Source organism: Lytechinus variegatus, chromosome 8 (genome assembly GCF_018143015.1).
Source record: "Lytechinus variegatus isolate NC3 chromosome 8, Lvar_3.0, whole genome shotgun sequence".
In the NCBI taxonomy this organism is placed as follows: Eukaryota; Metazoa; Echinodermata; class Echinoidea; order Temnopleuroida; family Toxopneustidae; genus Lytechinus; species Lytechinus variegatus.
In genome coordinates, this window is record NC_054747.1 from 31,995,587 (window position 1) to 32,067,675 (window position 72,089).

Consider the following 72,089-nt stretch of genomic DNA (forward strand, 5'->3'; position numbering starts at 1 on the left):
ACTCGATTTATTTTATTCATCATTTATTTATTTTCTGTATGTTTATTTTTACAAACATAATAAAGAGGGAAGTCGACTCGTTTAAAAACATTTCTGATTTCTACCATGAGTTTATGATTATGATAGATAAGATTAATGTTAAGTTTGGTTTCGAGTATTCCTCTTACGTTTTCAATTTATTTATGTTCATTTCATTTTAAGTCTACTCATTAGGTTTACATGGTGGCAAAGATTTTTTTTTCAAAAAAAGAGAAAGAAATGTAAATAACTAATGCATCGTGTTAAAAATTATTCACTTCACAACATTTCTTCGAAGGCGCTCCTCGGTCTTCTTAGTGTTCGTCCACTTTCGCAACGTTTATTTATATTGTGGTATTTTATCAAATTTAAAGATGCACAAAGTTTACCATGACATAGATGTGGACGTGGTTTGCATGATAACTGGTTGGCAATGTGCGTTTTCCTTAGGAAAAACCAAATCATGGATAACGAAACCGAATAATTACGAACCAATCAATGACCGGTGCTACTTATATTTGCGAAGTGATGGTAGGCATGGTAGGTATAAGGGGATATCTTATTCATCAGGGGGTTTTCATTTCTTGGTTATTTTCTTATAATTTGAGAAGTTTAGCAATAGTTGATACCTGATCATTATTTTACTATTATGTTTTCGGTGGAAGGAGTATGGTTTGTTTTACAATTTCATAATTTTGTATCCAAACTCGGTACTTCTCATTAAATTAAGTAATCTATTATGATTTCTATCTCTTTTTGACATTTGTATGATTTTTCCCCGTCACTTTCAGAGGAATTTCATCCCAATCGCAGCACTACAGAATCAGAAAGAGGTAGATTTACTTTAAATATTGTTTCTCGAAGAAAGTAACCGACTGCAAACAGATCTATGAGGACAATCATTAACAAAAAAAAAATACACATTACGTTAACAAACAGACACGTATCTGGCATTGAAGAGAAAACTTGGGTAGTTTCATACCCTTTTCAAATTATCTTTAACATATGTTGATCTGTTTATACTCAGATTTTCATATGAAAGAATTCAATATTATTACAACTGATATTAAGTATATGAACACAACGTATGAACGGTGTATGAAATGATTTCTCATATGAAATACTAATTTTGGTAATATTTCATCAAAAACACATTTTCTATGTAGTAAATGTGCACCGTATAGACATGTAGAAACGTACTCTTTACGGAATATTTCATTTGTGCATTATCATAATAGGGAAGTACTGCATAGTTATTTTTAGTACGCATCTGATATACAAACATGAGCAAGTCAATAAAAATGATATGCATTAATCCCTGTTACGTTTATTGTTCTGTAAGTTTCAAGTCGAGGGAGAGAAACCGAAGTCCATTTTTTCAGGAACACTCAAACTAGGTACAAACACGCTGCATTATTTCTGTTTTGATGGTGTATAATTCTCGAGGGAAATTCCCATATACAAATACAATATTTGGACTCACTACATACACGGTGTTTAAAGCACATTGAGACGATGTATTTGTGTGTGTGTGTATGTATTGCGTGGGTGTGTGTGTTTATGCATGTATATGCGTGTAATGAAATATTATTATTAATGCTATTATCAAAAAGTATAAATTTGGTTTGTTGTTTTTATACATTATGGAACTTTTGTTTTTACGGACCTGCTGAAGAAACAGCCATGTTTTACTTCAATGCGGCTTAAAGAATTGCTATCAGAAACAGCCATGTTTGCTGATAGCAATTCTTTAAGCCGCATTGAAGTAAAACAAACAAACACGGTAAAAAAATAATAACATGTATATAAACTTTTCAGAAACTGGAGTACTCTTTAGCAACGATGTTCAACTACTTTATAAAATTTTGCAGATTAAACCTGCTATTTCTTAATCTGTCCAACATTTAAACAGTCCCTTAGCGTTTCATATGATATACCAGAATCCGGGGGGGGGGGGCACTTACATTGACGAGTGGATACTATGCGCGACCAAAAAAGCACGTAAAAAGGATGTCCTTTTCACGATAGGGCACGTTACGTACGTAACGTGATAAGTTTGTCAAAAACACAAAAATAATGAAAAAAGGGTATCTATTTCGCTAAGAAATTACGTGCTTAGGGTCGAATTTGCGGGGATGATAAAACAAAATTAAAATGCTTTATAAAGGATATTCTTTTTGCCCCAACACTTCGTGTTTAGAGTCCGATTTGCGCGAGGTGTAAAAGGTGGGTTCGTACTAAACCAAATAAGGTAAAGCCGACGACCGAAGGACCCGTAACAACAAAACATTCCTGTACTTGTTTAGGGGTTCATTTCAGGGAATATTTGCCAAGAGTATCGTTTTGTTTCCAATACCTGTCAAGGGAAGGGTTTCATACGCCAATACTTGTTAAGGGGTGCATTTTCAGAATATGGAAATTACGTGTTTAGGGTGCTTTTCGAGACACCATGGTCGCGTATGGTATCCACTCGTGAATGGAAGTGGCCCCCCCCCCGGGACCAGAATCTAAACAGAACTTAACTGTGTTTAACTTAATCCATTATTTTAGAATCAATTGTACACTTACGTTAAAGCATCTACGTTTAGTTAGTGTTAATGGATTTTTTAAACGTTAAATGTAAAATGATCTACTTTCGAGTGTAATCAATCATTACAATTTTGGTACATAACACATGTGATATAAGCTAGCAAAGTCCATCATATTTAATGTAGCTGCCTTTCTTAAACTACACGTGAAAATTCTTAATTGCTTAGTTCGAACACGCTAATTGAAGACTCAAACAACAGCTTTACAGTTACTTGTCTGTTTATTCCTTCTTCAGCTTCTTCCGTAAATGATGACACATAAATCAACAACTTGACATCAAATACGGCCTTGTAATGAAATTTCTAGGCCCGGTGGGGTCACTCACCCGCAGAGAGGGACGCGTATGACCGTTACCACAAATGCAAGTAACCCCCTATTGCAGTAAATTTCAAGGACATTTTGTGAAATTTACCCCCCTATTTTCACGCAAAACAAGGACAAAATTGCGGTAAAATGGTACCTTGAAACACCCCTAATTATAAGATTGTAAGGACACTTTTGCCCATTTCGCAAGCTTTAAAGGACAGGGTATTTATACCCTTTCCTCGTAAGAATAAATTGCAACAAAGGCGTCAGAGTGCTCAGTCCTTAAAGATGACCAAGAGCCATGTCATACTGATACAATAATCCAAAAGAACTTTACTTTTCTTGAAAAATGAGAAAAGTAAAACTGTAAAACTGATAAATGTAGAGTTGTCCACATTGAGATACAGAGCATGATGACCGCGCCCTCTGCGGCCGGTGACTCGGCGACGGATTTTACTTCCCGTGATGATCGTTTTCCCCTTTTTCCTGACCCCTCCATCAGATCGAGGACGGTGAGCACCCCTATTTTCACTACTTCGAGGAGTGTTCTGTCCGCGGACGTTCCGTGAAATTGACCCCTTTTCCCGCGATTTTGGTAACGGTCATGCGGTCCCCAAGTCATACTGAGTTTTGAATTTTGGTCTCATTTGCATATTGCAGACCCACGGCGTATTTGCATATACCCCCGGCTTATTTGCATAACTCCTGACCAATCACACAACGAATCAGTGCCCACCTATTGTTCTCGCGTTTGTGCGTACGGTCTTGGAGATTAGTATAAATAGAGTACGATATCGGACAATTTTCGTCACTTGATAAAGAGTTGCAGCGGCACTCGAAAGCTCGTGAACTTGTAAGCTAGTGAACACTTTTTGCGAGAGTGATCACGAATTTCCTTGTTGACCATAGTAGATTGCGAGACAAATGAATACCCTCTAGCGATTATTTCAATCCGCAATAATGAACCTGTTTAGTATAATTGATCATATTATTTGAGTTGAATAATTGTTGTTTGGTAAACAATGATAAATCGGTAATGAATAGCTTTAATCAATATCAGATTAAATTTGAATTTGTGCAATATAAACTCATTATCTTGTTGACCTAATAATTGTAATTAATAGTTAATATACATCGTCATCCCTCTAATATCCTTAGTTATCTAAATGCAAATAATACTGACATTAATATAAGCAAACAGAAAATATATAACAGACAATCAATAATAACTGGTTAAATAATAATAAACCATGATGAATCATAATATATGTGATTCCTAAACTAACCCAAACAATACTTAGATATGTTTATAATAACATAATAGAGTAATAGAGTAATAACCCGATAATAAAGCTATGAGACCCTACCACCCTGCATAATATATAACACCAATTGACTACTACAACTAAATGAAGCGAGCATTATATATCACTTTCAGAAAAAAATTGCAAAAAAATAATAATAATCTTCTTGTATAATCAAAGAATAAGTACATGTGAACATAATAAAATACAATAATACGAATCATAATGATCTTTATAACATACTAATAGTAATTAAAATCTGACTGAACACCAATTACTTTCTATTGGTCTGTGTGTACAAGTATACATTATGAAGTAATGCTCGATAGAGAGCAAAATGCTAAAATCCATCACTCAAATTTGAGCCAAAATTACATATAATTATGTGACTTATTAAACCCAGTATTATGGTATAATTAACAGCACATATATAAACTTTGATAATAATGTAATTTAAACTTACCAACTGTTTGCAATCCTGGAGAATTTCACAATTTACAGGAATAAATATAATTTCTTGACTATCTTCTTCTGAATCTTTGCAACTTCTGAATCTTACTTTCTTTGTTCTATTCTTTGGTTGATGCATCACCCATATGACTCATCTTCTCCTGGACTTCTTGGAATCAAGGAGCACAATGAGCACTGCGCTGTGTACAATCTTTCATTGACACTATTTACTTTCTCTTTCCACTGACTCTGTATACAATATACATGCATGTAAACAGTACATAATATTGGCAAATATACAAATTATATTCATGCCACTACATTTAATCTAAATTGTTTAATGTGTAATGAAAACAAAATTTATAAATCGATCTTGTTTGATACACAGAAACCACACCCGAGCCTACACCATGCCCATGTGCACCGTCTGGTCTGAGTTCTGGAGCTTCTGCAGGAATAGCTATCTTAGCCATCCTTCTAGTAGCTTCTATTACCATCAACATTGTACAGTTCAATATTCTGAGGAGAAAACCCAAACAAGGTAATTGTTATTCATCAGTTCTTTTCATATGTCTATTAAATGAGAATACTAAAGAAGATAAAATAATGACATGTGTTTACACTTGCTTTACTTAACTTCGTAGGAGAGGTAAATGAGGGGGAAAAGATCTAGAGGTAAAAAAGTGACAAAAAGTCACTAGTTCAACGAGTTTAATTACTACAACAAGAGGAGCACGTTCAGAGGTGTTCCACATGTAATATGTGTAAACATAGTAAAGGTGCGAAGTTGGGGATTTTCATCTTCCCTTTGGGTTCATGGTAAGCATTGTAAATGTTTTATGACAACATATACATGCCATAGATATATGTAACAATTGCGAATATGGCGATGATCATAAAAATAAAAGAAAAGATAAAACCAAGATGTAATTACTTTCCTCTGATGCCCAATATCTAAGGTAGACTGGCTACTAAATCTCACCATTATTTCCCCTTGACACCAGACACCAAAATCGTGAAAGAAGCACTTTTCCGTAATTAAGCCAAAGTAGGTGGGATCTTCAACTGTCCTCGAGTTGTTCATGTTTATATCATGGAAAGATGAAACTGAAAGTTAAGAACGAAGAACATCTTGATCTCGAATGCTATCTTGAATTTATTTTGCCACTTAAGTTTACAGTTCATTTCATATCCTCATCACTCTTAAGACCGACAAACGTGTCTATCTTTATTTATATTCTCTAGAGCTTGCTGATTCAAAGAAGAATAATAAAAGGTAAGTACAACAAATAATGTTGATCACACCCTTAAAGGCAATACCCACTCTCACATTTTATATGACTTAAATGATTCCATACTGTATCAAGTCTTTATTATCCCAAACCAATCAATTTAGCGAATGCACATCCCCCAGCTCTCCCCCTTGTCATGTGCACAATACACAGGCACATCCACCCACTCACTTCACAAAAACCCTTGCACCCTCTCACTCAAAGTAACCTTCACGCTCACACACTTTTACAAACATCAAATGCACTTCCATACACATGATACACCTCTCATGTTATATCCACAACCATATTCCCGCACCCTTTTCACACATGCACGCACACACCTCTCTCACACTCGCACGCACACACCCTCCTGACTAACCTTACGTATAAGCGCGCGCAACATCACACCCCTCACCACACGTAAACAACTTTCACCCCTGTAAGAAAGTGTTACAACACATACCGAATACCCACCCTAGCCCATATTTATACAATATTTCAAAACACCATTAATTGTTTTAAAACACTATAATCAGATGTACCCCTCAAAACACTGAACACATTTTGAACCCGAGACATGTAATAATATATCTGCGCATAGAGACACCGATTGGCTGAGATGCACTGTTCCTATGGTAACTGTCGGATAAACTGGTACTTGTCGGATAAAATGTCCGACAATTCCTTTCATGAAACGCCCCCCTGATGTGTTAAATATTATTGTGTACACCGATCAGTATGAATGTAATCGCATCATAATTCAACGTTTAGGAACCAATATTGCTGAGGTACATGTATAATAGCGGAGAGAGAGAGATGATTAAAACAAAAAAATTAATATCCAATCATTTAATGACATCTAATGTATGATAGATTTTTAGCTTTTAAGATTTTAAGCCCAATCTCTTGTTACGTTCACCGATCAGTAGATACAATAGATTTTCATTGTTATATACAATAATCATTTGCCAATAGCATATTGCACTGAACACGAAAGGTTATTATGAAAATGTCCATTTCGTGACTTTGAATAGGTGTAAAATAGAAAAAAAACATTACGAAATAAATTGTATTTTTTTTCTTGTAAAGAGATGAATTAGATATACCATCGGAGGTGAATGACAACGTGGCCTATGAGATGATTCAAAGCGGACATGGCGGAGATAGAGGTACGTAATAACATGTTATTTTTTCATTCTGCATGGTAGGGACACAATGATGCGTTTGAGGTCAAATATATTTTCGTGGTCATATTCTATATCTGTTTTGAAGAGTATTCTACTGATTGTATTTTACTTTAGTTTTACACATATATGTGATGGCTCATCCATACACTCTGGTCAAAAATTTATGGTATTCGGAATATCACATGAACAGATGAATGTTTTGATTTTCCTTAATTAGACCTTAACTAAATGCAATCTAATATTATGCGCATATACATAAATGATTTTTTGTACATTGAATCTAACAGCACTGTTAGCGTGTAGAAGTTCCAATTTATTATATTAACCTAAGATTTTCTAGAAATATGGAACACCCCTTGAAGTCCACGGTTGTCGAATAAAAATGCTGGAACTTTTGCTTCAGTTTATATGGATTGGTGGTTTTGGAGTTATATGTAAAATAGTGTACTTATTATAAAATGTTTTATATTTCCGAAAATGTAGCATACACAGCGTTAAAACTTGATTCATCCCACTCCTTCGCCATTGCTAATGAAAACGTGACATTCTTCACCATACTTGGCTCGATTGGACGGGGTGACTTCGGCGTGGTATGGAAAGGAGACCTCCGCTCAAAACAAAATCATCTCGATGTTGTTATTAGGCAAATACCAGGTGATGGTTTGTAACCCAATACGTTAAGAATAATTTATAAAAAACAGTTTACAACGACAGAAATTCGAACTATTTATTGTCATGCTTCATTTGTAATCTCAATGAAAATTGAATTTCATTATCTAATCATGGTAAGATGTCATTCTGGATATGCAAATTCATTTTGGAAAGTAAACCAGTACAATTAATTTAATAGTTTTAATGCCACGTGATTCCTCTACACTTAAAGTCAACCAACCACACTTATATTGGAAGTGGGGAAGGGGGGGGGGTACTCAAAGGAGGCACGTGCCCCTTTTGAATATAACGAATATATACTTTTTCACTTCTCTTCACTTTTCGAGAATATATTCATGCGGAAAGACTCTTGATAAGGATTAAAAACATCCCCCTTTGTGTTATTTTTAAGATGTTCCCCTCTTTTGGTAGATTCATTGATCGGCCCGTGCCAAGGAAAATCTATTGAAAAAAATGAAAATAAATTGTAACTTTATATTTTATGTATAATTGAAGACCGCGTGACGAAATCATTACAAGTACTTCAAGCCATCAAGATACTTCACAAGCTATCGGATCAACCAAATATTGTCAAATGTCTCGGATATTGTAAAGAACAGGGTAAGTGAAGCATCTTGACTAATATCGACATTTGCAGTACAATTTCTGAAAGACAGTGAAAGGTATCCTTACTTTGTTTAGATAACTGGTATAGGGCTTATTGGCCCCTTTCCCCATCAGAGGCACCCCATCGAGCGAGAGTTGGTTAAGGGGAGATGGGCAAGGGCAGATTCTAATGGGCAAAATTGCCACATGAGATCGGAAGGGATGGGGATGGGTTCTTTTTTAACCCTCATGTGACAACCAGGAACTCAATGAAATTGTTTAATAGTAATAATACAAAGCAGAAGTCGATGGTTTACTAACCCCGTGACGTCACGGAGTTAACCTTTCTCTAACGATATATTACTTATATAGGTAGTATTCTCTATGAGTTCATCTCAGGGGGTACACTCCTTACCCATCTACAGACTTCAGGGGTGCAATCTCAACCCATGTACAGCAATCTCAAACCAAACGGTGTTCGTATTGATGAGGGTACACTACTTAACCTGGCTTGGCAGGTTGCTAAAGGAATGCAGTTCCTCTCATCTAACAGGGTAATTAAATTTTAAAATGTTATTCCAACTTAGATAGTAGTTCCCTATGTGGGGTTCGATAAGTGATTGCTGAATAGGAAGCTGCATCCTGCATCCTACAAGCATAGGAGGCTGCATCCTACTAGCTTCGCTTTTTAGCAGCCTCCTCCGTTCCAACCTGTTATCTTGAGTATTATACATAATAAGTTTCTTTGTTTTATTGATTATAATTATATCAAGATGTATGTAACAAAACTATTGTAAATGTAAATGATTGTTGGAAATTGAAAAAATAAATGAAATGAAATGAATCTATGACCTTCACGCATATTAATAAAGACAATCAGACTGGGGCTGATAAGGAAAATAAGGAGGAAAATAGAATGTGTAGAGTTATAATTTTTGATTTTTTTTTACATTTGCAAATCGACTGAAAATATTTACCTCAAGAAAACATCCTGGGTTTTTGAAAAGTATTTATCATTATGTTTCTTCACGATTTTAGATTATTCACGGAACTCTCTGTGCTCACAATGTGTTACTAGGAAAACGAAAACAATGTAAGATATCAGATTATGGATTATCCAACTCACTGTTTTCTGACCAAGGCGTAAGTATTATAATAAACCATCTACTACTATGAAATTTTCGCCAGAACAATGAACAAATATTTACAGATGCTTTAATAATATGTATGCTAGGCGTATACCAACCAACAAGAAATGAAAATCAATGACAAGAAATCACGTATTGTGATTCATGTAAGTCGGCAATATTTTGAACCTCGAACTAACGGGATGACTAAGATGTTGTGTTCTTTTGTGCATCTGGTCTGTATAAAAAGTGGTTAATAAAGATATGGATAAATCAAACAATTCTAATAATATTCAAGTTCATTGAAATAAATCATCAAAATGAACCTGAGCATTCGATTTTTAATCTTTAAAGTTTATTCCTTTGCATCAGGAGCCTATAACAGCTAAATTTGTTTTGGGGGTAAAACAGGGGTTACATGTCACAAAAGTTTGAAAAAAAATTGTGGGAGTGATGACTTTTCTTTTTTGGGAGGGGGGGGGGGGGGGGGCAAAATGCAAAACCTTAAAAAATTCTGGATCCACGGATGATATCTACTGCAAAAATAATGTTTCTAAATGAAATACGATAATTTTTAGTCCTTTTAATTTCTTAGAAAGCCACGAGATGGAGTTCACCAGAAACCATGGTAACGAGTGACCCAACAACAGATGGAGACATCTGGTCTTTTGGTATCGTCTTGTGGGAAATCGTAACGTTAGGTAAGGAACATAAAGTTATTGAAATATGAATATGTATTACAAAATGTTATAGAGAGCAAAATTTATGTTTTTATACCGGTGTATTTGCTCAGTTGGTAGAGCGTCCGCCACACAACCGGCAGGTCGGGAGTTCAAACAACGGCCGCGTAAGACCGAAAGAGGTTAAAAGGTGGGAGTTGCTGCTATCATGTTTGGCGCTCAACGATTCAAGGGATAAAACTACGTTGATCTGGCGCTGCACTTTTTAATTAGGCAAAACGAAATTCCAGAGCATTTTAGTTTTAGGATTTAATTTCGATCAATAAAATATGGATTAGTTTAATGCTGCTGATACAATAGTTGTAACATTATCAGTTACAATGATAATTAGAACACGGAATATTATTGTCATTTATATCAGCTATCAAACAGCGTGTCAGATTATAAGCATCTAAAAATATCGTAATGTCAAAGAATTGTTGTGCTTAATATCATGCTGTAGGATACATCTTTAGTCCCGGCCTGTTAGACCGTCTACCAATTACAATGTATTGCATCGAGTCTTGTTATTATCTTCTTCTGATGCTGATAGGTGCAAGGCCATATCCTAATATGACGTTTACCACTGTCCAGTCGAAGGTTGCTAATGGTTACCAGATGCCACGCCCTCGTCACTGTGCACAAGAAGTGTAATTTCAGTTTTACTTATCTTAACCTTCACCAATTAATGTTTTAGAAGAAAATGTTAAGAAAAATATACAAGTTGATCATGATGATGATAATAAATCAATCACTTAATTGCTCCTCATGTTTTTTTTTTCTCAAAGAACAAGTCCACCCCAAACAAAAAGTTGATTTGAATAAAAAGAGAAAAAATCAACAAGCAATACACTGAAAATTTCATTAAAATCGGATGTAAAATAAGAAAGTTATGACATTTTAATATCTTGCTTTAAAATCACAAAACAGTTACATGCACACCCTGGTGGGTATGCAAATGAGGAGACTGATGACGTCATCCGCTCACTATTTCTTTCTTATTTTAAATCCGATTTTGATGAAATATTATGCGTTTTTCTTGTTTGATTTTTCTTTATTTATTGAAATAAACATTTTCCTGGGGTGGACTTGACCTTAAAATTGAAATAGAAAGGAAAGTACACAGACTCCTAATCACATAATTTAACATTATCCTTTACAATATCAGGCGACATATGTTAAATGTGCTGTGATTTTGATGAGATATAGCATTGATCTGATAAATAATATTGGCAATAATTTAAGGTATCCTATTCCGTTCAGAACAGCAATGCTTTTTTATATCGTATCTTTTCAATTTTCTGACTGTTTGAATTCTAGTAATATGGTTTCATTGTGTATTTGACGAGATACTAATTCGTTGAAGTGCTAATAAAGACAATTTGTGTAAAATAACTTATGCACTGTAAAAGTTACGGTGTTAAAAGCGATGCAAGTTTATGTTCTGGGAGAAACAATCGGGCGATTTTACAATCACAAGAACAGAGTATATGATGTATTGAAAATGCACTTTAAATGATGATGAAGAGCTGTGAGGTCTTTGTCGATAATTGGTGAAACGAAAAACTGCAGTTTTGTCCTACTTCCTCAGTCTCTACGGAGGCCGTACGATAAGTAAAAAACAGCCATTTTCACATATTTATTGGGGAAAAATCTACACAGATTCATTATTGAATACATTAACATAAAATTAAACAATTCCAGGCACCATGAATAATAATATGTGATGTGACTTTGATAAGATAAAATAATGATAAGATGAATTTTATTGGTAATAATTCGAGGTAACCTGTCCTGTTCAAAACAGCAAATCCTGTCTTATATCAGATCTTTTTTAATTACATGTTTCCATGAACTCCACATTGTATATTTGAGTAGATACATATTGGTTGAAGTTCCAGGTGGGGATTAGTGTAAAATAACTTATGGGCGTTTCCATGGTAGACAAATAAACAGTTCTCACAAATGTTTCTCAACCTGCTGTACAAACAAACAAGGAACTTTCATTTGTTTGTGTTTTTTGTAATAATAAAGTACCAATTAAACGGCATGGGTAGTCATGTAAGAAACTTCGACCAATAAAATGTTGTCCATTGGTGAATAAGAGATGAAATAATATTGCGTGTCGTACAGAACATTTCTGAGTCCCGTATGGCACACATCATTTCACCCATATTAAAACATTTGTTATTGGTTATCACTTTTATTTACAAATTGTTGTTGATATGTCTCATACGACACTTATGGAAACACCCGTGTGTACTGTTAAAGCTACGGAGATAAGAAAAACACCAATCTGTTCCCAGAGAGGATCAACAACCTCAGATGTGAAAACAATCAATGTAATGCGTAATAATAAAACCAATGGAAATAACACTATGAATTTAGAGATAAATGCCAGTTATGGTAACGATTTTAAAATACAGAATCCAATAAAATAACCACCAAAGAACGTTTGTATAAATAAAAAAAATATGTGCCAAAGGGTTCTGGAAGAACTTGTGTAATTGCTGAGAAAGTAGCAAATAAGCACGGGATTCGGGTCAAGCGTCGGGCCGACATTCAAAGCAAAAATAATACTGTCCCATGTGCGCTTATCTGTGTAGGTGATCTTAAATGTGAACATTTTTCAGCGTAGATCTCAAGATTTTACAATGTTCAGTTTATGGAGCTGTACCAGATCTAGATGCTTTATGATATGGTGACATTTAAGCCTGGTTTTACAGGGTTTCTCATATTTACTGCAACTATACTTTCATTAATCTTTAACAGTGGTGTATTAAGAATTATTATCTAATATGACAGGTATGCTATTATGACTGGATGTTGGGAAAAGGACCCCACAAATAGGAACAACTTTGACCGGATCCTGAAAGATTTGGAAAGGATTCTAGAAAAGACTCATGTAAGATTACACTCTTCTTTTTTTCTTACAAAGTACAGCTTACCTTTATTTTTGTCTCACCTGCATAGCAGGTGGCGGTGGCGTCAACACCAAACCTGAACCGAAGGTTAGGTTTTTGAAATGACAGCAGAAGTTAGAAAGTATGTAGACCTAGTTCATGAAGCCAGGGAAAATAGCTAAAGCAAGTATTACCAAATATCCTGTCTGAGTTTCAGGTCACATGACTAAGTTCAAAGGTTATTTAGAGTCAATGGACTTAGACCATGTTGGGGGAATCAACCTCAAAATCTTGACCTAAGGTTAAGTTTGTGAAATTTCGTCATATCTTCAAAACTATATAGATCTAGCTCATGAAACTGTGCTGTAATGGTAATCAAGTACTAGTAATACTAAACATCCTGCTTAAGTTTCAAGTCACATTACCAAGGTAAAAGCTCATTTAGCGTCAATGAACTTTTACCAAGTTGGGGGTATTTGTTGAATTACCATCATAACTTTGAAAGTTTATGGATCTGAGTCATATGTAACTTGGACATAAGAGTAATCATGTATCACTGAACATCCTATGCAAGTTTTAGATCACGTGACTAAGGTCAAAGGTCATTTAAGTTCATTGAACTTTGGCCATGTTGGGGGTATTTGTAGAATAACCATCATAACTCCCGAAGTGTATGAATATAGTTCATAAAACTTGGACATAGGAGTAATCAAGTATCACTGAACATCTCATGCGAGTTTTGGTCACATGACCAAAGTCAAAGGTCATTTAAGGTCAACGAACTTTGGTCATTTTGGAGGTAATTATTAGATTGCTGTCATAACCTTTAGAGTTTATAGATGTAGTTCATAAGATTTTGATATATAGGGGAAATCAAGTATCACTGACAAGACTTAGGTTGCATGATCAAGATCGAACGTCATTTATTGTCAATGAACGTAGTATTGTATCATTATATGAATAGTTTTTTTGTGTGTGAATAATTATGTTATACCAGTTTTCAAAGTCAGCACAGCTGCTTTATTGAATCGCGTGATGCAGGTGAGACTGCCAGAGATGCTCTACTTGTTTTCAGCTATACACCATTATTTTTGTATTAGTTACTTTGCAATACGGTTAATCACTACACTTTGAATAACTTTCCCTACTCCATCTATTTATGGAGAGATTATGACCATGGAAAGAAAACATATTTTAATTGTTCTTCCTTTTCAATAACGGAGATTTGATTTGAGTACCTATATTTCATTATATTGTTTCCCTTTCCGTTGTTTTGTACATAATATCCCCCTTTAATGATTTTTATTTGTAACAATTTTTTCACGGTTAATGTTGATTTATATTATTATTGAAATGTAAAGAAAACTTTATCTATGGATTTGTTTGATGTGATGGACAATGCTGAATAATATCATGACTTACTTATAATTCTTCGATGACGTCATACTGTTATTGATAACAGTGTTCTCATTATCATTATCGTTTAATTTTCACAGTTACCTGTCGCTAAATGACTTGGATGAACGGTTGTACGCGTCTGCTATTGAAATTTGAATTCTAATTAAAGCATCGTGTTAGAATGATATCAAGGTTTTAATTAGTGTATATTATCACAGAGGTAAATTTATCATGTAAGAAAACGCTGTTTGAAAATTTTAAGTACGTTGTTTAAACAACTCAAACAAGAAGTTAAAACCTCTTAACAATAATTGTTTCAGCTATTTGAAACATTGTTTCAAAACTATTGTAAAGATGAAAAAAGAGAGGGTTGTTGATATAAATCAATTTCTTTTGGGAATGCGATTGGCCTGTAAAACTTTTAAAGACTACTTTTCGAATTTCCCGTCGGTTTTTCTGACAAGCAAAAAGAAAAAAAACCGTTAACACTCCAATCTCAACTTGAGGATAAGGAATGAGGCTAAATGTGTAATGTGTAACAATTAATGAATATCTCAACTGGATTTTTCGTAGTCTATGATATCTAAATCAGTAGCCAGAGGTGTGGGTTAACGAGATTAAAGTATCCTCTACTTTACCAATCTTTGTACTAATAATGATTTATCATACTCACATTTTGCTACATTTGGATTACTCTTAATTTCATATTGATTATTACATATAAATCCCATCTTAAAAAAGTCATAGATACTACTGTGACTGCAGAAAAACAGTAAGAATAAAAACCAAATAAAATCTTCCTGTTACACAAATTTCTAAAATCATATAACTTAGTTTCCCTTCATAATGACATTAGTATTCACTCGTACATGACTCGTCAAAAGTCTCATTTCCATTTTAGTTAATCTCATCATTAAACACATTATTTCATGTGGGAATTAATTTTTGAAAAATGATGAAAAAAGCCCATAAGATTTTTCTACATAAGACGTTTTACAGTGTAATTATTTATCATAATCCATGCTTATTTCTTTTGTTTGTGGAATGTATACTGCAAATTATTTTTTTCTTCATTTCTGATGCGATTAAAGAGAACATTGAATGATTTGTGTATGAGTGCGAGTGCATGATTAGAATTGTTATGTGTGTGTGAGTGTGCTTTCCTTTGTATGCAATTTTCGTATAGGCTCATTTGTTTCAGGGCCAAGCCAACAGGCACTTTAGTTTTTTCTGTTATGCTGTCCGTTTGTATAATAATATCATGATTTTTTTATTTTATAAATAAATTTCAGCGCTTAACCTGTTGGCAGCTCCTCTATCTGCTCTCTATTTTCTTGCTTGATTTGAGTGACTTTTTTGTTATCTTGAAACAAATTATGAGCAGTGGATTTGGATTCATTTATAGATTGTTCTGGACAACTTTTGTTGAATTTGAGTCACAGGTTTTAAAGATCTGAACTTGTACTTTTTCTTACTTGCAACTTCACACTGCTGTAATGTAGCCATGTTGTTAATCTTGCACAGTGTACTCAGTAGTATTAATACTCACTCAAGCCTGATTATCACCTTTACCCCCGGGGGGGGGGGGAGCAGTCGACCAAAAAAGTGGTAGGGGTGTGCCGCAGGCGAGACAAAAAACGGGGGCCTTGGAGCGGGCTTATTGTAAAAAGGAGGGTCCTCGGAAAGGGCTTCGGAACGACAAATGTTTGTAAAAACGGGGGTCCTTGGAACGGATCGCCAGCGTGTGAGTTTGTACGGGCATGCGTGCATGATGCAGCTAGCCTGGCGGCACGGCCGCCGAGTGCGCTCGCGCAGAGGCGATGATCGGAATGCGCTCTCGGCCGCTTTTCCGGTCGAATTGCAGATCAATATGACCGGAACGGCGTAACGGAAAATATGCGAAGCTTTGAAACGGATTTCTTTCTTCCCTTTTCACGATAAAAAAATGCCATGCCTTGGAGCGGCTTTCTTTGTTCTTTTTCTCAACAAGACACAAATGCTATGCCTTGGAACGGAAATTTGATTTAGAAAAGGGGGTCCCCTCCGCGGTACATACCCATTGTGCATTATATACTGAGTGCCCCCCCCCCCCGGGCCTTAACCAATGACTTATTGTAGCGGAAAAGCAGGAACTGTCCACAACAGTAGATGCAGTCAAGTGTTTTACTATTGTGTTTTATCTTGGACCGTGCGTTGGACATGATAATGGTCAGCATTTTATCAAACATGTATTTACGCCTACATGCACTGTTCTTGTCAACTTCTGCATGTGTTAGGAGATTCTACGGTAGACGAATTAACTATTACCCAAATTCAGATGCTTCTTACCAAATCTCCCTTTTTGAAGGATTGCGATATTTGTCATAATCATGGGCCCGATGTTGGTTGCGGCAGCTGTGATACAGTGCCAAAGACTATTACCTATACCAGGGAACCGTTGTTTGATGTCACCCATCATGATATTTGCCACCAGCGTCTATCTCCTGTACTGTGGAAGAAGCTTACTACCCCTGGAATCTCGCACAAGAAGAGAACAAAACGTAGTAGGAGATGATGGATTAAAAGTAGGAATAAGATCCTTTGAAATCTCGTAGCATGGATCCCCTCCCAACTTGGCTCGTAAAGGCATGCCTCGACCAGGGTGACCAGATTTCACAAAATGAAATACGGGACAATCGACAAAAAAGATCAACAAAGAAGGCTACACACTGTTACACCTGTGAAAAATTATAAAGAATTGGAAGGGAGGGTGAACGAAAGAATGAAGGAGAGTAAGAACAGACGAAAGAAAAGAAATGAATCGAGAAAAAAGAAAGACAAAAAATAAGGGGAAAATGAAGGCAAAATACAAATAAAAGACAGAACAAAATGATGAAAGAAAGAATAGAAGAGAGAAAATGTTTCCGTCATTCTTTGAATTGAATATAGAAAGAAAGAAAAAGAAAGCAATGGAATATGAATACATGTGTGAAAGACAAAATAAAGGAGAGAAAAAATGTAAGAAAAAGGAGGAGGAAAGAAAGAATGAAGGAAAGAAAACTGTTTCCTTCATTCTTTGAAAGAAACAAAGAAAGAAGGAAAACAGTAGGGAAGGAGTGAAGGAATTAAGGGAGGGAGGGAGAGAAAGAATTAGAAGGAAAAGTGAAAACATAATGGAAGAAGAGAAAGAATTAAAAGAAAAAGGAGAGGAAGGGAGGGGGAGAAAAAAGTTATAAGAAAAAAGAATAAAGGAAATATAAAAAAGGAAATTTAATAAAGAAGACAGGTAAGCAAAAGGAGGAAAGAAAGAAAATGAGCACGCAGATAGAGAAAGGATCAGGAAAGACAAATAGGAAATAAAGATAGATGGAACAAAAACGGGCAAGCAGGAAGGATATAAGGATGAAGAAAGAAGGATAGAAAAGAAAGGAAAAGGAAAAGAGTTCAAATTTCAAGCACAAAAATCCAATCATCTAACAAAATCATAATGAAATTTGTTGTTTTTCAAATATGTTTTTAAAATAAAAAATGTGTTAGAAATGAATAAAATTTCAAAGTGAATTTTTTTTTACTTAAAAATTAAATGAAACATCGCGACATCATACACAACAAGACTCAAAACGAAAGCTGAAACAATTAGATCTAGTTATGAAATCTCAATAACTTGTTCCTCCGATTGCATCTCCAAATCAGTAATCTGAGAACCCATAATAATAATCGTACAAATTTCCCGCCGATTTTGTGATTATTTTTTTGCCATGTATGGTGGAGAGAATCTGCTCCGATCATACATGCCTAGCTAGTAGCCTGCCACACAATGGCAGGAGGCCAGTTCGTTTGCGATGTATTGGGTTAGCAAGAAAATCACCGAAGAACTTTCAAAAGTTTATCGATTTTATTGTTGTCTCTGCTTCGTCATCTATTGTTATTTTGATGAAAAATCGTCACTTTTAAATACATTTTGTTCAATATTCTGAAATACGGGACAAATAGGCGTCCCGGGAAGGGTTTGTCGGGACGCCGGGACAAATAAGCAAAATACGGGACAATCCCGGGAAATACGGGACGTCTGGTCACCCTGGCCTCGACAAACCCCTGCCTGTTATACCTCTCATCATGAACCTTTCCTTATCATTTGGTGTTGTTTCTGAGTCTTTTAAAACAGCCTGTGTTTTGCCACTTTTGAACAAACCCAGCCTGGAAACTAATGATTTCAAGAACTACAAACCTATTGCTAATTTGCCATTTCTTAGTAAAGTTCTTAAAAGAATTGTTGCTGCTCAGCTCCGAGCTCACCTTGATGAAAAGGGACTGTTTCCACCAAATCAGTCAGCTTATCGCCATTTTCTTTCTACTGAAACGGCCCTGTTAACGTTCAGAATGATGTTCTGCTTGCTGTGGATAAAGGACAAGAGGCTGTTCTTATCCTTTTGGATTACTCAGCTGTGTTTGAGACGCTGGACCATGGCGTTCTTCAACGTTTGGGACATGATTACGGCTTCAGCGGTATGAGTAATGTCATGTATGTGTGTGAGGATATGTGTGAGTGTGTATATGTATGGGATTAGTTGCGCTCGAGGGAGTGTTTTAGGTCAAAGAAACAAGATTTTGCCAACATTCATGCAATTTTTATCATATTTTATCCATGCAACTATTACCAACTTTCGCAGATAATTTTTCATGAACTTAAAAAGAATAGGTGGTGCTCACACAAGCGAAATGTTTGTTGATATTTTGCTTTTCGCTTAAAGAGACCTGTACATACATAAATATATGTAAATGCAGAAATGAGCTTCAGAATTTTACAAATATATCATTTTATAAGAACATTTCAGGGTGTAATTTTTTGTTTGATGCATACCGTAGAAATTAGGGAACTACAAGACATCTTGTGATCACTTATAAAATATTCTTATTTTGTATGTGGATCATTCGCGATTTTGCATCAGCAGCAGCGCTGATTAAAGTCAAGATAAAAAGATTTAGAAAACTATGTATTAATGGGGTTTTCTTTCGAAGGAGTTAGACTCAGTCATTATCAATTTGCCTCCTTTAAATCTATTAGATGTTTGAATCAACAGAAACCCATAGAATGGTTCCAAAATCATATTTATAAAAGGAAATCGTAACCAGTATTACCAAATTCATTTTCAAGCCTTTCCCTATCAGGGTCAGAGTATCCCAAGGATCTTGTATTTTTATTTTGGGGCTTTAATCAATCTACGAACTATCTTCTGCTCTATGTATGATTTATGTTATTTATCTATTTGATACTGTAGTTATATCAACATCACAAACTTATGATGCCTTAGTTTGAATCATGTCATTGTGTAATTAAATCAACGTTAGATAATGAGCTTACCAATCTTGATTACTGGATGATCAGATTTAATAGAGTTAATAAAGTAATCATGTGATTAAAGAAAATTACAAATAAATTTTGCAAATGACAAGCCAGAATGTTATGTTACCTAATCTTGATGATGTTTAAAGGTTTTAAATGTTTAAACAATTAAAATTCACAAAAACAGGGACAGGTATGACTGTTACTTGGTCGGAAATTTTGAATAAATGAAGCTCTGAACTATTACACATGTGTTTGTGTTCGTTATTAACATGTCTAGTGTCTGATATATAGACATCCATTGGCCCAGTCTTACAAAGGATGTGATTTATCTTATCAACCTCAACTATGGAAAGCCAAAAACATTAAAATTTATAGTCATGTGCATATTTGTTCCTAATAATTTAGGATACATGTGTAAACATGTATTCATTGTCTTCTTAATCATTGCGCTTCTCTTTGCTTACAAGGACATTGTGTGTATTATGACAGAGATGGATTTCCATATAGTTGATGATTGGATCAATCGCAACTTTTTTGAAGACGGAAAAAGATATCAATGTATGGAGAGAGGTAACAAGAAGTTTACTAACTGTTTTTCTTAAAATTTCAGGATAATGGTCCGTCAGTATGTCTGTTCATATTTTCAGTACTTCGTATAGGGTTTGTATCCTTCGGGCGAGTTAATTATGTACTTACAAACTTTGTCAAAGCAGGTTAATAAATACTTTTCAAGTAAAATACAAGTTGGTTGGCGAAGATTCCTTAAATTAAAGTTCACAATGATGGCGATGATGAAATTGATGTTGAAGGAGGATGATTAACCAGGGTCACTGTAATGAGTTGAAATGTCCGTGTTGATGATGATTAACAGTCAATTTCAGCAATCCATGGTTTGGAAAGCATTCATTAAAACAAGTTGATGATCTCGTTGAAAACTGAGAATTCTTCTCTCAAAGTAACTGCAAATAGTTAATTGATGGCGTGCAAATAATCCCACAGAAGATAAATGTTGTGTTCCAGTTGGAAATAAACTATGCTCTGACATAAAGTCTGGCGTGAAACTCTGAGTTCTGATATATGATGTGATGTGATGAAACTGCCAGCTTATATACAAATTATTCACTATTCTGGAAGCTTCTAGCATCGTCTACAAAAGAACATTCTGCAAATTTCTAGAGCATTCTAATTTTAGATTATTCTTGAATGACCTCAGTGAAATTAACAATGTAAACAAAATAGCTAATCCTATTGTTCTTCCCAATGCCACTAGGAATATATTGTCTACATTCTCTATTGTTTGTGAATTCCAGAAATAAAGATTATTCAGCCTATTGAATAAAATGCCTAACAAAGCTTAAAACTGAGACATTCTGGAATATTCTTAAAGAGAAAATAACTAACTAAATGAGCTTGATTGCTCTTACAATTCTACCTATATATAACACAAGGAAAACAAAATATTGCTTCAGCTATTGCTTTAATAATATGCACAAACTCTATTGCTTAAGCCCCTTGCCTTTAGAAATCAATTGCTAGCGGTATGAAGAATAGCGAGGTCACGCTGGTGCAAACACGATTCGCAGAAAAGGCAGGACTCGAGCGGAAAGGTGTTGCAGCGCGAATTACCCCTTTCCTATAACATCTTTTTCTCAGACGTGGTATCAAACTAACTTGTTTCTTTTTGATAAATCTATATATTTTGTATTTGTTTTGCACTTATCAGGAAGAAAACATGTACATGTAGGCAAGGGTACATGTCGGGGTTCTCTCTCAGATGCATAAACACGATTAAAAATGCGAACGTCCTGATCAAGCAAACGCTCAAGCTGCTTTGATGGACATGAAAACACCCAAGCAAGTGCTTAAACACACAAGAAAAATATTTGCTTTAAGCATACGCTTTTAAGCAATAGCTTAATCGTCAAGAAAATGCCAGCAGTCACCGATTGCTTCGAATAACTAGCAAAAGCATTTTTGTGCGTACGGAATCGAGCAAAAGCCAAGCAAAAACAATTGCTAATTTTTTATGCATCTGACCCACATACTTTATTTACAGAATAACATTATTACACTTCACCAGTAGCGGGCGCAACCACTAACACCATGAGCGGAATGGACGCAAAGAAAACGCTGTTAAGGCGCTGTCACACCTTGGCGTTTTAGACAGCGTATGCCCGACGTATGAGGAATTTGGCGAATACGCTGGCGTACGTCGAATACGTTACGGGTAAGTTTTGCATACGTTGAGAGTACGCTAAAACACGCTGGTATACGTCGTCATACGGCGAGGTCGTCGAAAAGTTTTGTGCAAGCACAAAATTTTTCGACGTATGCCAGCGTATGGCTCATACGTCCCGCATACGCGGGTCATAAGTTGTAGGCAAGTTACGCGATCGTTGATACACGTTGACACGCGTTAGTCGAGCGGCAGCATTTTTTTAGGCTACGACACGTGTTCGTCAGCTGCCGCGCGCTATGCGTAAAGGTGGTGTCACACCTTGGCGTTTTAGACAGCGTATGCCCGACGTATCAAAATTTCTCTAAAACGTCAGCATACGCTGAACTTTGATTTTTTTTAACTCTGGGCGTATACTTAGCGTATTCATAACGAGTTGGACGTATACACAACGTATTAGTAACTTATATCGAACGCTTCGTTAACTATTTCCAACGAATGCGTAGCGTATTGCTGGCGTACACAACTTATGCCCCACGATAGCCTAACTTACGCATAGCGCGCGGCAGCGTATCGCTGACGAAGACGTGTCATAGCCTATAAAAAGGCTGCCCTCGACTATTCAAATCATAACCGCACGATACATCACCGTATCAACACCACCGCCATGCCGAAGAAAACTCCTGTGAACCCCACCTTTGTATACCAATTCCTATAAACGTTGTCAATACGCCATTATACGGTACCTGTAAGTTATAAACACGTTCAGTAAGTTTTGTGGTCATCCGGAGCACGTCTTCATACGTCAATATACGTTGGAGTTAAGTTACACATACGTTCAAAGCACGTTACTCATAGGTTAGAAGTAAGTTTTAGGGTACGCTGGACATTATCTCGACGTACATCGACTTATGAGTAACTTACGAGTAACGTGTGTCAACGTGTATCAACGATCGCGTAACTTGCCTACAACTTATGGCCCGCGTATGCGGGACGTAGAGCCATACGCTGGCATACGTCGAAAAATTTTGTGCTTGCACAAAATTTTTCGACGACCTCGCCGTATGACGACGTATACCAGCGTGTTTTAGCGTACTCTTAACGTATGCAAAACTTACCCGTAACGTATTCGACGTACGTCAGCGTATTCGCCAAATTCCTCATACGTCGGGCATACGCTGTCTAAAACGCCAAGGTGTGACAGCGCCTTAAGTTAGGCTATCGTAGGGCATAAGTTGTGTACGCCAGCAATACGCTAAGCATTCGTTGGAATACGTTACTTATAAGTTAACGAAGCGTTCGATATAAGTTACTAATACGTTATGTGTACGTCCAACTCGTTATGAATACGTTAAGTATACGCCCAGAATTGAAAAAAACAACAACAAAGTTCAGCGTATGCCGACGTTTTAGAGAAATTTTGATACGTCGGGCATACGCTGTCTAAAACGCCAAGGTGTGACAGCGCCTTTAGGCACATGTGTTAGTGGATTTGAGCCTTATAGTTGGGCAAAATCTTTGACGTACTATAGTGATCCATTGTGTGGATTGAATTAATGGCCTTTATCAATAGATTATTACTATTAAACCGTGGCTCGGATTTGCAACACTGATTCTTACTATTTGATGACATTGCACCGCGTTGTTAATTACTGAATTTTATTATGTTAACCATAAAAAGGTACATGTTTTAACATAGTTCAGAGACCTTGACATCTATGAAAATAACGGCACAAGGAGAGGGAATATGGCACAAGTGTAGTTAAGACGTCGGATATAGCTCGCATATTTCTAGCAACGTCACCAATTTGAAAATCTATAAAAATAACGGCACAAATCAACAATTGTTGTTTTTGATGGGGGGGGGGGGATGGCTTTGTATGTTTGCACTTAAAGTGGAAGAATGACCTCCGTTTATGGAGGTGTACATAGGGAAGCAGGATATGGGTATAGTCATTAAACAATTGAACATTAATAAAGAAAAAAAGAAATGATTTTTTTTTCTAAAGATATAGAGTTTTGCATAACTTCCGTATAAAAATATATTTTAGTCAAAGTCAGAAAGAATGTACAATAGGCGAGCTAATGATGTCATTTGTCATTTCAACACTAATTGATTTGTATATATGAAATTACATTAATTTAAAGCGAATTTGTCTTTTATACAGTGGAAAGTAAAAACATGGCCACTGCTTCAGTAATCATCATAACCACTGACAAGTTTTACATAAGCCCATATGTGATGTTGAAACATAAATTTACCAGTTCACGGTAAAGTCAGCAAAAGGGGAATGAGGTTCGGACCTTTTCTGTATTGGCTTTTATTGGTTTGCAATTACGAACTTACAAATCATACATTTACATATCATTGGTATAATTAATGGGGAAACAAGGTAATAACAGGAATTACATGTATAATAACAATCATGAAAGAGGGGAAATGGGACTTGGCTTCGGAATTCCATTCTAGGATATTCATGGTGACAATGATAGGCATCAATGTTTTCAAACAATCCTGTAGTGTTCACTTCATTCACTTCATTTATTTATCTTTCTTCATTATTTTCCATTGAAGAATTATGTTATTGAATGTAATTACAGTCTTCTCATCTAATTTCATTCTGTTTTCTCTCATATATATATTGGGGACTGGAGCACTGGCGGATTCAAAGCAATACTCATTTTTTATGCAAACATGCCAGCCATATTTGCCCAAGTGTGCCGCCACCTCCCATCGGAGGCAATTAAGGACTTTTTTTTCTTGAGAATTTTCGTTGGGGGAAAAATACCTTCAGTTTTAGATGTAAACCTTATTCTTGCTTGTCAAAAATTTTCTCGGGAAAATGTGCCTCCCTTTTTTTGAGAAACTTGTTTCGCCCATTCGGCTGGAGACATTGTCACTATCGGTGCACTTGGCACTGTTAGTGAACAGTTCAGACATAAGCGCTTAAGTTTGATTCTGTGTTTGATCATGGAGCTATAATAGCTCTATGGTTTGATTATGTGCGACCTTGTAATGTTAGGCTAATGGCGCTTGCTAGCGATTGGGTTAATATTATGCTTCTATGCTGCAAAACTTCGCTCACAGTGCTGTTAGTGCTCTCTTACCGCTGACAACGTTTCAGTTCGGCCGGTACTGATTGTTAAGCACGGACTCCTTCGTACCGTGACATTTTATTCAAGTAATACTTGTAATCTCGTCCATCGTCTATCAAGTGCTAGTTTTGTTATTACTCTATCACCAAGTTCAAGGAGTTTTCTGAGGTTCTACATGTAGGTGCGTATGATCATGGACTAGTACGTCCATGGTGTGATCGATTTTGTCATAAAAATAATTTAGAAACAGTTGGCAACCCGTGTACCTCCGATAAACGATTGCTATAATTAATCAACTATTTCCCTACATAAGCAATTACCACTGATTAGAAATACACTGATTTCATATTGTATTAAACCAATTTTGGCAATTAAAAAGCGAAGCATTTCCCTCACCTCACTACCGGAGGAATTAAAGAAGTCCAATTATAATTTGTGTTTCACACGAGTGTCCCCTTTACATAGGGGCTTCAAGTCTATTGATATAGATTAAAATTTATTATTAATATCATACATAATTTTGGCTTTTAAAATATTTTTCTTCATTGAAGTCAACAAGTGATTATGGAAGTAGATTCTTTTTCTGTGAGAAATGATTATCTAAATACTACAAGGAAATAACGTGTTCGTCAAATGAAGAATTTGATTTGTAATGTTTATCCATTACGGCCACTTAAAGTTGCGTACTATTTATATCTAATTAAGCAATTTTATCTAAAATATTGCCGTTTTATGCTATTGACAAGATGAAGAATATTTTTTGTTCAAACCAATTTGAAGAAAGAACTATGAAAAAATTTAATTTGTTTTGTTTGTTTTTTTCAAGCAAACGGATCGGGTTTAAGTAAGACGACAGAGGGGTACAAGCCATTCAAAAGACATTGGAAACTCGTGCAATCATGGGACCTTTAACGGCTTTCCGATTTTATGCAGTCATTCTTTTCGCATCCGGTAAATATTTTTATTCAGTATATTGTTATTGCTAATGTGACCTTGTTATCTTTCATATTAAGAATTTATCTTCTTCGATTTTTTAAAAAACCAACTTAAATCTGGATTTCACGTTTAATCTATTTACCGTGGTTTTATTTATGTCATTTTATTTTTTCAAAACTTAATCATTCGTTATTTTTATTGGTGCCATTATTTTCATAATTTTTTTTTCGAGGGGTCGGGGGGGGGGGGGGTTGGAGATTGCCCAAGTGGGCCAAAATAAATTAATTTTGGAGAGAATGGGGTTTGATTGGGCTGGACAAGACTTCTATTTTCTCGGTATCTATTATGTTCATTTCTTTATTTAGTCATTTGTTTTAGAATAGATTAATAAACGAATGAATAGATTTCATGATATCCTGATTTGATCATTTGTTATCCTTTTTTCCTTTTTTAAATAAATACTGTTATCATTTAGTGTTATCATCATCATAACATTTACCCTAAATTATCAAATTTTATTTTGCATTTTAATTTCATTAGCGGATTTCTTATTAAATGATCTATTTTACTTGTTTATTTATGTTATTTATTTGTCTTAGAGGGAGTGGTTGTTGCTACTATAAGTTTTTGATGACAAAATCCCATGAAAAAAAATTAAACCCAAAATTGATAGCTTCGAGGATGTAATAGGGCTTGGAGTCGTTGGTATGGGATTTTTTTAAAAGTGGGACAGAGAACGAGAGAGAGAGAGAGAGGGGGGGGGGGGAGGGCGATGGGTAGCGGGGAGATGCCTGATGGGAAATAAGGGGAAATATGTACGGATTTTGCTTAGAATGCATATAAACCTACCCACTATCCATTATTAATGAACTTATGTGTTGTATTAATAATGTAAATAGTGTAAAATTTACATCAGTGATAAACTCTTTTTCTGCAGACATATATGGTCAAGTGACTACACCTCCATCAACTACAGCGGCTGTTGGAGATGATGTATCATTGACATGTACCTCAACAGAGAGCAACCCAATATTCACATGGACCTTTACATCAGATGATGTTTCATCCCAGCTATTATTCTTCGGGGATACAGATGGTGCAAGCCTACCAAGATACAATAATGTAGTGTTACGTAGAAGTCCTAATGTTCAGACATCAATATTAGGAATTGATGGTATTGAGCTTGAAGAAGAAGGAGGTTATCAGTGCAGTACTACAACAGCAACAACTCCTCCTATCACACAGGTTACTGTAGAAGGTAAGGAAAGATGTATACATGCTTTCTTCATGTTTATAGTGTGAATTCAAAAGAAATGGTTGAATCGTGATGGTGAAAGTAAATGCAATGCTTTCTGTTTTATTTTGTTTGTTATTGTATCCATTGCTCAATTGATAACAATATTATTTAAATGCTATTCTTAAGACTATATCTTTAGGTATGAATCAATTTAATTTAGCAATATTTCAAAACAGTATTTACACTGAAATAAAAAATTATCCCTGCTTTACAGTGTGAAATTGATGATTGGGTTTCAAAGATAGTTTTAAAAAACATAATTTTCATTTTTTTTAAGGAAACCATTCTCTTAAAAAATATCCCATGTTATCTTTCATTTTATGTACAATGAACATAGGTAAGTGTATTTTCATTTTAGGTGTAGTATGTGTTTGTTCGTTGTTTGTTTTTTCTCTTTATTTACATAATTGATCTTTTAACAATTCGTAGTCATCTATTCTGTGTATGTGATATGATTGTATAATACATATTTCAGTTTTTCATATTTTTATGCATTTCTGCTTACAATGGCAATCAAACTTCTATACATAATTTATGTCCTATGATATATATTTGTGATTTATTGTCAGCATGTCTTTGATACATTCATGTTATTATTTTATGTTGCAATATGTAAAAGAAAAATAAATTCAATCAAATATCCTTAGAATCGATAGGATCACGATTTCGTTTTCGCTTTTGGATGTTAAATATTATTGATCTTTTCCTCCTTTATTTCATTGGTAGATATAAAAAAAAAACAATGTAGCTGTTCAATATTCATAACTGTATTCAACCCTCGAATGAAACATTAAGAAGCAAGCCGACGGAAGTTTTAAATTCATCAAGGTGCCACACGCTAAGATCTGCATTTTTTCTTGAAGTATTAATTCGATAACCTTGTTGTCTCACCTGCGAAGCAAAGTGAGACTATAGGCGCCGCTTTTCCGACGGCGACGGCGGCGGCGGCGGCGGCGGCGTCAACATCAAATCTTAACCTGAGGTTAAGTTTTTGAAATGACGTCATAACTTAGAAAGTATATGGACCTAGTTAATAAAACTTGGCCATAAGGTTAATCAAGTATTACTGAACATCCTATTAGAGTTTCATGTCACATGACCAAGGTCAAAGGTCATTTAGGATCAATGAACTTTGGCCGAATTGGGGATATCTGTTGAATTCCCATCATATCTTTGAAAGTTTATGGATCTGATTCATGAAACTTGGACACAATAGTAATCAAGCATCACTGAAAATTTTGTGCAAGTTTCAGGTCTCATGATAAAGGTCAAAGGTCATTTAGGGTCAATGAACTTTTGCCGAATCGGGGGTATCTGTTGAATTACCATCATAACTTTGAAAGTTTATTGGTCTAGTTCATTAAACTTGGACATTAGAGTAATCAAGTATCACTGAACATCCTGTGCGCGTTTCAGTTCACATGACCAAGGTCAAAGGTCAATGAACTTTGGCCGAATTGGGTGTATCTGTTGAATTACCATCATAACCTTGAAAGTTTATGGATCTGATTCATGAAACTTGTACATGAGAGTAATCAAGTATCACTGAACATCCTGTTCGAGTTTCAGGTCACATGATCAAGGTCAAAGGTCATGTAAGGTCAATGAACTTTGGCCATGTTGGGGTTTTTTGTTGAATAACCATCATATCTCTGTAAGTTTATTGGTCTAGTTCATAAAAAGTGGACATAAGAGTAACCATGTATCACTGAACATCTTGTGCGAGTTAGAGTAGTATTCAAAGTCAGCACTGCTGCTATATTAAACCGCGTGATGCAGGTGAGACGGCCAGAGGCATTCCACTTGTTTTTTGCTTCTCTCTTCATATTTCGATGAAGGTTAGAAGTTTTGTAATTACATGTTTAAATTTGTTGCTATTTTGTGTTGTTCAATGTAGGCACCAGCTAATGTTGAGAACCTTTCGACAGAATTTTCAATTCTTTTAGGTTATCCCCAGCCTTGGCTGGTGCTTACTTTTACATTTCTTGCCTGGAAATGAAATAAATGAATAAATGAATAGATAAATAAATGAATAAATACATAAATAAGTGAATAAGAAATCGGCTTATAGAAATAGCAAATATTCAATAAAATACATACACATATATTTTCTTGTCACAACTAACAGTGGGATCAGCTTATCAACCAGTAGCATTGGTCAGCCGTCCTCCTGATTATAGCGAATATATTGCGACGTGTGAGGCTATTGGAAGCAAACCAGGAGAGACCATTACATGGACATTAGATAATGTTATTCAGACTGATGTTGTAAATACAATTGGCCCAACTGAGAGAGATGATTCTCTGTTTGATACAACAAGCACGTTCACCTTCCCAGCAACCATTGAAAACTACGAAGCAAGATTGGAGTGTCACATCGGGGGTCATCAAGTAGACAAGCTGAACAGAAACGAAACAAGATTAGTTGATGTTCATAGTAAGTTATCGAAAGCTTTCTAGAGAGAAGTGTAATTTCTTGAGCAATTCTAGTTCCAATTATTTAAGAAATAAGGAGATCATCAAAAAGTTATTTGATTAAGCAAATTGAATTAATTTACCAGAAATATCTTTTATCATCAATTGTAAGATGGTCATTTCATAGAATTTCCCCAGTTCTTATATTTGAGCGAACACACTAAAAAATGAAGTGCTAATTTAGCTCTTAAAGAGCGTGTATAATGACTGCACTTTGGAGCGCTGATTTGTCTAGTTCAATTTGAACTAGACAAATCAGCGCTCCGAAGTGCAGTCTTAGCATTTCATTTTTAAGAGTGAAGTTGGCTCAGTGGGTAAAGCGTCTGCCCGTCGAACCAAAGATCGTGGGTTCGAGTCCACCTCGGGCAGATGACTGAAGCCAGTGCGTTGTGTGCAAACGTCTCTACCCTGCTTTATAAATTCAGGCTGTTACAATGGAAAAAACACCGTCCCTCGGATAGGACGTTAAATGGAGGCCCCGTGTGGATGAGACTCCACACATTTGCACGTTAAGAACCCACTGCACTTTTCGTATAAGAGTAGGGGGAAACCCCGGTGTAGTGGTCCACCTGCACTCCCTCCAATCAGTTATATCGGGAGGAGATGCTTTCGGTCTTTCATGTTCTAATTGTTCTTATCATAGTAGGCCGAATCGTTATGTTCTTAGCAATACCAAATATAACAGATTGGAAGCCATTAAGGATGAGAAAGCCTTCTGAAGAGAAATCCTTTTTGAAGAGAACTCAATTATACTTTATTCAATGTTTACATTTTCACAGATCCACCAGAAGCTGAAGGCATTACCATTGGTTTAAACAGTGAAGGAACAGACCTCACAGTATCATGTAACATTAACACTGATGTAGATGAAGCTATTCCACCCATGGAATCATTCTACGTATATTCTAATGGATCCCTTGTCACCAAACCAGTGTCAGCTAACAGTGTTACTCTCTCAGAGCCTGATTATGATACAGAATACATGTGTGTAGGAGGAAACGATCTGGGAAATATTACGGCAACAGAAACTTTTTATCCAGGTAGGCAATTATCATAGATGGGTGATGTGTTGAGCATTTTCGAAGACAGAATACGTCGGATGACATACCTCTACCTTGAATATGTAAAGAAAAGTTTCATTATCATTATAGTCGAGGAAAAAAATAGATGGGAAAATACTGCAGAGCATTGTAACATCCAATATTGTTTTCAGGTCATTTGTAATACTTTCACTTTACAATATAATTATTTGAAATAAAAGTATCAGAATATCAAGATCTCGATTCATTGCTGTTACGGGAGCTCTTATTACAAAATTATAATTGTGGACTTACAAAATCACAAGACTAATGTATTTCTATACATGTTAACTTAGATGTTTTTTAAGACTGTAAAATTTGTGTCTCTACCATAAAGACTTAAAAAGATAATAATTCTTTTTCTGATATTTAGTGACGAATCTCCTGAGTCTATTTTCTCTATAATCATGATAAATAATCTGCTAAATATGGTCCGAAATTGATCATTCGAGAAGATTCAATTTTTGTAAATTTTACAACAACGAGACACTTCGTTAAATCAGTATCGGTGACATTTCTGCAACCATGTGAAAGAGGAATCAAACTTGGTTTCAGATTACCATATATATATATATATATTGTTACGATACTGCAACAAATAACAAGTGTTTAATTTCTTCTTTGTGTTTAATTTCCTCTTTTTTTTATTACAGGAAATAATTATACATAAATAAAACAAATAATGATCTTACATAAATCTCTTGAAGTGTCCGATGTAAAATCCCGAAGTGATGATGCTATATCCAAGTAATAATCCAAATGATAAAAATCCCAGTTGACTGGCGAAAATTCACAATGATGGCGATGATGAAACTGATGTTGAAGTCCGATGAATAATAAGAGTCACTGCAACGTGTTGAAATGTCCGTGAAGACGATGTTGATGATGATTAACAGTCAATTTCAGCAATCCATGGGTTGAAGCGTGTTCATTGAACAGGTTGATGATGTTGATGATCTCGATGAGAACTGATAATTTCTCAAAATAACTGCAAACAGTTCATTGATGCATAAACTGCTCTGATCTGATCTGGTGAAGTGATCTCATATGATGTGATGTGATCTCCTGCTCTCATATGATGTGATGGTGTGATCCAATATGATGTGATGATGTGATGATCATCTTGAAAAATCTGCAGCTTTATACTAATTACAAGTGTTCTAGATCATTCTCAAATTTCGACTAATCTACAAGCTTCTAGAATTGTCTTCCAAAAGAACTTTCTCCTTTCAGTAGCAGTCAAAATCCAGAACACTCTTGAATGACCTCATTGAAATCAACAGTGTAAACAAAATACCTAAGCCTATTCATTTCCACTACCAATACAATTCTATTGTTTGGCTTTTCCTTATTCAACAATAAAACTCCTTGGCCTTTAAATAGGCAAGGCCTGCATAATAAAAAGACATCCTGGAATGTTCTTTACAATTCTTGGCTATCCTTAAAGGGAAATAACTAATAGATAAATGTAATTGCCTTTTAAAATTCTTTTACAATTATTCATATATGTAACACCTCCCCCATCGGGGAAAAGAAAGCTTTACCGTAGTAAAGGTTTCTTTATGATTACTTTTTCTTTTAACTGTTCAAAGTCATCTTGATAAATCATTTACAGTTATCGTGTACAAAGATATAGTACTTAACGAACATGTTAAAATAAATGAACATCAAAGATGTTTTCTTCAAATGACACACTTGGTCAAAATCATGAATAATTTCACTTTTTATACTCTTGATAGAGCATCAGCAATTACATTATTCTTTCCCTTTATGTGTACAATTTTCAAAGGGAAAGGTTGGAGCATTAGGCTCCATCTATACAGTCTTTGATTCTTTGTTTTGAATTTCTCCAAAAACACAAGAGGATTATGATCTGTATAGACTGTAATCTCTCCATTGGTTAGATACACCTCAAACTGCTGAAGGGCTAGTACGAGACTCAGGGCCTCTTTTTCAATAGTTGAGTATTTCTTTTGAAACTGATTGAGTTTCTTAGAGAAGTAGCACACTGGTTTTTCGATGCCTTCTCCATCTTCTTGGAGCAATACTGCTCCTACTCCAACATCACATGCATCAATAGCTACTTTGAACGGCTTTGTGAAGTTTGGAGCTGCCAAAACAGGCTCATTCACCAAAATGGCCTTTAATTTCTCAAATGATCTTTGACATTCGTCAGACCAAACATAATTCACTTTTGCCTTCAGCAGGTTTGTCAGAGGACTAACCACAGTACTGTAATTTGGAACAAATTTCCTGTAGAAGCCACTCATACCTAAGAATCTGAGCAATTCTTTCTTAGTTGTGGGAATTGGGAAGTCTAAGATAGCTTGTATCTTGGCTTCTCTTGGTAGCACTTGCCCTTGACCAACCACATGACCAAGATATGTGACTTTTGCCTTGGCAAATTCACTCTTCATCAGATTCACTACTAGATTGGCTTTGTCAAGCCTGTCAAACAGTGCTCTCAAATGATTCAGATGATCATTCCAAGTATCACTGTATACTAGGATGTCGTCAATGTATACGACACAATTGTCAAGTCCGGCAATCACTTGATTTGTCAACCTTTGGAAGGTTGCTGGGGCATTTTTCATTCCAAAAGGCATGACTTTGCATTGAAATAAGCCTTCGGGTGTGACAAAGGCTGATATCTCTTTGGCTCGGTCAGTCAGTGGCACTTGCCAATATCCTTTAAGCAAGTCTATCTTTGTAATATAGGCAGAATTTCCAACCCTATCAATACAATCTTCTAACCTAAGAATTGGATACGAGTCAGTCTTAGTTACTGCATTTACCTTCCGGTAATCAATGCAAAATCTCTGAGAGCCGTCTGGCTTTGGAACCATTACAATGGGAGAACTCCAACTACTCTGACTCGGTTCGATTATGTCATTATCTAACATAAACTGTATTTCATTATTCACCATTTCCAACTTGCTTGGATTGAGCCTATAAGGATTCTGTTTGATAGGTCTTACATCACCTATGTCTACGTCATGTACAGTTAAAGGTGTACGACCTGGTTTGTCTTTACACACATTTTCATATTCTCTTAACAGGCCAGATATATCATTTCTCTGATCTTCAGGCAGGTGTTTTAATGCCTCATCCATGTTTCCTAACATCTCTGAGTTAGACAACTTTACACCACATGGTTCGTTCTTAGATACATCTGTATAAGACAATTCATTATCTGTCTTTTCATAGCATTCTTCTTCATGTACATTTACATGTTTTTCTTCTTCTTTGACCTGTGTTGTACCTATTGGCTGACTAGCCTCTCGCTCAAAGTATTCTTTTAACATGTTTACATGACAAACTCTTTGAGACTTTCTTCGATCAGGGGTACTGATCACATAGTTGACATCATTCAATTTCTTTTTGACTATGTAGGGACCACTAAACCTAGCTTTCAAGGGCTCACCTTGCAAAGGCAACAACACTAATACTTTGTCTCCAGGCTTGAAACTTCGCTCTTTTGCATTTTTGTCAGCATGAGCTTTCATTTTTCCCTGCGACTCTTTCAAGTGTTCCTTAGCCACATCACAAGCTTTTGAGAGCCTTTCTCTAAACTTTGACACATAGTCTAGAAGGTTTACATCATCATCCTGAACCATAAACCTCTCTTTGATAAGCTTTAGAGGACCCCTAACCTCATGACCATAGACCAATTCAAATGGACTGAAACCTGTGGACTCATTCGGGGAATCCCTAGTTGCAAACAGTAGGAATGAGATCCCTTTATCCCAGTCATCGGGATAGTCTTCACAATAAGCCCTAATCATGGTCTTCAAAGTCTGATGATAGCGTTCTAACGCTCCTTGGGACTGTGGGTGATAAGCAGAGGACTTGATCTGCTTTATTCCCAACTCCTTCATAACTTGCTGAAATATTCCTGACATGAAATTTGACCCTTGATCAGATTGAATTTCCTTCGGCAGACCGTACCTAGTGAAAAACTGCACTAACGCCTGCACCACTGTCTTTGCAGTGATACTTCTCAAAGGTATCGCCTCTGGAAACCGTGTAGACAAGTCCATAATCGTCAGGAGAAATCTGTGACCCGACCTCGTTCTGGGTAAGGGTCCGACACAATCAACAAGAACTCTAGTAAAAGGTTCATCAAATGCAGGAATGGGTATCAATGGAGCAGGCTTGATAGAAGGCTGTGCCTTACCAATAATCTGACATGTGTGACATGTCTTACAGAAATGCACAACATCTTTGTGCATCTTAGGCCAATAGAAATGCCTCATAATTCTATCTTCTGTCTTCCGAATACCGACATGACCTGCCATAGGTAACTCATGAGCCATTTTCAGAATATCTGTGCGGTAACAAGGAGGAACTACAACCTGGTGAATTATACACCAATCTTCATCAGCTGGTCTCCGGGGAGGTCTCCATTTCCTCATCAAAATGTCATCTTTGACATAAAAGCACTCAGGAACCTTATCAGCCTCAGCCTCAGAACATGCTTTTTGTGACAAGCTTTTTAATTCTGGGTCTGCCTGTTGTGCCTGTACAAGGGAGGATTTACTAAACAAACTATCATTGTTAGCAACAGAGCCTTCAACACTATCCCCATTCAAATCCTTGAAAAAGGTTTCAGCTAACCAGACATCAGTACTCTCCTCTACATCAGCAGATTCCGCATCATCCTTTTCAGCTCTACGAGTCTGAGACCTAGTAACAACACAATCCGGGAAAATCCCTGGAAAATCTTCCTGCAACAATTCAGTTTCAGCTACCTCAACGGGCTTTTCCGAAACCACTGGAGATGCAACAACTTTATCTCCAGCCAAGTCGTTACCTAACAAGAAATCAACACCTTTCATGGGTAATTCTGGAACGACACCAACAGTCACAGGACCACTAACTAGGTCACACTTTAAGTCGACCTTATGCAAAGGGACCGACATGAAATTTGGGCCAATACCTTGAACTAAGACGTTGGCCTTTTCTGAACTCTCCAGAGGAAGAGCCGAATCACCTGGCACCATCAGGGACTGTGCAGCCCCTGTATCCCTAAGGATCACCACTGACCTACCAGCAGCACCAGTCGAACAAGGGGATACTTCACCATCATGCAAAAAACTTCTAAAAGTTTCATCAACCTGTTTGACTTTATCAGCAAATACCAGAGAAACACTCTCAACATCTTGATTGGGCTCTGATGGAACAAACTCCATCGAGGGAACACTTGTTTGCTTGACAAAACCCATGTCTTTCTTAGTTTTGGTTGGCATTCCAACCAATTTCCAACATGATTCTTTCAAATGTCCCGATTTATGACAATGAGTACAAATTTTGGAACTACGACTCTCAGACTGTTTGGTTGATTCTGTGCCCCCACTAGCCTGATTCTTATTAGCGTCTTTGTCCTTGCTTGCATATTTTCCCTCACTAGGTTTATTGTGGGATTCAAATGACCCTTTACCTTTCTTTTTCCAATAATTCTTGAAAGGAGGCCTATCTCCACTACCTTTATGTGTGACCTCAAATTCATCAGCTACTATGGCTGCTTTACTGACTTCAGTAACTCTATGGTCATCTAAGTGAGATTTAATGCCAAAAGGAAGACTCTTTTTGAATTCTTCTAGGAGGACAACTTCCCTAAGGTGAACAAAATCTTTGTCAACTTTCAGTGATCTGTACCACTTATCGAACATCATTTCTTGTTCCCTAGCAAATTCAACATACGTCTGGCCTGATTGTCTTTGCATGTTCCTAAATTTATGTCTGTACGCTTCTGGTACCAACTCATATGCATTGAGAATTGTTTCTTTTACTGTAGCATAGTCACATGATTGCGTTTCAGAGAGTGAAGAATAGACTTTTGCAGCCTTTCCAACAAAAATACTTTGAAGGAGAAGAGTCCAGTATTCCTCGGGCCAATTCAGTCTCTTGGCCACTTTTTCAAATGACACAAAATATGTATCAACTCCCTCTTCATCAAATTTTGGCACAAGGCGAATATTTTTCGCCACATCAAAGCCCTGGGGAGATTTATCTTTAACAGAGTTAGTATTAGTATTTGCATGAGCTAACTCCATTTCTTTCAACTTTAACTGGTACTCCAATCTCATTCTCTCCTTTTCAATGTTTATTTTCTCCATTTCAAGGTTTTCTTTGATTCTTTCCTTCTCAAGGTTTTCTTTAATTCTTTCCTTTTCCAATTCAATGTTTGCCAGTTGGATCTGAGCATCCTCTGACATATTGATAGAAGTTTCCAACTTCTCTGTAAGCTTCATGTGACTAGCTAACAAGTCAATTATCTCTGCCTTCTTTAAACCTGGGGCTAGAGATACACCCAAATGATCACAAACTGTTATCAAATCATCCTTCTTCAGTGACTTCAAATGATCATATGACAATTCTGTCATTGCAAAAAATTCTTCAACATCAAATGTAGCCATAGTGAATATACACAAATACAAGCACGTAATAACACAGTACAGTATATTCTAGAACTTTCCAAAATGTTTCCAATTCAAATTGGCTTTTGTTTCCTGAAAAACTGGTTTTAATTTCAAATTGGCTTATACAAATTTGGTTTTCGTTTCAAATTGCCTTGGCTCGTACAAATTTGGTTTCCGTTTCCCGGACAAGCCCCCAAAATTATTTGTTACGATACTGCAACAAATAACAAGTGTTTAATTTCTTCTTTGTGTTTAATTTCCTCTTTTTTTTATTACAGGAAATAATTATACATAAATAAAACAAATAATGATCTTACATAAATCTCTTGAAGTGTCCAATGTAAAATCCCGAAGTGATGATGCTATATCCAAGTAATAATCCAAATGATAAAAATCCCAGTTGACTGGCGAAAATTCACAATGATGGCGATGATGAAACTGATGTTGAAGTCCGATGAATAATAAGAGTCACTGCAACGTGTTGAAATGTCCGTGAAGACGATGTTGATGATGATTAACAGTCAATTTCAGCAATCCATGGGTTGAAGCGTGTTCATTGAACAGGTTGATGATGTTGATGATCTCGATGAGAACTGATAATTTCTCAAAATAACTGCAAACAGTTCATTGATGCATAAACTGCTCTGATCTGATCTGGTGAAGTGATCTCATATGATGTGATGTGATCTCCTGCTCTCATATGATGTGATGGTGTGATCCAATATGATGTGATGATGTGATGATCATCTTGAAAAATCTGCAGCTTTATACTAATTACAAGTGTTCTAGATCATTCTCAAATTTCGACTAATCTACAAGCTTCTAGAATTGTCTTCCAAAAGAACTTTCTCCTTTCAGTAGCAGTCAAAATCCAGAACACTCTTGAATGACCTCATTGAAATCAACAGTGTAAACAAAATACCTAAGCCTATTCATTTCCACTACCAATACAATTCTATTGTTTGGCTTTTCCTTATTCAACAATAAAACTCCTTGGCCTTTAAATAGGCAAGGCCTGCATAATAAAAAGACATCCTGGAATGTTCTTTACAATTCTTGGCTATCCTTAAAGGGAAATAACTAATAGATAAATGTAATTGCCTTTTAAAATTCTTTTACAATTATTCATATATGTAACAATATATATATATATATATATATATATATATTTCATATTTCATATAATAGAATACAAAAGAAACAGTGAGTTGATGATGTCATCGGTCCCATCACTTGCATACTAGCCAGGTTGTGCATATAACTGTTTTGTGAAATTGAAATAATAAGATTTCATGCATTATCTGATTTTTTTTTTAATTCAGCTTAAGGCTTGTTTGAATTCTCTCCTTTTATTCGCACAACTCTTTTATTGGGATGGACTTATTCCCTTTACGTTATGTCCAAGGAACTTTAAAAGATAGTAGGGGTTGTAAAAATTGATCACTCCGCATACATGGCCTTTGTCAATATAAAACATTATTTTGCTAATTACTTGAGAAAACCGAAAAGAAGCTTAAAACAAACACTCCCCTTCAAAATAGGATGCAAAATTTGAAAGTATTTGCATTTTTGTTTCTTTGTTTCATTATTAAAAGGCAGATATAAGCACAACATAGGTAATATTAAAAAAAAAATGCCGACAGTGCCACACACTTTATATTGATTGTTGGTTTCCACGCATTCCATTCATATAAACACTTATTTTCCTCCATTTTCACCTAAAAAATAAATTCAATATAGGTCATATAAAATAACTTTCATAAAAGAGCGTAGATCTATAACACATTTATTATCAGAAGAAGCCATAGTTCTCTGACAAAATTAAAGAAAGGAATAGGGGCAAGGAAGGACTCAGAGAAGAACGAGAAAAGAAGGGATGTATGGAGAGGATGAAGAGAGTGGAAAAGCGGGAATGAATTACCTGAGCAATAATGGCAGAGGTGAAAAATGGCAATGGTAATAATTGCAGAGGTAAAAATGGCAGCGGTAATAATGGCAGAGGTAAAAGTGGCAGCGGTAATAATGGCAGAGATAAAAATAGCAGCGGTAAAAATTGCAGCGGTAAAAATGGCAGAGGTAAAAGTGGGAGAGGAAATAACAGCAGAGGTAAGAGGTAATAATTGCAGAGGTAGAGGTAAAATGACGAGTCTTGAGCCCCAAACAAAAACTTTCAGATGTTTTGTTATTTGTCTGTTATTCAATTCATGCAAGTGGTTCGAAGTAATCCCAAACTTGTCTATTTCTGTTGGTTAATGGCAGTGCACATTTTGTGTTAACATTAAAAATCGTTGGGTATACATGTGAAGCGCTGTTCTTACGAACTTGCCTTGAAATCCTTTTGGCGAGAAAACGTTTTGGGTTTAACCATATCAATGACAAAGTATAGACCTAAAATGATGGAAAAAAACACAAATAAATTCCTATCAACTCATATAGCCCATTTCAGCGACAAGAGTCTGGTCAAGGACAATAATTATGACTGATATTATGTAGCATATGTTTTGCCTGTGCCATCTTTACCTCTGCTATTTTAACTCCGTCTTTTCTACCTCTGCCATTTTCAACTCTGTGTCATTTATATCTTTGCCATTATTACCTTTGCCATCTTAACCTCTGCTATTAATATCTTTGGCATTTTAGCTCTGCCATTTTTACACCGAACCTAGAATACAGGTGCTATGCAAGAACCCATTATCACCATCATCATCATTGTTAACCTATTAGTGTCTGTGTGGATGGTGATCATATCTGTGATTGGATGTGTGTTTTCGGATGTGTGAGCGTGGGTGTACGCGGGTGAGGGTGTGTTTGTGCGTGCGTGATACTTATGTGTGATGTATATCGCCTGTCCGTCTATACTGTAAAGTACATATAGATTGTTCACATATAGTCCTCTGATGCCCAGGGTAGTCTATCGGGGTTGGACGGAACGTGAGCGACTAGTAAAAAAAAGGTCGTAGAAACTTAACTGAATGGAAAAAACGAGCATTTTATCATAAAAAAGGAACGAATTGCATGCCAATTATGATGTTGCTATACACTAATCGGGTGAGAGGGAATATATAGTTTTAGAATATCCACTATATTTCATTTTCATTTGTTATAATACATTTCATGCAATATTAATGTATTTATCTATTTATTTGTTCCCTTTATTGATATGTTATTTTCAGGTACAGGTTCAACCTTATCCCCTCACATGATTGGTATGTCCCTACTTCGATCTCCTATTCATTTCATTCATACTATTTGTACATTTCTAAATAACAATATGTCTTTTTTTAATATTTTAAGAAGTATTATTATTTTAAAAAGGGATCTACATGCAAGTCTGCACTAAACCTACTAAACTTGATGCATAGAAATACCTCAAGCTTAGGTTCAAACTTTCATCCGTCACTGAATGTCACCTTTTCTTTATCATTCTCAACGATAATGCATCTAAGTTTATATTGTGACATTTTGATATGCAAAGATCAATCATGTTGATTGGGTGTTTATTTGCCGACAATTACTATGCAAATTTGCTTTGGTATTCAAGACGTGATAGGGTCCAAAGTCCCTTTACTATTATTTTTCCTGGGCTCCAGACGATGTGTCAATCAAAAATTTTACTTACAAAGTTCCTCTTTCAAATGATCGGTCTTTTTTCTGGAATTCCCCTTTTCATTTTTTTTCATTACCACTACAAAATAACATTGCGGCTCCGAATAGAATATTTCTAGACTGATGGCGATATTAATACCCCTTCGTATTAATATTATTGCAACTATTATCATTATCAGTTATATTTTTAATAACAATAATGTTAATAATAGTATTAGTGTTATTTCAATCTCCATTGATATTATAATTTTCATTCATTACTGTAAACGCTATCATTAAGGAATTATACTGCAACATATTGAAAATACGTATCCTAACTTGACTTCGTTTAATAAGTTAAATTGGAAATGAGTATGTTGGGGTCGAGGAGAAAGGAGGGGTGCAAAGAAAAACTGGTAAATATAATATTATTGTATTAATATCATGTAAAAAACTAGAAGATTGGATATCATTAAAGAACGGTCAGAATCTTTGTTATTTTGTGTTACTTTTTTTTGTTTAGGATAATCATCTATTACGCTTTTCGGGGATATGCTTGGAGGCAGGTTCAATGATTGAGAATAAGACACAGTATTTTTAAGGTTGAAAAAAGAAGCATATTGTTAATGGACTGACTGCATGGGTTATTCTGTAAAATGTAAATGGGGTCAACAAGTGTATCGAATACTAGGTTGACGTATGGACCTACTACCTCTGAGTCTATGATAAGTGTAATCGCATTTGACAGTTAGCCTTTGTCGTATTCATGAAAATTAAATTCTATAAACTATTTTTACCTCTGATGTGAAACCTTGCTCACCAATTATCATAGACCTCATCCAAACCTATCGCACGTCGATATACCCTGTCTAGTCTCATTTCTGGTCCTTCTGCAGGGATAGCTGTCTTAGTCATCCTTCTAGTAGCTTCTATCATCATCAACATTGTACTGGTAATAATCCTAAAGAGAAAGACATTACCAGGTGATTGTTATTCATCAGTTCTTTCAAAATAGCTGAAAATGAGAATGCAAAAGAAGATAAAGAAATGACATGAGGATATATCACGTATGTTTTAATTGATTACGTGGGTCTTCTTCTCGGGTTACTACACAGGACCTATCCAGTGAAGGGTACAAGATTTGGCTTTGGGGTTACGTGGGTGAAAACAAATGACAATTTAGATTTCAACGAACGTTTTTATTACAACTTTTCTTAGTTAGATAAACTCAAATGATATTTTATCATACCTGCAATTAATAGAGAAATATACTTTAACTTTGCACCCTATTATGCCTAAAGGTACAGACGAAATTCACAGTGGGAGCATATTTAAATGCAAAATTTAGAACTAATTTGCACCTTTAAGAAAAGAGACCACTTTTATTGGTGCATCTTCCAATATGCCACAGTGTTTGTAAAGGTGCAAAGTTGAACCTATTTTATATGGAATGTAATTATGCCCTATAATTCTTGTTAAGAATAATAAAGGTTCATTCCAACATACATATAACAATAACACTGACGTATACCCAGCGATGAACCTATTGTTCGGGGAGGGTGATCTATTGTTTCACCCCTCCTATTTGTGAATAAGGAGAAGTTCATAAAAATTATAATAGTTTTTTCTCTGATACCCATATCATGAACCTATCGTTTATGTAAGGTAGATTGGTTACTAGACTTCATATCACTTTTCAGTAATTAACTTTAAGGTTTGAACAACCCACCTTCTTAAAGTGTGTGGGATGTTCAATAGTCATCGAATCGTTAATGTTTACATAATGGAAAGATATAACTGGAATTTAATAGCGAGGTTGTGTTTATATTGAACGTCTTTAGTTGACCTCGATTTCTATCTTGAAATAATTTCCCAATATCAGTTTACACACTGCTTCAGTTCATTTCCTTATTACTCTTCTGCAAACGTTTATATTTATTTTCATATTGTCTAGAGTTCGACGAGTCAAAGAAAAATGACAAAAGGTAAGTACACCCTCTGACTCACATCCTCATATTCTCTGCTTACCGACCCACACATACACTCTGCAACCAAACACATGCACCATCAAACCCTCTCTCTTTCAGAAACTGATACAACACATACCGAATTTCCACCCTCACAAGTATTTTCAAATAACACCACTGAAAGCACCGAACATATTTGTAAACATATACACTTCTCCTAAACCTACCGGTCAGAATTAATGCAAATTCATCCAATTGCAATTTTCACTCGACGATTTTACTGAGGTACATGGACATAATGTAAAACACTGAACATGCTGAAAGATAAAAGGATGATTTCATTTCAGTATTATATGTATATATGTTTTCATGTTCAGTAAAAATAAAATATCTGATTGTCTAATGATATTTAGCTTTTTTAGTGTATGATAAAATTTCAGATTTAAGTCAAGAACTTACTAAAATAGTGTGAATATATTATTTAGTTTCCTTTTTTATCCTTTGTGGATCATTTTATTTCGAAAATACAGTACGTACTAATCATATTGTGAATTTTGTGGTTTTAATTTGCAAGCGTCAATGTTTTAGCTAAAACTTTATTTTCATAAAACATTTTTTTTTCTAATCCCATTCCTAGAAACACTTTTTATATACAAGATCTATAATAGATAATCGCTATTGGTAATATCCAGGGATCAATAAAATATTTCACTGATTGCCAACGATTTTGTTTAGTGCCATAAAATCATTTTTAATTCGCGTAAAATAAGCTACATCTTATTTTCTGATATCAAATAATGAAATAAAATTATCGTGGACGTAGAGTCTACTTATATTGATATATATTTTATTTCAAAATAATAATTTCTTTACAGAAATGAAGTGAATACACATCAGGAGGGAAATGACAACGTGGCCTATGAGATGATTCAAAGCGGAGATCGAGGTAAGACATTGCTCAAGAATAATGTTTCTAATTATTATAATTATACATTTCAGGAACATATATTGTTCTCAATAAACCTCGTTTACATCTACACAGTTATGCCTTAGCTTTACAGCATCCTCATAATTTAAAATCATCACATTTACTAATCAGGATCATGAAGAATCATAAAGGCCTGAATATCAAACACACAGAAATACTTTATTTTCCTTTTATTCTTCCTTTTTTAATGTTATACTCATGAACTTATACTCGAACCTCTTACTTTTATTCAAACAAAATAATAGCCTACACAGCGTTAAAACTTGATCCATCCCACTCCTTCGTCATCGCCCGTGAAAACGTGACCTTCTTCACCAGACTTGGCTCGATTGGACGGGGTGACTTCGGCGAGGTATGGAAGGGAGACCTCCGCTTAAAACGAGACCATCTCGATGTTGTTATCAGGCAAATTCCAGGTGATGTTTTGTAACCCGATACGTTCAGAATAATCGATACAAGCCAGTTTACAACGACAGAAATCCTGTCAAAAAGCCGGGAAAACATTGCTATGTATATAAATCATTTTTCTTGGTTGTTTTGTCTGTTCTGGTCTTTCGGATTGTGTTCTGTAGTGTTTTTGTTTCTCTGTCCTGTCTTGTCCTCCTTTGTACACTCTCTTCCTTCTTTTTTTCCTGTTATTCCGTCTTGTCTTGTCTTGTCTAATTTATTTGTATGTCTTGTGTATATTTTTTTATACCAAGGGTATAAATATATTGTCATGATTGTATTAATTTTTAAAGAGTGCATAAACATACGAAGCTTGACCCTATTAGTGTTTTTGATTATTCTATTTAACATAATAATTTCTATTGGTATTTGATAAATTTTAATCAGTTATTTATTTTATGGTACTCACATAAACAAGCTTTCTAGTGAGTTCCTTTTATTCATTTATATTATTCATATTTAGAATATTCTGATCTGTTCCTAATTTCTTTATCAATTTGCTTGAAATTAAGAAGAATAAATTCAATCAATCAATCAATCAGAAATTCGAACTATTCATGGTCATGCTTCATTTGTAATCTCAATGAAAATTGAATTTCACTATTATCTAATCACGGTAGAATATCATTCTCGACATGCAGATTCATTTTGGAAAGTAAACCATTACAATTAATTTAAGAGTTTCCATGCGACGGGATTCCCCTCCACTTAAACTAATTAACCACACTTACGATGTAAATGAGGGGGGAGGCAAGTGCCCCTTTTGAATACAAAATATATACTATTTCATTTTCTCTTCGCTTGTCCAGAAATTAGTCATGAGGGAAAGACTCCTGATAAGGATGGAAAACATCCCTCTTGCTTGTTATTTTTAAGTCACCCTGTTGCACCCACAAATGTAATAACGCCCACAAATGTAATAACGCCCACAAATGTAATAACACTTTACCCACAAATATAATAACGCCCACAAATGTAATAACACTTTACCCAAAAATGTAATAATTTCACCCACAAATGTAATAATGCTTTTTACCCACAAATGTAATAATTTTTGATCGCCCACAAATGTAATAATGACTTTACCCACAAATTTAATAAATTTGAAGGGATTTTTGGCAAATCCGTTCTGAACTAAAATCGTATAGTAATGCGTTCATATAGCACAAAAGTGCAAAGTCTCTTTTCCTGACCCGGTTAATTAACAAATTATAATATAAATCCAAAGTCTTTATTCTAGACCAGGTTGTTTAATAAATTATAATATAAATCCAAAGTCTTTATTCCAGACCTGGTTGTTTCAAAAATAATAATATGAGCCCAAAGTCTTTATTCCAGACCAGGTTGTTTCAAAAATTATAATATCAGTGCAAAGTCTCTTTTCCTGACCCGGTTAATTAACAAATTATAATATAAATCCAAAGTCTTTATTCTAGACCCGGTTGTTTAATAAATTATAATATAAATCCAAAGTCTTTATTCCAGACCTGGTTGTTTCAAAAATAATAATATGAGCCCAAAGTCTTTATTCCAGACCCGGTTGTTTCAAAAATTATAATATAAGTACAAAGTCTCTTTTCCTGACCAGGTTAATTAACAAATTATAATATAAATCCAAAGTCTTTATTCTAGACCCGGTTGTTTAATAAATTATAATATAAATCCAAAGTCTTTATTCCAGACCTGGTTGTTTCAAAAATAATAATATAAGTACAAAGTCTTTATTCCAGACCCAGTTGTTTAAAAAATAATCATATGAGCCTAAAGTCTTTATTCCAGACCCGATTGTTTCAAAAATGATAATATAAGTCCAAAGTCTTTTCTCCAGACCCGGTTGTTTCAAAAATTATAATATAAATCCAAAGTCTTTATTCCAGACCTGGTTGTTTCAAAAATGATATGAGCCCAAAGTCTTTATTCCAGACCCGGTTGTTTAAAAAATAATCATATGAGCCTAAAGTCTTTATTCCAGACCCGGTTGTTTAAAAATAATAATATGAGCCCAAAGTCTTTATTCCAGACCCGGTTGTTTAGAAAATAATAATATGAGCCTAAAGTCTTTATTCCAGACCCGGTTGTTTAAAAAATAATCATATGAGCCTAAAGTCTTTATTCCAGACCCGGTTGTTTAAAAAATAATAATATAAGTCCAAAGTCTTTATTCCAGACCCGATTGTTTCAAATATTATGATATAAGTCCAAACTAAGATACGATAATGATGTTCCGGTGGAATAAAAATGAGAATCGAGCCTAGTCTTCTCTCCAGACCCAGTTAATTAAAACTGGTGGAATCAAAGTCTTTGTTGTTTTAAATTATACTGAACGTATTGTGAATATACGCGCTATGAGTAAATTGAGAATCAAGCATAGTCTTTTCTCCAGACCCGGTTATTTAAAACTAAAAACTAAAACCCTATAGTAATGCCTTCATATAGCACAAAAGTCCAAAGTCTTTTTCCAGACGCAGTAGTTTCAAAAATTATAATGTAAGTCCAAAGACTTTTTTCCAGACCCAGTTATTTCAAAAATTATAATATAAGTCCAAACTAAGATATCATAATGATATTCCAGTGGAAAAGAAGAAAATCGAGCTTAGCCTTTTCTCCAAACCCTGTTATTCAAAAATTGTAAATAACAATACAACAACAACAACAAAAACCGTATAAAGACCCCATAATCATATTAATGCTGAATAACATGGACATATAGCGTAGTCTTTCAGCCAGACCCAGTCATTTGTTTTTCAAAATAAGGCTAAGAGTAAAAATATAAATAACTCCAAATCTAATACCAAACAATCCTTGAACCTAAGAACCTGTTTTTAAAAAGAGGTTTAGAATGTTGTCTTTATTCCATTCCTAATCATTACAAAAATTACGAAAAAAAATCTTCTATCATAAGACCCTATCATATTCTCTTGGAATAACATGAGTTGTAAAACGTACTCTTTCCTCAAGACCAGGCTATCTAAGAAATGAATTAAAAAAGAAAATCAAATCTAAAACTAGTTTTCAAAAGTTACACCCAGTAAAAAATGTGTCTTTTCCCCACACCCAGGTTCTTTTGTATAATAATACTAAGACCCTTACAAAACATTGTAATTATGCATTTGCAAAGAAAACGTCCATTTTCCAGACTTGGTTATTATTTAAAAATAAAATTGTCTAAAAAAATACCCAATAATCTAACTACTGTGGAATAACATGGAGATCGATTGTAGACTTTCCTCCAGACACAATTATTTCAAGAATAAAAAAAAAACAATAAAACCCAACCCCCAACAACGAATCTAAGAACCAACAATCCTCCAAATTAAGACCAAGTAGAAAAGCACATGTTTAGAGCGTTGTCTCTATTCCAGACCCAGTCATTTAGAAATTAATTCAAACAATCTTAAAAACATAATACTTTGTCATATTCTTATTCCTGTTGAATAACATTATTATTATACTTAGACCTTCGTCTAGACCCAGCTATTTATAAGATAAATAAATATTGAAAAAAATCAAAGCTAAGACCAATCTTTAAAATTAAACCCAGTTAAAATGCTTCGGTTTAGAGAGTTGTCTTTACTCTACATCCAGTTCTCTTAAAATACAAATTAAGCAAAAGATTAATCTAAAAGCTTAGACACCAGCATCTCCCAAAATATAAAACCCTGTGATAAGGCATACAAAAACGTAAAATTAATAAAAGGCGTAAATATTCAGATCTGAATGGTACGCGCCTTAAAAACCCCAAAATAACAACAACAACAACAACAACGTTATTCTACATCAATGATATTGTGGCGTCTTTGTTAATATTGTTTGTCTGTTTTTATCGTTTCTAATAATTTCCTATTTTGAAATAACTGCATGGGTCTAGAGCAAAAACTACACCATATTTAAAGACTGGGCGTTGTGGCATGCGCCTGTAATCCAATCTATGTGGGGAAGTTACAAATTGATGCAGAGGTTCGAGGTTCGAGCCCTGGTCACGTCTTTCGGATGGTGACGTTAAAGGTCGGTCCCAGACGTAAATAATCATATCTGATTGAGACACGTCTGACAAAACTCAAACACACACGTTTGCCCCCTGGAAAGATTAAACCTCAAGATGTTAATTGACCTGAATCCACCGACGGGACAGCCTAACTCCGTAACTCTGGTACGGGTGTGGGAGGAGGCTCTTCTTTCTTTGCCTGTCTCTCTCAGTCATTTCAAATCAGTTTTTTTCCTATCTTATCACTTCTTGATCACATTAATCCTCTCTCTCTCTCTCTCTCTTTACTTAACGGGTCAATATAACCCCAGAAAATATATCTTAGCCACTGAGATTATTGGAATTGTAACTAATAAAAAAAGAATGCTGAATATACTACAAATGGTGTTTGGTACACTGAAAATTAAAAGTACCGAAGAACTTGTTAAAACGTTATCCCCTCTTGTTAGAATGATTTTCTTTTATATGATATCTCATAGATCGTCGATCAACAACCTTATCGTTTAGGGGAAGTAATCCCCATATTGTGTGCTGATATCTTTTTCCTCAGTTTTTTGTTTTATATGTATTTAAAGGTTTTGTGTTTTTTTCATAAAAAAGGAATGAATATACAAGAAATAATAATAATAATAAACAAGTGGAATGCCTCTGACCGTCTCACCTGCATCACGCGATTCAACATAGCAGCAGTGCTGACTTTGAAAACTACTATAACTCGCACAAGATGTTAAGTGATACTTGGTTACTCTTATTTCCACGTTTTATGAACTAGACCATTACACTTACAGAGATAGGATGGTAATTCAACAAATACCCCCAATGTGGCCAAAATTCATTGACCTCACATGACCTTTGACCTTGATCATGTGACCTGAAACTTGCACATGATATTCAGTGATACTTTATTACTCTTATGTCCAAGTTTCATGAATCAGATCCAAAACCTTTTTAAGTTTTGATTGTAATTCATCAGATACCCCCTAATCGGCCAAAGTTCATTGACCCTAAATGACCTTTGACCTTGGTCATGTGACATGAAATTCTAAAAGGATGTTAAGTACTACTTGATTAACTTTATTGCCAAGTTTCATGAACTAGGTTCATATACTTTCTAAGTTATGATGTCATTTCAGAAACTTAACCTTAGGTTAAGATTTGATGTTGACGCCGCCGCCGTCGCCGTCGGAAAAGCGGCGCCTATAGTCTCACTCTGCTATGCAGGTGAGACAAAAAGATGTAATGAAAATAATACTAAATAAAATTGCTACCCTACTTCTCATACAGTGGGTGACAAAAATAGTCAATCATTACTTATTGCCAAATTAAAAACATGGAATGGTTATCCCCTCTTGTTAGAATGTTTTTCTTTTATATAAGATATCATAGATCGTCAATCAACAACTTTATCGTTTTCGGGAAGTAATCACCCTATTGTTTACTGATATCTTATTTCTCATTTTTTTTCATATGTATTTTAATGTTTTGATATTTAGGTTTTTTCATAGAAAAAAGGAAGGAATATACAAAAAATTATTTTTTTTAAAGGACAAGTCCACCCCAACAAAAACTTGATTTGAATAAAAAGAGAAAAATTCAACAAGCATAACACTGAACATTTCATCAAAATCGGATGTAAAATAAGAAAGTTATGGCATTTTAATGTTTCGCTTCATTTCACAAAACAGTTATATGCACATCTCGGTCGGTATGCAAATGAGGAACTGATGACATCACTCACTCACTATTTCTTTTGTATTTTCCTAAATGAAATATGAAACATATTTATTTTTTCGTCATTGTCATGTGAAATGAAGTTTCATTCCTCCCTGCAACACGTGGATATTTATTATTTTAACATTTTGTGCTTTAGGCAAGGAGGTCCTAATCGTCAAATTCGTAAAAATTGAAATAATGTATAATTCAAACAATGAAAACCAAAAGAAATAGTAAGTGACATCATCTACTCTCTCATTTGGATGTAGCTGAATGGCTCGTTCATATAACTATTTTGTTAAAAATAAGCAAAACTTTGAAATGTCATAACTTTTTTTATTTTACATCCGATTTTTATGAAATTTTCAGCATTGTGCTTATCTGATTTTTCTCTATTGATTCAAATCAACATTTTCTGAAGAGGACTAGACCTTTAATAGTTGCAGGGTCTTTGTTTTTTTTTTTTTGGTTGTTTTTAATGACTTTTATAACTCTGTCTGACAGAAAGACTACTCTACATTTCCATGTTATTCAACATAAATAGGATCGTGGGTCTTTGTTTTTTATCATTATTATAATTTTTGAAATAAATGGGTCTGGAAAAAAGACTTTGGACTTATATTATATTTTTTTAATTAACCGGGTCTGGAAAAAAAATCGCATTTTTGTGCTATATTAACACATTACTATAAAGTTTCAGCTTTTAGTTAACGGGTCTGGAGCAAAGACTATTCTTGATTTTCAATTTACCATTAGCGTCTGGAGAAAAGACTAAGCTCGATTCTCATTTTTATTCCACTGGAATATCATTAATGTATCTCATTTGGGACTAAAATTATAATTTTTGGAATAACCGGGTCTGGAAAAAAGATTTTGGATTCATATCATGATTTATGAAACAACAGGGTCTTGAAAAAGACTTTGGGCTTGCATTATTATATTTTAAACAACCGGGTCTGGAATAAAGACTTTGGACTTATATTATCATTTTTGAAACAATCGGGTCTGGAATAAAGACTTTTGGCTCATATGATTATTTTTAAACAACCGGGTCTGGAATAAAGACTTTGGACTTATATTATTATTTTTTGAACAACCGGGTCTGGAATAAAGACTTTTGATTTATAATATAATTTTTGTCTCACCTGCGAAGCAGAGTGAGACTATAGGCGCCGCTTTTCCGACGGCGACGGCGGCGGCGTCAACATCAAATCTTAACCTGAGGTTAAGTTTTTGAAATGACGTCATAACTTAGAAAGTATATGGACCTAGTTAATAAAACTTGGCCCTAAGGTTATTCAAGTATTACTGAACATCCTATTAGAGTTTCATGTCACATGACCAAGGTCAAAGGTCATTTAGGGTCAATGAACTTAGACCATGTTGGAGGGATCAACATCGAAATCTTAACCTGAGGTTAAGTTTTTGAAATGTCATCATAACTTAGAAAATATATGGACCTAGTTCATGAAACTTTGACATAAGGTTAATCAAGTATAGCTGAACATCCTGCATGAGTTTCACGTCACATGTCCAAGGTCAAAGGTCATTTAGGGTCAATGAACTTTGGCCGAATTGCGGATATCTGTTGAATTCCCATCATAACTTTGAAAGTTTATGGATCTGATTCATGAAACTTGGACATCATAGTAATCAAGCATCACTGAACATTTTGTGCAAATTTCAGGTCACATGACCAAGGTCAAAGGTCAATGAACTTTGGCCGAACTGGGTGTATCTGTTGAATTACCATCATAACTTTGAAAGTTTATGGATCTGATTCATGAAACTTGTACATAAGAGTAATCAAGTATCACTGAACATCATGTGCGAGTTTCAGGTCACATGATCAAGGTCACAGGTCATGTAAGGTCAATGAACTTTGGCCATGTTGGGGTTTTTTGTTGAATAACCATCATATCTCTGTAAGTTTATTGGTCTAGTTCATAAAAAGTGGACATAAGAGTAACCATGTATCACTGAACATCTTGTGCGAGTTAGAGTAGTATTCAAAGTCAGCACTGCTGCTATATTGAACCGCGTGGTGCAGGTGAGACGGCCAGAGGCATTCCACTTGTTGAAATAACAGGGTCTGGAAAAAGACTTTGGATTTATATTATAATTTTTGAAACAACCCGGTCTGAAGAAAAGACTTTGGACTTATATTATCATTTTTGAAACAATTGGGTCTGGAATAAACACTTTTGGATCATATGATTATTTATGAAATAACAGGGTCTGGAAAAAGATTTTGGATTTATATTATAATTTTTGAAACAACCGGGTCTGGAATAAAGACTTTGGACTTATATTATTATTTTCTAAACAACCGGGTCTGGAATAAAGACTTTAGGCTCATATTATTATTTTCTAAACAACCGGGTCTGGAATAAAGACTTTGGGCTCATATTATTATTTTTAAACAACCGGGTCTGGAATAAAGACTTTGGGCTCATATTATTATTTTCGAAACAACCGGGTCTGGAATAAAGACTTTTGATTTATATTATAATTTTTCAAACAACCGGGCTTGGAACAAAGACTTTGGACTTATATTATAATTGTTAATTAACCAGGAAATGAGACTTTGCACTTTTGTGCTAAATGAATGCATTAATATACGATTTTAGCTTAGAACGGATTAGCAAAAAATCCCTTCAAATTTATTACATTTGTGGGTAAAGTCATTATTACATTTGTGGGCGATCAAAAGTTATTACATTTGTGGGTAAAGTGCATTATTGCATTTGTGGGTGAAATTATTACATTTGTGGGTAAAGTGTTATTACATTTGTGGGCGTTATTACATTTGTGGGTAAAGTGTTATTACATTTGTGGGCGTTATTACATTTGTGGGTAAAGTGTTATTACATTTGTGGGCGATTATTACATTTGTGGGTGTAACACCCCCCCCCCCCTCTTTTAGTAAATTACTGGATCCGCCTCTGCCAATGATAAATGTCTTTGAAAACATCGAAATGAATTGTTATGTAAATTTTTTTCATGTACAATCGAAGATCGGGTGACAAAATCATTACAAGTACTTCAAGCAATCAAGATACTTTACAAGCTATCGGATCAACCAAATATTGCCAAATGTCTCGGATATTGTAAAGAACAAGGTAAGTGAAGCATCTTGGTTAATACTGACGTTCAAAATAACATTTCTGAAAGACAGTGAAAGGTATCCTTATTTAAATAACCGGTATAGTGCTTATTGACCGCTTTCCACGTCAGAGGAACCCTATCGAGCGAGAGTTGGTAACTTAAAGGGAGATGGCAAAGTGCAAATTCTAGTAATGGGCAAAATGCCCCCAACAGATACATGTACATGATGTAGGAGGAGATGGGTAGCGATGAGGTCTTCTTACCCCTCATGTGGCAACCAGAAATTCAATGAAACAGTTTAAAAGTAATAATTCTGCAAATACAAAGCAGAAGCCGATGGTTTACTAACCCTATGTCGTCACGGAGTTAACCTTTCTCTATCGATCTACTATTCATGTAGGTAGTATTCTATATGAGTTCATCTCAGGGGGTACACTCCTTACCCATCTACAGACTTCAGGGGTGCAATCTCAACCTACGTACAGTAATCTCAAACCAAACGGTGTTCGTATTGATGAGGGTACCCTACTTAACTTGGCTTGGCAGGTTGCTAAAGGAATGCAGTTTCTTGCATCTAAAAAGGTAATTTAACTTATTGATATTCCAACTTAGATTGTGATTAAATGGGGTTTGATAAGTGATTGCTGAATCTATGACCTTCACGCATATTAATAAAGACACTCAGACTGGAGCTGATATGAAAGATTTTAAGAAAAATAAGGAGGAAAAAAAGAATTTTTAGAGTTATGATTTTTTTTTTATTTTTACGTTTGGAAATCGACCGAAAATATATACCTCAAGAAAACATTCTGAATTTTTGAGAAAGATCCGACATTAATCATTTAAATGGAGGGTTTCGCGGCAAGGATATTTCCTTATAATGTTTGTTGTATTCATCATTTTTCAATTTAGATTATTCACGGAACTCTCTGTGCTCACAATGTGTTACTAGGAGAACGAAAACAGTGTAAGATATCAGATTATGGATTATCCAACTCACTGTTTTCTGACCAAAGCGTAAGTATGATGAACCATCTAATATGACATTTTCGGCAGAATAATGAATGTATATCTAAAGATGCTGGGAATATACCAAACAAGAAATGAAAATCAGTAAGAGGCGAAATCGTGTTAATGTGGCTCATGTAGCTCGGCATTGTTTTGAACTTCGAACTATCAGGATGAATTAGATGTTGTGTTCTTTTCAAGTAAGTGCATTTGGTCTGTATAAACAATAGTCAATAAAGATATGGATATATCAAACAATCTGCTAGTTCAGATAATATCATTCAAATTCATTGAAATAAATCATCGAATTGAACATGAAATTACCAAATGATAAAACAGGAGCAATTGCCCCAAATCGCTCCGTTTGAGAATTTGATTTTCAATCTTTAAAAGCTTATTCCTTTGCATTAGGAGCCTATAAGAGCTAAATTTGTTGTGGGGGTAAATCAAAGGTTACACGCCACAAAATGTTGAAAAATTTGTGGGAGTGATGACTTTTATTAGGGGGGGGGGACAAAATGCACCCCTTAAAAAAATCCTAGATCCGCTGATATCTACCGCAAAAAAAAAGTTTGTTCCTAAATGAAATACGCTAACTTTTTTAGTACGTTTCTTTTCTTAGAAAGCCACAAGATGGAGTTCACCAGAAACCATGGTAACGAGTGACCCAACAACAGATGGAGACATCTGGTCTTTTGGTATCGTTTTGTGGGAAATCGTAACGTTAGGTAAGGAATAGAAAGATATTGAAATATAAGTATATTTAACAAAATGTTGTATCATGTATAGAGAGCAAAATTTATGTTCTTTTTTATTCCGGTGTGTTGGCTCAGGTAGAGCGTCCGCAACACAAGATAAGACCAAAATACGTTATAAGTTGGGAGTTGCTGCTATCATGTTTGGCGCTCAACGATTCAAGGGATAAAACTACGTTGATCTGGCGCTGCACTTTTTAATTAGGAAAAACGAATTTCCAGAGCATTTTAGTTTCAGAATTTTATTTCGATCAATGAATTATGGATTATTTTGATGTTGTTGATATAATATTTCTGACATTTTCAGTTACAATGATAATTAGACAATGGAACATCATTGTCATTTATATCAGCTATGAAATAGCGTGTCAGGTTAAGCAACTAAAAATATCGTATTGTCAAAGAATTGTTGTGCTTAATATCATGCTTTAGGATACATCTTTAGTCCTGTTAGACCGTCTACCATTTACAATGCATTGCATCGAATCTTGTTCTTATCTTCTTCTGATGTTGATAGGTGCGAGGCCATATCCTAATATGACGTTTACCACTGTCCAGACGGAGGTTGCTAACGGTTACCAGATGCCACGCCCTCGCCACTGTGCACAAGAAGTGTAAATTTCAGTTTTACTTATCCTAACCTTCAACAATAAATGCTTTTGAAGAAAATGTAAAAAAAGTACACAAGTTGATCATTATGATGATAATAGATCAATCACTTAATTACTACACATGTTTTTTTTTCTTAAAGGACAAATCAACCCCAACAAAAAGTTGATTTGAATAAAAAGAGAAATATCCAACAAGCATAACACTGAAAATTTCATTAAAAATCGGATGTAAAATAAGAAAGTTATGACATTTTAAAATTTTGCTATAATTACACTAAACAGTTATTAAATTCAATTCAATTCAATTTATTTAACCAAAGCATTAAAATACAATAACATAATACACATACATAAAATACAATATTTACATTGGTACAATAAATAAAATGCTTGGCAGGAAGCAGCCAGAAAGTAAAAGACCCTTATAACGGCCGACCTTACAATATATCATAAATGTTGTAAAAGTACTTAAGACAAAATAATACAATAGAAATACAAAACAAAACAAAAAAGGGGGGGGGGCATCACATGATAATTGGTAAAAATGATTTCTTTGGATCTTTTCTTAAATAAATTAAAAGATTGAACCTCCTTAAGTGGAGATGGTAGAGAATTCCAAATGACTGGTCCTTGATGAATAACATTTTTTTTAGAAAAAGATGTACGTATGAGAGGATGAAAGTCAGAAGCACTCCTAGTACTATGTTTATGAATATTACAATTTAAATCAAAATATGTAAGTAATGACTCGGGGGGACGTTTTTTTGACATAGGTACATAAAAATTCCAATCTGATACACATACAAATCATTGAATCGCATTATTTTGAGTGAAGAAAATATAGAAAATATAGATGATGTATGGGCAAGAAATGTGGCATGGTCAATAATTCTAACTGCGCGTTTTTGCAATTTAAAAATCATCTCAAAGGAGTTATATGCACATCCTGGTGGGTATGCAAATGAGGAGACCGATGACGTCATCCACTCACTATTTCTTTCTTATTTTAAATCCGATTTTGATGAAATTTTCTGCGTTTTGCTTGTTTGATTTTTCTCTATTTATTAAAATAAACATTTTCGTGGGGCGGACTTGACCTTTAAACTAAAATAGAAAGAAAAGTACAAAGACTCCTAATTAAATGATTTAACATAATTCATTACAATAGCGGGCGACATAAATAATAGTATGTTAAATGTAATGTGATTTTGATGAGATATAGTATTGATCTGATAAATAATATTGACAAAAATTGAAGGTATCCTACTCTGTTCAGAACAGTAATGCGTTTCTTTATTTTTGAATTATCTGTCTTTTTGAATTCCAGTAATATGGTGTCTTCTTCAGTCACATTTACTCTACGGATGCCGTACGATACGTCGAGAATAACCAAATATTTGCAAGGGCAACATAATTGTATCGAAACTTCATTGTGAAATGACTAGGATGGAATAACACTAATAACAATAATATCATCAGAGTCTTGCATGTAAATTTTAACGTAGACCTCAAAATAAACTTTGACCATACCATGTGAACTCCTAAACCCAGGGGGCTCCCGGCCGCGTAGCGGTCGGGAGCCCAGGATCGTAAGTGCAATTTGGCATACTCACCTGACAAGCGTGAAGTATGGTCAAAATAATTCTCCGAATAAATAGTTAAAACAGAAATCAAGCACTTACCACGATTATATGGATGATGGTCTAACGAGTGGCAGTTTTTCTGACATCTGGGCACAGACTGGAACCTCAAAAAACGAAAAGTTATCTCCTTCTACTCCCGTCTCGATCGGCCATTTTTGTTATGAATTGTAACAAAATGGCCGATCGAGACGGGGGTAGAAGGAGAGAACTTTTCGTTTTTTGAGGTTCCAGTCTGTGCCCAGATGTCAGGAAAACTGCCACTCGTTAGACCATCATCCATATATATAATCGTGGTAAGTGCTTGATTTCTGTTTTAACTATTTATTCGGAGAATTATTTTGACCATACTTCACGCTTGTCAGGTGAGTATGCCAAATTGCACGTACGATCCTGGGAGCCCCCTGGGTTAGTGAACTCCCAACACAATAGCATGCAAGTCCCCTAAGTACGTCTACCATCCAAGTTTTGTTGAAAAGTGATTTAAGGTTGCAAAGTTAGGTGTCGTAAGAGAGTCTTGCATGTAAACTTTAACGCTGACCTGAAAATGACCTTTGACCTTATCATGTGACCTCCGACTGCAGCATAACATGCAGGTCCCCAGTCCATCTATCATCCAAGTTGGGTTGAAAAGTGACTTACGGTTATGGAGCATCGCGATTGGTCAATACGCGTCACATGACATCTAACTTTTTTGTGCATGCACGGCAGTGCAAAAGGTGTGCAACGAAAATTGACTTTGCACGATCAAGCAGACCAGTGCGGTAGAAGTCCTGGTAAACAGGTACAAGTCCAACAAAAGTGTACTGTAACTTTTTAAGAATTTGTTTCTGTGTTGCTATTTTATAAAATAAATAATGCACTTGCACTGTCGTGCGTAAAAGTAAATGCAGAGAAAGCTCGGTTTCTTCAGATGGTGCACACTGGGCACTCGCCGCCAGCGGCTCGTGCACAGTGCGGCACCTATCTAAAGAAACCTCGCGTGCTCTGCATTTCCACTAACGCACTCGGCTGCATGCATTATTTGTATAATAACACCAACGTGGAAATAACACTATGACTTTAACAGTGGTGTATTCAGAATTATTGTCTAATATCACAGGTATGCTATCATGACCGGATGTTGGGAGAAGGATCCTACAAATAGGACCAATTTTGACCGAATCCTGAAAGATTTGGAAAGGATTCTAGAAAAGACTCATGTAAGATTACACTATACTTTTTTCTTACAAACAAAATGATTTCCTGCTACAGCTTACCTTTATTTGTATCAGCTATACACCATTATTGTTGTTTTTGTATTATTTTACTTTGCATTACTGTTATAATCACTAACCATTAAATACCTTTCCCTACTCAAACTATTTATGTATAGATTGTGACCTTGAAAATAAATTAAATTTTCATAGTTCTTCATTTTTAATAACGAATATTTAATTCAAGTACTTATTGTGTATTATATTGTTTCCCTCATCGTTGCTCTGTACATATTATCCCCTTTAATGATTTCTATTTGTTACTACTTTGTCACTGTTAATTTTGATTTATATTAATATTGAAATATAAAGAGAACTTAAACTATGAATTTGCTTAATGGACAATGCTGAATAATTTCCGTTATAATGACTTACTTGCAATTCTTCCATTACATCATGTTGTTATTGATAACAGTGTTCTCATTCTCATTATCGTTTAATTTTCACAGAGTTACCTGTCTCTAAATGACTTGGATGAACGGTTGTACGCGTCTGCTATTGAAATTTGAATTCTAATTAAAGCATCATATGAGACTGATATCAAGATTTCAATTAGTGTTTATTATCACAGAGGTTAATTCATCATGTAAAAACGCTGTTTGAAAATTTAAGTACGTTGTTTAAATCCGTCACTCTAACAAGAAGATAAAACCATTGAACAATTGTTTAAGCTTTTTGAAACATTGTTTCAAAAGTATTGTGAAGATGAAAAGAGAGGTTTGTTGATGTAGATCACTTTCTTTTGGGAATGCGATAGGCCTGTAAAGTTTTTAAAGACTATTTCTAGAATTTCCCTTTGGGTTTTTCTGACAAGCGAAAGGAAAAAAAAACACGTTAACACTTCAATCTCAACTTAAGGACAGGGAATTATATCAGGACTAAGTAACCTTCAAGGGATAGACGTAAAGTTTTTGGTGTAACAATAAATCATTATTGAATATCTCAACTGGATTTATCATACGTCTACAATATCTAAATCAGTAGCAAGAGGTGTGGGTGTTCTATCGAGATTAAAGTAGCCTATACTTTTCCAGATTTTGTACTCAAATTGATTTATTGTACTCGTATTTGGATTACTTTAATTTCATATTGATTATTACTCATAAATCTCATCTTAAACAGTTGTATATACTACCATGCCAACAAAGTTAGTTACTTAGTTACCCTTCATACTTTAAATTGTTTACAAAATAACATTGTTATTCACTCGTATATAACTCGTCAAAATTCACATTTCCATTTACATATTTGTCAAATTACCTCATCATTAGACTCACTATTATATGTGGGAATTAGTTATTGAAATAGGATGAAAATATCCATAATTTCTTTTACATAAGATTTTTTCCAATGTGATTATTTACTATTCGAATAATCTGTGCTTCTTTCATTTGTTATGTTGAATGTTGAACTGCATTTTCTTATATTTCTTGTGCACTTTTTATGCGAATAAAGAGAACGTTGAATTGATTTGTGTGTGAGTATGAGTGCGTGAATAGATACGTTGTGTGTGGGTATGTGAGGATGTGCTTTCCTCTGTACGCATTTGTTTGTATAGGCTTATTTGTATCAGGGCCATGCCAACAGGCACCCAAGTTTTTCTTTTATGCTTTTCGTTTGTATAATGATATCATGATTTTGTACATTGTATATATACATGTATATATATATTTTTACTATGTATGAATTATATGCAAACAAATCTTGAATCATTTTACGGATGACACCACAGTAGGCCTACGTATCAATGGAAAGTTTACACTTTGAAAAAGTCCCCCTAGATTGGAAAGAGTAAGTCATGGCGATATTTATTAACATTTATTTTATAGGCTTCTGCCTCATATTATACGTAAAAGGACTTTTTAAAAATAAAATATATTGCTTGGATGAGTAATGTCATGATGTATATGTGTGCTATATAGACCCCTCAAAAAAAGGTTGGAAATCTGTGTTTTGCCATTATTTTCTCCCAACTCTCAGTTTTAAACAATGCATATTTTATATCATTTAAAAGATCATTTAATTCCCTTTAAAATGATACCATGCTTGTTATGATCATGCAATTACGAAAAGAGCATGATTCAAAGTGTTGGATAAGGTCTAAATTGAAAAGCTGCAAAACGAGCAAAAAAAAGTTTGGAAATCTAACTTTGGCCATTAATTTCTCCTAATTCCCAATTTTACACAATACATATTTAATATCATTCAAAAGATTATTTAATATTTCTATAAAATGATACCATGCTTGTTATGTTCATGCTATCACAAAAAGAGCAGGATTCAAAAGTTTTGGATGAGGTCTGATTTGAAAAGCTGCAAAACGAGCAGAAATAGTCATGAAGGGTCAATACAGAACATGATTCTTTTGTTTGTGTCAATAGAGATGAAAATCCATTAAAGCCCCTGTAGTCTAGATGATCGGTGCAAAAAATAGCAAGAATTGTTCAGATTATGGTAAAAGCATGAAATTTGGCTGACAGGTAGAGTAAGTAGTGCTGAACATTTTTAGCAGGAGGTGCCAACCTGATCTCCTCTCGTATAGCAACAGTTGCTAGGTGACATATTTACCTTGGCAACCACCATTTTGGGGGTGTTATCTACATTTCAACAACTATATTTTGACTTCTAACCTCCCATTTTACAATAACATATCAAGAAACATTCCGACCATGTATAGCAACAGTTGCTAAGCAACATATTTTCCATAGCAACTATAAATAATATTACTTAATACAACATCTGGACGTGATGTTCGAATGAAAGTGGTTAGAAAATAGGTCAAGGTATGACTGTGGATGAAAAAATATATCAGATCCCCCAATTTCAGAGGCAGTCCAAACAATTATATTAATGCCTGTATAGTAGGCCTGATTGTATATATAGGTAACGAATCTAATTTCGATATACATAATTTTGTTATTTTTTATACTTTTTACTCACACATGACAAAGCCAACAGACAGACAAAAATGATCACTTGGTCATTGAATGTGCATATACGATCTCTCTTGTTATGAAACGGAGAAATGGTAATGTAGTGGATTGTAGCATGGAACACTCGGACAGGTACCGAACTTTGAGGGAAAAGGGAAAATGAAATGACAAACCTTCTTGTGAAGTAGCGAGTAATGCTCAAGCATTTGTCTGTAATATTTTGATATTTTATTGACTGACTTAAATATATATGTACAGTAGACCTGAAACAGCCTCAACAATTATTTCCTATTATGCACTGTATATCATGTGCAGTAGACTTGAAGCCTCAAGCATCATTGTATGTATGTTAACTGTATACAAGGACAGTACACCTGAAACAACCTCAAGCATCATTGAATGTACGTGCACTTCTTTTGAATATGTAACGAAGCATGTACATATTTTGGTGATTATACAACAAAATCTCTTTAGAGAAATCGTTATATCTGTAATTGATACTAATAACTAACGCTGCATGCTACAAATAAAAAAAAGATGAGGCGGTAGAATGCAAGATATGTTGCACCAGGTCATCAAAAAGTATGGTTGGAAAAATAGAAAGCAAAGTAAAGGTGTTGGTATAGGTTCCAACCTGCTTGAGATGACATCTTTCATCATTCTTGCGAATTTACGAATCTTTTTTCTAAAACAAATGATTCTAATCCCAAGTTTACTTAAGATTTAGAAGCAATTGCTCCTTTTTATTTGATTATAAAGCTTGACATTTGGAGTCATTTATTTTGCAATAGTTTCTATCTAGATTATAAAGAAAAAATATTTTTACAAAATGTACAACTGTGCAGTTTCCAGTAGTTTGGGACTTTGGGTACAATTAGCGAATGAATAGAACACAAATTTAATGCGTCGCACATGCCTTCTTAGAGTTGGGCATACATTTAGACCAAAATTTATAGGTTAAGACTGTCTGGATGAAATGGGATCAATAATAAGTAGGGAAAAGCAAATCCACTGTGAAGCATGCATTATGCTCAACAAAGAATATTAGAGGCAACAAAGTAATACATCAAAACAGCCATCATCATCTTCGGTGTGAATTGTTCATCAATCTAGTGCTAAAGACATTTCTCCTCATAAGGATATTATATAAGGTGATAGTGCAATCAGCATATTAATTTCCATCTGAGTTCTGAGTTGGACATGCAAAGATGTATTGGAGGTATATGGAAGGAAGAAACATATCAGAATTTAATGCTACTGTTCTGTGCCGGGGTTCTGTGGCCGAGTATGGATCACGTCCAGCCAACTTGATACCACAAGTGCATCACATACGTAGGTGACAAAGTCAGCTCCGCATATATAGTACATCCTGCAAGATCTTTCAAGTAATGATCGATGAAGCTGCAGGATCCCAGCCAAAACAATTGAAATCGGAACTGACTGGTCAAAATCGACTTCTGCGAGAGCTTTCCAGTCATGATAAATTCCGGAGATGCAGGATCCTGGCCAACAAGCCTGGAAACAGAACTGATGGTTGATCCAAATCAACTCTTAGGAGATCTTTCACATTATGATAAATCCTGGAGCTGAAGGATTGATTCAGGTCAAAACACCTAGAAACAGAACGGACAAGTCCAAATCAATTTCTGCAGGATTGAGTCATGAGATAGATCAATCATATAGCTGCATGATCCAGCCAACATGCCTAGAAACGGAACTGACCTGTCAAAATCAACTCTAGCAGGACCTTAAATCACAGAGCTGTATGATTGATCCAAGTCAAAACACCTAGAGACGGAATTGACAAGTCAAAATCAACTCCTGCACATGGCACTAGGTCCGGAAACTGTACGGAGACGAGAGCTAATATGATCTTTATTGCAAGCTACGAAAGAGAGTGGGTTAACTAAGGCACAGTGTGTTGGCTTTCAAGAGATCGACCATATACTGTATGCTAGACACGAAGTGGTATCCAAGCACTCATTCTGGCGAGATTTCGGTGTTTGAAATAATTTCAAACTTAGTTGACTCAATCATTCTTGGCGGTCATTTTTCATCTCTCCAAGATTAGAGATATTCAACTAGTAAGCACCATTGACCTCCTGGTGAGCTCATGTAACTGTTCTTGTAACTGTTCCTCTAACTGTTCTCTTATTAAATATTGGTTTTGTGGAATTCTTTCCAAGGGCATTTTATAGAGGGTCCGAAAGGAGATTCATAGGGCAAATACATAGCCACAGATTTCTAGAATGTCAAGGGTTTCTAAACTTTTAATTTTCGATGATACACATTCGATCAATGCTACCTCCATTGTCAATCACTCAGATAAGTAAACATGAGGTTTTTTTACCATTCAATGATAAATAACAGACATTAACACAGTACCTTTTCCAATGAAAGACACCAAATTTATATCGGCGGTCGATCTTCTACATTTTTTATGTTAATCCATAATGATTTTGGCTTACAAATGTGGAAAGATACCCATAAAGGCATCGTCTTCGGAAATATGATGAGGTAGTTTAATTTGTGCAAGATTTTACGTTTTTAAGCATCTATTAGTACCTCTATGATTTACACACATCAATAATCTTACCATAAGACATTTACCATTTGGTTGCTACAAAAAACATGTTGCACATATCCTGGGTTGTTATGGCTAATGTATTAATGCTTTAATAGAAAAGATATGGTTCATATTAATTATTATCGTGAAAAAATACCCTATAAGAATTGGTCACTGTGGGAAAATATTACCTAGCAACTGTTGCTATGGTGCTTATTGTGTCTACCTTAGGAAATATTAATGAAATGAGGAATCTATCTGCCAGATTTAATTTCTGGGCTATTCTGAGTAAATCATATTGATCATATTCATCTGAGCAATGATAAACACTTTGTTGCTATGGAAAATGGTCTCTTAGCAACCGTTGCTATGAATAAATGGATTCAAACTGTTGTGATACACAGGAACATGCTTTAGGTTAAAATTCATGCAACACATCGCTCATAAAAATGTTACTAAAGCCCAATAAACTCAGTTACCAAGGTAAATATGTTACCTAGCAACCGTTGCTATATTTGGAAAATTCACATTGGCACCCCCTGCTAAAAATGTTTAGTACATCTTACTCTACCTTTGTGCCAATTTTCATGCTTTTACCATTTTCTGAACATTTTTTTTCACCAACCACCTAGACTACTGCTTCTGTCGCAATGGTCCTGTGAGATAACATAGTTTGAGTCGTGGTTTGAAATACCCATGCATGTTTGTTTGTTTGTTATGTGTTTGCTTGTGCAGAGGTGTGTTTGATTCCATGTTAAATTAATGTTGATGTTAAGTTGCATGGAAACAATTAAAACAAACCGCTGGGAAACTCACTCATCACTACTGAAAAAAGAACAGTGACTTTCAATGTGTCATTTTGCAACTTATGAATTTTGACCCTGCCCCACATTTCAAGGCACTGCACCTTCATGTGAACCATAATCATATCATGTAGGGTATCATTTTAAAGAAAATTAAATGATCTTTTTATTGATATTAATTTCACATTGATATTTACTAAAAACCAAGGAGGGATTATCGATCAAAGTCAGATTTCTAAACTTTTTTGAGGAGTTTATATGGGTTTGGTTGCGCTCGAGAGAGTGTTTTTCGTCAAAGAAACAAGATTTGGCAAAAAACCATGCACTATTCATCATACTTTATCCATACATTTTGTTCCAATCTTTGCGCGGATAATTTTTCATGAACTTATTAAAAGTAGGTGGTACTCACACAGCGGAAAAGATTTGTTGACATATAGCTATTCGGTTAAAGAGACCTGTACATATATATGAATGCAGAAAAGAGCTTCAGGATTTTACAAATATATCATTTTATAGGAACATTTCAGGGTGTAACTTTTTCTGATACATACCGCAAAAAGTTAAGTATAAGGCCTCTTGTGATCACTTATAAAATATTTCTATTTTGCGCGTCTTGGTCTAGTGGTTCTGACTCTTGCCTTTCAAACAGAGGGTTTTGGGTTCGAATCCCAGCCATGGCATGTTTTCCTTCAGGAAGAAGTTTATCAACACTGTGCTGCACTAGACCCAGGTGAGGTGAATGGTTACCCGACAAAATTCCTTAATTCCTTGAATGCTTGAGTGCTTAAGCAGCCCAGCTAAAGCAGGGGTAATATTAGCAGGGCCCGCTGGATGAACAGTTTTCGGAACTGAAGTGGCTACCCTGGGTAAAGATACCGCTATTATTATTATCATTATGTGAATCATTCAGGATTTCGTGTTAAACTTTGTTTATATCAGTGGCAGCGCTGATTACAGTCAAGATACATAGTTTTAGAAAACTTTGTAAGGGGAATGTATTATACTGGAGTGTTCTTACGAAAGTGTTTGACTCGGTCATTATTAATTTGCCTCCTTAAAATCAATTAGATGTTTGAATCAACAGAAATCCATTGAATGGTTTCAAAATCATATTTATAAAAGGGAATCGTAACCAGTCTTACCAAATTAATTTTGAAGACTTCCCTATCAGGCTCGGAGTATCTTAAGGCGGTTTTCGACTAGGGCGCGGACAAGACCAGGAAGGGTTGCGGAAGCTACTTTTGTCATTTCGGCATGCTGTCCGCAACCAAATTCCGTAAAAGATTATGAAATGATCTTGTCTTAGGACACAACTAGGACTGTCTGCGTATTGTCGTAGGACATTCCTGGGACTGTCTTAGGACAAGATTATCTAAATAAATTTGTCGGCGTTCGGTGCGGACAGCATGCAAATCGTATTAGGACAGAACCGGAGACATTTAGGACAACGTCACGAGTGGTAAATTCAAGGACTAGGACAATCGGACAACTTGCCAATACTCCATGAAAATTATCGTTCATAGATTTTTTTTAATGAACTTATTGGTGTTATTTGGGTTTTCTTCGACTACAAAGACTATATAGGATTTTCTTTTATTTCAAATCAAATTGCATACTTTGGTGGACATCCCAGGGGGACACGGGCGACGCGTCCCCTCACTTTTTGGAAGGGGGTGGGCATTTGATATCAAACGCCCCCCCCCCCAATATTTGGAACGAGCAAAAAAAAGAAATGGAAAAGAACCAGAAGGGAAAAGAGGAGAGAAAATAGGAAAAACAAGAGGAGAAAGACGAGTGAATTAAATAAGATGAGGGGGGATTTCATGTGACTTATGTTTAAATTTTCGCTCACGCTTTGTGCTCGCATTGTCTAATTACGAGATACATAACGTGCTCAATAGACTAATATTGAGCTTAAAATATCAAGTTTTGAAGTAAATATACAAACCATTTCTCGGACATTAAGTTTTCAATTTTTTTTGATTTACAAATAGATTTTATTTGTCAAATAACTGTTCTCTTCGTGTATTCCATAATTTTTGAAAAATATCCCTCTTTAGGATGGTCTGATTGTGAATAGTATCAGCTAAAGCTGTTCGCTTGCATTTTGATTGGGGAGTTATGTATACCTGTATCAATTGTAACAAATCATTTTGAATTTCTCTTTCATGACAATTTAACAAAATTTTCGGCTCGCAATTTGCACTCGCATTGTTTTTTGTTAAAAATGTATCAAACCATGCATCCTATTCATGATTACAAAATGTCCAGTTATCTGACCTTAATATCAATTTCACGCCCTCATTGGGCTTATTTGAATAATAAGTAATATGATAATATTTTCATGATTTCCTAATAATCATTTTCCGTTTTTTCAGAATGGAATATGGACAAGTTTCATCTCTCACTTAGGAAGATAGTGGTCATAGTCAAAGACAAAAAAATGACCTTAAAATGTCCCGGTCGCAACTCACAATATATGTAATGATAAAAATATAATTTTGAGCTTCACACTCGCATCATTTATTGAGCGCGATCCATATCCAATTCGTAACTGCGCTTAAATTCTTTTTTTTTTCAGAAAATCAAATATCTTTAACTCACCGCGCTCTTATTATTGATATTATAATAAATAATGTAATTAGAATGTCCAGATTCTAGGTCTGGATCTAAACACACGCACGCATGTTTATTTAGATACGAATCTTGTGTCAGTTTCAGATCAGATTACCAAATATTATTAATGTAGGAATATTATCCATCCTTTTCCCGATTTACAAAACGTGAGATGACAAATTTCGTTTCGGCTCGCGCTTCGCGCTCACATCAAGTGTATAGTCATACCCCTTTCCTGTTCATGCTTTTAAAATGTGCTTAGAATGCCCGGTATTAAGATCGGAATGTAAAAAAACATATGTTCAGCTCGCGCTTCGCGCTCGCATTATTTGATAGTTGAAATATGTAGGATAAAGGAAAGTGTGTTAGCGGCGTAATGTAGTATTCACTTTTTGAAAGCAGATTTTGTGCATTTTTATACATAACAATAAATTATCTCGGATCTTGATTTTTTTTTCAACTAAGGTAAAAAAAGACTGTATATATTCATAGCAAAGTCGGGGCTCTCTTTATAACATTACTTTCTTATAATTTTTCTACGAAAATATATTACAAAAGAGGAAGAAAACAGGAAGTTAGGATGTAACTTGCATTCGAAAGGCACATGCGGATCAAGGGGTGAGGTGGTCTTGCTCCCCCTTTAAAAAGTACAAACAGAAGAAAAATAAGTAAAATGGAATCTTAAAAATGATATGGTGGAAAAGAAAAAAGGGGTGCCGTGCTGATACGGCCCTCCTCTCCCTGCTGCTGGCTTACCCCTCCAAGTATTAAAGAGATATACAAACAGCACAAAAGCAATAGGAATAAACGAAGGATATTGATGAAATAAAGTGAAATAGAATCAAGGAAGAAACAAAATCGCGATAATGAACAGAAAATAATTGGTCGAGATTATAAATGTGTAAGATTAGAAATATCAGTTTTAATTTTTGGACGAAAATGTGAATCCAGTGTCTAATCGCCGTTGCCTCCTCTTGTACCAATTGAAATAGACTAAGAAAGAAAATATCAATGGGCAATTCCAGGAGGCCGAATGCGATCGCTACGCCTTATTGACTGCGTAAGAATAGGAAAAACGGAGTAACCAAAGAAGAGGGGGGGGGGGGGGGAAAGGGAAGAGTGTAGAAATTGACACACCTGCAGACGGGGAAAATACCAGCGTTTCAGCTAGGTCAATTTGTAAAAATTAATGGTCCATTTCGCGCTTCATACTTTCAATAGTTTATTCCTAAGAAGATTGTGCACGCTGTTCATTTATTACGAAAAATACTTCGGTCTTTTCGTCTTTTCTTTTTCGTCCTTGATGTTTGAAAGAAGTAAGTTCGCGCTTCGCGCTCATATTCTATGTTTATGAGAAACATGCTCTGTGCACGACTTTTTTCAGGAAGGCCTATTTTTTGTAGAGTCGTCGTGTAGTGGTTCTGACTCCCGCCTTGTAAACGGAGAGTCGTGTTTTCGATTCTCACCGCGGTCTAAACCGTCCTTTGGCAAGACGTATTGCATACCTTGCCACTCTCCACCCAGGTGCTAAATGGGTACCCGGTTGGAAGCGAAAGTTATTGAGGCTGGGATGAATGCAAGGAATGCTTCACAGGGTGTGGAAATTGTGCACTTTTCATGCGGAATTGAACTGAATCCTGAGGTAAATCGTTTGCCCCTGCTGTAAATCGCTTTAAGCCGTTCTGAGAAAAGCGATATTTATAAACTTGCTCCCATTTATTGTAATTATTTCTTATTAATGACACCTCATTCATGATCAAACAAAGTGCTTAAAATGTAATAGGAATCTGAACTTGAATTTTAGTTTGAAATATACACCTGTTTTATTAATTTTGTTATGATACTTTCCCTATTTGTAAAGTCAAGAGCTGCCTATACGGTCCTTTTTTCAGTCGAGTACATTAAAATAATCTAGTTCATTATCAAACGTTGCATGAAACATCTTTTTATGTTCAGTACAGAACAAAAAAATCTACTCGTATCATTGCCAGCTTAACTATTGCAAGAAATATTTGAAAAGTCCGCTTTTCAGGTCAGTAGAAAATGCTTGAAATATTCCTCCTTCAAGTCTGTAACCCCCTCCCCCCCAAAAAAAAAATCAACTCGTGCTTCGCGCTCGCGTTATATGTCTTAAACACTGCTTGAAATATTAGGTTCTCAGGTTTATTTAGTGATATACTAATTAGGCCACTTGACCCCGTACTTCTTTAGTTTTTGTAATTTTCTTGTCTTGTATTATCCTGTTGCCCCATCTAGTGCACTGACCATAAATGGCTTTTGCTACTTGTGTACTCGTTACATACATATTAGCACTGGATCCACACATTCCTGAATCACTCCGCTTGCCTTCCTATTCCAGTCCGAACGTTCCTGAAACAGTCCGCTTGCCTTCTTATTCCTGTCCGCACGTTCCTGAAACTGTCCGCTTGCCTTCTTACTTCAATCCGCATGTTCCTGAAACATCCCGCATGGCTTCTTCTTTCCTTCTTGAAGCTGACCTGATTGCGGATGGTTTCCGGAAGACGCGGAAGGGTTTAGGAAGGGCAGGACATCATCAGGACATCGTCAGGACAGGGTCCCGAAGGTGTCAAGAATTCCATATCCGCGTCCAAATTTCGGTCTCGACAAAAATTTGGATGCGGACAAATTTTGATTTTCCGAACACCAGGAAGGGTTTAGGACAGCGTGCGGACACTCCCAGGAATGTCAGGACAGGTTGCGGAAGGGTCGCGGATTGTAATTATTGCATTCCGCGCCTTCTCCTGGCCCTAGTGAAAAGGGGGTTTTAAACACTAGTGTAGACACCGAAATCATATCCCTATTGTTTATTTATTAATGAACTATGTGTCCATTTTGAAGTAACAACCACAGTCAATTTATACCCCATTTTGGAGGCTATCTTGGATTTTTTAACATATCAGTCCACTGACTGTCCTAACTTGTTCTAATGCACCTAAACCATGGTTTTATGATTATGGTTTAGACATCAAAATCATATTCCCCATACAAATATTGAACAAACTATGTCCTAATTTATTATTTGACTCTTGACACTAAGTTTTATACACCAGAATCACATCTCACAGGCGGATATACAATGAGCTATGTCAATTTTTATGAACAACAGTTAGATTTAGACCCAATTTTGTAAGCCATCTTGTGTTTAGTAACATACCAGACCAATGACCGCTTTAGGTATCCTTATAACTTGTCCTAATGCATTACTTGACCCTTTCAACTTTAAATTCATATTCCCCAGACAGATATTGAACAAACTATGTTTATTTAGACATTGTTTTACACCTTTTTTTGAAGCCATCTTGGAATTTTTGACATACTAGACCACTGACTGTCCGTGTAGCTTGTCCTTATGTATTGACCCTTGAAATACAAAAAGTCATATTCCCCAGACAGATATGGGACAAACTATGGCCTAATTTATTATTTGACTCATGAAACTATGGTTTAAACACCAAAAATCATATCTCACAGGTGAAAATTAAAGGAGCTATTCCACTTTTAAGTATCAGCAGTCATTTTAGAATCATTTTTGGAAGCCATATTGGAATTTCGAATACACCTGACTGTCATTGTAACTTGTCCTAATATTATGAGACTCTTGTAACCAATGATTGAGACACCAAAATCACATCCTCCAGGCCAATATAAAATGAGCTATGTCCGCTTTAGGTATCAGCAACCATTTTAGGTTTTTTTTTTTTTTAGCTATCTTGGATTTTTGACATTTTAGACCACTGGCTGTCCCTGTAACTTGGCCCAATGTACTACTTGATGCTTAAAACCAATGAATAGAAACCAAATTAAAGCCATTTTTTCAAGTAATGGATAAATTGTTGATTTTTAGCCTACGGCAGCTAGCCAGTGAGGCCACCATCTTGGAACACCCTTGAGTGCTTAAATTATTTTCAAGCTTTCAACCAGTAAGGGTATTTTGATCATTATATTGACCAGTCTACTTTTCATGTGAAATAACCAGTGAATAGATTACACTTCATGTTGAATAGATTCATATGTTACTTTAAAAATTATCACAGTATTTCAAAATTTTCTTTGTCAAAATCACTACTGTAATTTTGAAGGGGCCAGATATGATGTATCGAGCAAAATTCATTTTTAAAAGTTGTCAACGAGCCCAGCGACGGAGCAAAGATTTCAATTTTTTTTTTTTTTCATTTTGGGTAAAATATGCGTAAAATAATCATATTTCATCCATCTCTGTATTTTTTCTTGGTATTGTTTTTTTTGGGGGGGAGGGGGTAGGGTTGCAAACTTCCCGGGAATTTTCTTGATGGAATCTTTTCATGGGAATAAATTTTTGAATTTTCGGCAATTTTCAGGAATTTTTAAGAAATTATGGGAATTTTCAAAATAGACTTAAGATTTTGATTTATCAACCCCAATTATCCCCGTATATATTGATATGATGAATTGCTTTGAAACACAAATCACCCCAAGACGCTTTCTTCAAAATAGCCGCCTGCAGTCAGTCGGCAGGCCCTGAAAAAGTAGCTTCTTTTATCCAAGTGATATTCATGACTAGAGGGTTTTTGCATAGTTAATGAGCTTGGTGCAAACCAAAACACCTCTTTTTATTCGGCCATTGCTGCTCTAAATATTGACCAAATTGCATAGTCTTGGTATCTTTGTAAAGAAGAAGAATCATTCATTCAGGTCATGGGTTCGGATTTGTAAAAGGATGTTGTAATATAGGGAAAAGTCTTGATCTAAAACATGAAACAAAATAT

The 72,089-nt window shown here is 35.2% G+C and overlaps 2 protein-coding genes across 2 annotated transcripts; both read left to right on the forward strand.

Annotated features, from left to right (window-relative positions):
- The first annotated feature begins 7,049 nt into the window (after positions 1 to 7,049).
- Positions 7,050 to 14,688, forward strand: LOC121419810 (tyrosine-protein kinase receptor Tie-1-like). Its single transcript, XM_041614273.1, has 10 exons — positions 7,050 to 7,110; positions 7,612 to 7,782; positions 8,296 to 8,400; positions 8,758 to 8,939; positions 9,424 to 9,528; positions 10,108 to 10,213; positions 10,785 to 10,881; positions 13,037 to 13,136; positions 13,267 to 13,268; positions 14,631 to 14,688. The coding sequence occupies exons 1-10, from the start codon at positions 7,080 to 7,082 to the stop codon at positions 14,686 to 14,688; spliced, it is 957 nt and encodes a 318-aa protein (XP_041470207.1). The 5' UTR covers positions 7,050 to 7,079.
- Positions 14,689 to 43,800: 29,112 nt separating this feature from the next.
- On the forward strand, positions 43,801 to 58,911 carry LOC121420822 (tyrosine-protein kinase receptor Tie-1-like). Its single transcript, XM_041615454.1, has 9 exons — positions 43,801 to 43,837; positions 44,125 to 44,295; positions 53,042 to 53,146; positions 53,533 to 53,714; positions 54,045 to 54,149; positions 54,763 to 54,868; positions 55,413 to 55,509; positions 58,249 to 58,348; positions 58,852 to 58,911. The coding sequence occupies exons 1-9, from the start codon at positions 43,816 to 43,818 to the stop codon at positions 58,909 to 58,911; spliced, it is 948 nt and encodes a 315-aa protein (XP_041471388.1). The 5' UTR covers positions 43,801 to 43,815.
- The last annotated feature ends 13,178 nt before the right edge of the window (positions 58,912 to 72,089 follow it).

Excerpts from the sequence above, each read along its gene's own strand:
- LOC121420822 (XM_041615454.1), top strand. The coding sequence starts at position 43,816 with ATGATTCAAAGCGGAGATCGAG. Across the intron at positions 53,715-54,044 it reads AGTTTCTTGCATCTAAAAAG|ATTATTCACGGAACTCTCTG; the intron begins GTAATTTAACTT and ends TTTTCAATTTAG. Across the intron at positions 55,510-58,248 it reads CGCCACTGTGCACAAGAAGT|GTATGCTATCATGACCGGAT; the intron begins GTAAATTTCAGT and ends CTAATATCACAG.
- LOC121419810 (XM_041614273.1), top strand. The coding sequence starts at position 7,080 with ATGATTCAAAGCGGACATGGCGGAGATAGAG. Across the intron at positions 7,111-7,611 it reads CGGACATGGCGGAGATAGAG|CATACACAGCGTTAAAACTT; the intron begins GTACGTAATAAC and ends CCGAAAATGTAG. Across the intron at positions 10,214-10,784 it reads GTGGGAAATCGTAACGTTAG|GTGCAAGGCCATATCCTAAT; the intron begins GTAAGGAACATA and ends TGATGCTGATAG.